Genomic DNA, 72,089 nt, shown 5'->3' with positions numbered 1-72,089 from the left:
CGCAGAATCAAGCTTTAATCCATGGTATGAAATAAATTATTAAAATCTAATTATCACAGTTTATGATAAAGTTCATTATGTAGTACAAAGCGGCATAAAAAAGAAATATTACAACCCCCTCCAAAAGAGGGCCTCATTACATTATACCTTGTGCATTTCACATAAATTTAAAACATGGAGAGAATATACTCCGGTAGCCGTGGAAGAAAAAAATGCACTCAATTCTTGCATTCTCCCTACTTAAGCACTATAGATCAGAACACAGCTGAGAGAGAGAGAGAGAGAGAGAGGGAGAGACAATAAAAAAGGCAGCACCAAATCTATCAGGATATTATAAAAAAAAACCAAATATATGATTTTTCCTATTGAGACGTTTATAAACCTAAATATACTGCTTTAGAGAGAGAAAGAGAAGTGAAGGCAAGTCTTTTATTACACCTTTGGGCTATTTATCTTCCCATAAAGAGAAATGCCACCGTATACAAACAAAAAGTGACTGGTCATCAATCTTTATAAGCGATGATGAAATTTGTGTCGTTACCGCACTTCTCTGTGCTAATGGCCAGCTTTTAAAATTTCATCGCACGAAAATAAATTTATGTATCCTGCCCATCAAAGTAACATAAGGAAATTATCTGGAGATTATCTACGACTGCCGAGTACTGGCACTATCTAAAGCGACAGCAATACAATGAAACGACATTTGCGTCAACGCAAACCAGGAGATGCAAAGGGAAAGACAAGCCGCGTGAACACAAAATATTCCAGCAGAGTGACCTGATATTGAGGTGATAGGGTCACGTTTATCTCAAAGCTACTACAGTGTATCACTCTTTTTTGACATGTACTTGACACTTAACTGACGGGATTATTATATGATTACAAATTACTTACTAAGCACGATAGACTATCACGATGAACTAGAAATGCCACTATGGCAACGGGTATGCCTCCGCCATAATGCATGATTCTCCTAGTTGGTCTATAGTACGTCTTGACAATGTGTGATGACAGCTCACCATAACTGGCAATATATCAAAATGACGTGTTTGTCAAAAATGTGTCAAATGTTCAATGAGTGAACGGCTATATTTTCTAAGAGAGCATGCAATTGGGGGTTTACGGATTTTTCTTGACTTTTGACCCTTTTATACGTTTTACGTGCATTGAGGAATTTTTAAAGGTATAGAGAAAAATCGAAATTTCAACATTAAAATAGTAACTTGTTATCATTTTAACCTGGCCTTTAACCCTATTAAGCCCAAGCTATTTTGACCCCTCGCAGGCCCAAGGGGGGGGGGGGGGCACATTGTGCCCCCCCCCCCCTATATAACTTTTTTAGTATTTGATGTATCATCGTCATATTTGGCACGTGGGTAGAGTAACTCATACTCTACATGACCGCACATTTGAATTTTCACAAGGTCACCCATGGAGGGCGCTATTTACAAAATATAAAGAAATACATAGGAAATATGCTAAAAACATGATTTTTCGGAATAATTTCTTTATCCCCATTATATATGTCTTATTATAGACCAATCATTTTCATATTTGCCACAAATGATAAGCAAGTGGAATTTTATTATTTGTTATGTTTGAAATTTCTCAAGGTCACCACATGGGGGCGCTATTCATATCAACATATTGATACATTATGAGAGCTGAGATGAAATGTTTGGGATGGGTACATGTATAGTTATGACATTTCATATTTGCATAATAGTGGAATTTTGAGATTGCAAATTGATAATATGATAAACTAATGATATTAGAGGCATAACTTGGGTGAAGGAATCAAAATAACTCAAAATATAGGGGCTCTCTGTAGAAAATATTATTGTTTTCAATTATCTCTATTATATCTATTGTTTTATGCCTCTGTCACATAAAAACAAAGGAAATAATAAGAAAAACTTTCCAGGACCATAATTACTTCAAATGTTGCTTCTTCAACAAATTTCAGCCAAGAAACACCCATTTCATACACTGTAATGCTGTTAAATGAAATGGGAACAGAAAAAAGATGCAAAATCTCACTGACATGGTTGTCAGTTTATGGTTGCCATGGCAACCAGCAACATCAAATATAGCTAAATTATATATCAAAATGTTCGCAATAAGATTTTAGGAAAAGTTACTAAATTTGGTTGAAATCGGATCAAGGACGAAGGAGTGGCAAACGAAAATCTGGTAGGGGGGGGGGGCACAATGTGCCCCCCCCCCCTTGGGCTTTATAGGGTTAACCCTTGACCTTTGACCTATGACCCTAAAATTCCCAAGAGAGTCACTATCACGCAAAAAATACATAACTTTGTACTAATTGATTTCATGATGATGCCTTGAGTCACTTCTAAAATATGGAAGAAGCTAAATTTAGCACTTTCATTTGACCTTTGATCTTTTTGGTAAAAGACTTCCCAGAGAATCTATATTGAGTAATACAAGTATACACCAAGTTTCACGAAAAAATTCTGACCCATGACCTAAAATTCCCTAGATTATCACTGCCAGTCAATACATGCATATGTACTTAGTTCTATGAAGATACCCTGAACCATTTCGGAGATATGGAGAAACAAAAATGAAATTTTAAAATTTTTCACTTGACTTTTGATCTTGGAACTTTGACCTCATAGCCCCAAATCTCTGTCTAGGAAATCTTCATGTGGTGGTGCATGTATACACTAAATTTCAAGAAAATACTTTCAGGCATTCCATAGATAAGGTGGAAATACTGAATTGTGAACAGTTGACCTTGACCTGTGACCTTTTACCTTGAGCATGTGCACCCCAAAATTGTTAGCCACAACCTTGTCCACTCGTACATACACTTATCATCAAGTTTCATTAGGATACGTCAAACGGTTTTTTTACTAATGCTGTCCACAAAATCGATAGCGGACAGACGGGCGGAAGGACGGACAACCCGAAAACATAATGCCTCCAGTGACGCTTCCTGGCGGAGGTATTAGAAATAATCTCAACCTACTAGTGCATTAAATGCTCCTGGATTGATTTAGGGGGGGGGGGGACCCACAATATTCAAGTCGCTTTAGTGACTTCACTTGAAGTCATACACTAAGAGTAATGTTAGTAAGTAAAGTAAGAGTGGAAGAAAATAAATTCGTTGAAGGAAAGTTTGTACCGGTTTTACTGTAGCTTAAATATATTATGTTCACAAGAAAGAATTGTAACATGTTATTGGATCTGACGCGACGTTTCCAAATGTTGAATGAAAAATTGATTGAAGCTTATCATTATGTTTTGAGGATCAAAAACTTTGATTATGTTCTGTTGGTATTTACGATACTTATTTAATGCCTGTGTACGGTACTTTAAGCGAATAATAAATGAACTTTCGAGCTGTCCAGCACATAAAAATATGGCACTCTTGTGTTTAACACCAGTCTTCTCTATAATTCTTGTGGATTATATAGGGGACGCCATCCGAACACCAAATCCCTTTCGCGAACAAAATAAGCAGAAAAACGTTGTTGTGAATCGTCAGTCGGGTGAGACGTTTTGATGCATTGGATTGAGCCATTCACGATTGAGATCAGCGTTGGATTTCCACATAGCTCGGAAGAGGCGGAAAGCGTGTACAGTCGACCGCTGTAGAACACCAAACCAAAGGACCAAAACTTGTCCACAGTATAGAAAATGCGAGGGGGCGTGGTTCCGTCCATCTGCGCGCGCATGATTTTCAACGTTTCACCGTACACTGACTCGGAGTAACATGACCAATACATTTGACGCCCTATACAGGAGAAAGAATATGAGAAGTTTATTTTATTATATACAAAAAAGTATGTAAATGTTCTATCTGATAAATAAGGGAAAAATGCTACACGTAAATTGCATATACCCATTCATTTTCATTACGGTCCAAAAGTACACAAAAACCCTGAAATATAAGCATTTGCATACATTATGTAGATTCAATACAGTATGTGTGTGTGTGCTTGTGCGTGCGTGCGTGTGTGTGTGTGTGTGTGTGGTCTGTGTGTGCGTATTTGTGTGATGTGTGTTTCTGTCTAATTGTATTACATCTACCAGAAAATTATATGTATCACAAAGGACGAGGTGGTTCGCTTTTTTATTTTGATGAAATGTTTCAATCAAGATTCGATATTACTAAGAGAATACAATGGCAGGATTGAGGAGTAGATCGTAGTAGATCGATAAGTTGAGCTGTGGGAGACCAAATGAAATACGCAATAACAGTGTGCTCAAGTACCTGCAGAAAACAAGAACAATTCGACTGTCGAGTAGTTTACTTAGCAGTTTTGTGTATATTTCCTCTTTTCATGCAACCAATTCATGTTTCGCATACGGTTAGGCCTACTTGGCACTTCATTTATTATCCAACGACTTGAACAAGGACAACATCCCGAAAGTCATTTCGAATTCTGCGCGGGTAGAGGCACAAGATATTTGCTGCAAGACAGCTTCAAAAGAAGTGTCAAGAACGGCAGAACAGGTGACCGATGGACGAACAACAACATTTAAAATTTATGAAGATTCAGATTTTAAGTTCAGAGCCGGAAATGGCATCATAATAACCTGAAAGTTTTGATTCCTTTGACCTTGAGCTTTGATCTATCTCCTGTGTAATTCCAGGCAACTCAATTTATTCAGCACATATTGATTCATTATTACCGGACATTCCATTCCGGCTGAAGGTATTTCTACATAATTTGCACAACATCATAGCAGTTTGACCATAGCACGGTGTTCTTTGACCTACCACTATCACTATGATATTCATTCAAAATATTTGCCAATTTATTTGCAAGCTTTTTGCCGTCTTGAATGAGCAGTGGACAGTGTACAGTAATGTTGGACCTTTATCTTTTAACTTTTACAACTGCAAGTTTCTAAAAAACAGATGCCTGTTTATCCTTTTGCCCATTTGATCAGCAATTCTATGTGACATGTATCATACTTTGGTAAAGAGTTATAAAAACAAAAGAAATAAATTTAACAGTACATCGTCAACTTCAGTTAAGTAATCTGGGTGTGACGCACAGACGGAGCGACAGACAAATGGGGATCATATATTGTACACTTTTCAGACTCAATTATAAAGGTAAAAAAAAGAATAAGAAAGACGTACGAGTTTATTCATTAGTGTAAGCCCTCAATATTCATTTTTGAAAATTACATACCGGAAATGTCTAATTCAAAGTTCTCTTCAGTTTCAGCGACGCGTGCCGTGTACTGGATTCCGATATCATGCAATAGCAGCTGTGCACCGTTCTTGAAATCCATGTCTGCTACGTAGATTCCTCGATTTACGTAGTAAACCCTCCTTCAAAAAAGACAGTACTTTAAGCTGACACAAAATGACATGTTTTTGTTTTGTTTGGTGTTATTGTTGTTGATGTGCTGATGTATCAATACTGTTTTTGTATGATATCATTATGATTATAAATGTGTGAATATGTATATGTAGGTATTTTTGTATTACTTTCATTGATTTCGTTGTGTCGAGTTTCAACTGTTATCATTTATTAATGTGAAACTGGACCCTTTAGAAGGCAAGCTGAGTAAGGCAACCCATTAGTTTATCTTCAGTTTTCTTTACAATGCACCATTGTTATTTTGTGATTTTACAGTTAATAGAAAACAAACAAACAAAAGAACAAACAAACATATCAGGTTACACACAAGTAAATGCCTTTAAATGTCTTCACTTTGCGGACACTATCCCAGAAATATAAAAGGAAAATTGGTTCATTGGAATACTTCATGAAATATCAAAGATGTAATTTCACGGAGATAATGTTGTATACATGTATGTGCTGCGCACTTTAATTTCGTTTCATTGGTACAAAACTGAAATTGTATGGCTTTAAAGGATGGAAAGGGGAGACTGGAATACCTTATAAAATGTGACAAATAATTCCCAAAAGATGAAATTTAATTCGCAGCTGAAAGCAACATTAATGACATCAAATATGTTCATAACGCAAACCCCCAATGATGATTAGATGACGTAGATAGTGAAGTTTCATTTCATGTATTTTCCACAATTCGAGTATTCTATTAAAACTCCTCTGTGTTTTAATGTCGTTTTAACTTCGTCAAGTCGAAATTTTTGAAACCTTGAAACCCCGTTTTCCACTGGGTTCTTTACCTTTCGTCGGAATGAATTTCAAAGAAGCTGAAGTATGGCATAATAGCAGATATAGTTTCAACTTCCGTGGAAACTTCGCTCCTAATTCCTGTTCTTCTGAGGAAACCGCTCATGGTCCAGTACAGGAATCCTCCAAACTCATCTACTTCAATATCATCCACTTCTGTGTTTGGCGTGTAGACAAGAATACAATCTTCTTTTAGCATGCAGAATTGGTAAAATCGCTTCAATTGTATTTGCTTATCTCTTTTTTTACTCTTTGATATTGGAACCCTGCGTAGGAAGAATAATGTTCTCACCAAAGAATTTGTTATGATTATGATCAAAACTAATTAGGGTAAGATATAAACATGATTAAGTGAATTCAGCGAGTGCAGAATTAAAAAAAAATGTGAGTGGATTTGAAGGAAATCTGACAATGGGAATAGGAGGTGTAAATGGCGACGTTTTTATTAAATCTACTTATCGTTTCATTGGGGAAAGCTAAACAAATTCAAAATGTCTGTAGAAGGATGCCATATACCCACGTGCAAATGTATATACATACATAATATACATTATATGATATATGATTATATATATATATCATTATAATATATGATTATATGCATTATATACATATATATATATATATATATATATATATATATATATATATATATATATATAATAGTATAAAAGCGTCCATAGGGGAGTATGAAACGAGGTATCTTAAAGTGAATTTGTTCCAAACGGGAAATTTGGGATTCCCCTTTCATAAAGGGAACCCAAACCAAAATACTAATGTGGACTGAGTGAAAGCAGTAACATCAGTAGAATATATCAGTGAAAGTGTGAGGAAAATCGGACAATCGATGCAAAAGTTATAAATTTTAAAGTGTTGGTGTTGGAACAGCTGGATGAGGAGGCTTCTAGAGGTTAAGACGTATAAGTGGACAACAACATAAAGAAATAGAAAGAAAATCCCACAAAAATTCACATTTCTAGCACTATGAAAGAGCACTTGACTGACCGCTTTCAGAAAGCAGTGAGAATAATTTCTACCCTTATGACATATCTCAGTATCACGTTGATGGAATGTGTAATTTTCACCAAAACATTAAAAATTCATAACTTTTCAATCGATTGTCCGAATTTTCTCAAACTTTCTCTGATGTGTTCTACTAATGTTACTGCCTGCACTCAAACCACATTGCTCTCTGGGTTTGGGTTCCCTGTAAGGGTTTTGACAATATTTTTCAAAGCCTTTAGATTGATCCGGGGCCTCAGGACTACTCCACAGCAGGGCACAGATGGCGTAGTGTACGTAGATTGAGGACTGTACCATCAATACAATTTTGGGGGAAATTGGCAGCGATGCAAAAAACAAACAAACAAACAAACAAACAAATAAACAAACAAACAAACGGGTGTATGTACTCGATGTGCATAGAAAACGGGTGATTGTGGGAATTCAGGTATATCTGCTTCTCCTCAAAATGTTATTATCATTATCTTTGCCAACATACAATATTTACTGGTATAAGATGCATTTTGTGCTGTTGTCAATTAAATTCTGCATTGAGCCGATATAAATTCATGATTTTTCAAGAAGAAAAATATTAAACTCTTCCTGAATATTTTCATGCTTTTTATCAAAATGCCCAAACTATAATATATTCCGCATTTCCCCTTATGGCTGGAAGTAGCGTACATGCTTGTATGTATACGTAGATATATTCATACACATACATACATTTTCCATCATATTAAAACAGACTTGATGCATATCTGTCAGCGTGCTTCGAAAATGAAATATCATTCATAACGTAGGTCGGCACAAATCCTCATATTAAAAGAGCAGGTCTAACCTAGAACATCACATATCGAACACTTCAACGCTGACCTGTATTATATATATATTGACAAACCAATACAATGGAATGATTCAACTATGTGAATATTGCAAATAAGTTTGATACTTGCATCGACACTTGCCTCTGGGTTCTACTGTCACGAGAGTCATGTTCCTTTTCCATAAAACCATGCGCCATATTTTTCGGGGTTGACGGGAAGTGAACTTAGGATATTCGTAAGTTGAAAAGTACAGCGTGTCGTAGGAAGCGTCGTACGCGAGCTTTTCTGCCCGCAGTTTTTCTGGCAGTGAAAAAGAGGAAAATGTCGAAGGGTCATCGTAGTAGGTTATCTCGAGTATGTCGTCGTAGCCCTGATGGATCATCACTGGACGAGACTCTAGTGTGGACATGAGCAGATATGAATATTCGTATATGATTAGACACACTGGAGCCAAATGCTGGAATGAGTTACCAACTTTTATTAAAGAGAGTCCAACACTGTCATCTTTTAAACGTAAATACAAACTGTTTTTAATCCAAAATGCAATTGAGTAATTATTGTAATAATTTTGCCACTTTTTTCCCCTTTTTTATTGTTGTGATTTTTTTTGTTTTTGTTCCTTAATGTATATTTGATTGTTTGTAAGGAAATCGGCCTCGATAATCTTCATACGGCCTTTGATGATCCCTCACGTGCTGTGTTTGTATACATTTTTCTCTTCTGTTTTATTGTGAACGTGATGTTTTCTTTTTAGCATGTGAAATGAATGTGAATTTGAATTTGAAGTTATAGGCCCACTATAATTATAATGTATTTATTCACAAACTTTTTTTTTCATTTCATATTTCATCTGGAAGTTTGTTGCTAGCAAAGGTGGCGACGATGGGGGGGGGGGGGACTCCGTATCCTGAAATATTTCTGAAGGGATCCCCCATTTTAAAGCTTACGTGTTTTTTTTTTTATATTCTATTAGCATTTTGGCATAAACAAACTTGCAACTATATATGAAATCACCAATCTTCCTATTGATATCAAGTCCACTTATCCTGTCTGGTTCTACAAAAAGATGATTGTAAAGATTCTCCAATAATATTTTTATATTATTGAAATTCTGTCTATTTGTACAGATACAAATTCTTCAAGCTAGAGATGGTAGCTGTCAAATTTTGTGAATATATGACGATGTGTTTTGAAGTAGAAAATGCTCAATTTTGCCCGCCCCCTTCCCATCCCATTCCCAGACCTGCAACAAGCTTGAAGCTATCTTGAAACTATCGACAGTCACCTATCCACTTACTCGTAGCTCTGACGTAGCGTATTACTTGAGGTTTGTAAGATTTGTAAGAATGTCTTTAAAGGTTTTGCCCCCCCCCCACCCCATCTTGGGGGACTCCATGGGGTCCCCATGTAGAAAATGATAGATCGTACAAATCATGACCATGAATTTTAAAGAAAAAGATGAAAATATTCAATTTGTGTTCCACTTTATAGCCCCGGAGTGCGAACGATATCCCCCCAGATCCGCCATGGCGATACGAACAAACATGCTACTACAGTCATTAATATATTTACTCGCATCATTGACCTAGCTTCCTGATCTAGAGGAGCTTCTTACAGATTCCTGAATTTTTGGGGTTCCGGCGATGTTGGAGGGGGAGGGGGGGGGGGAGGCGTATTTTCTATTTTCCCTTCCCTATAGGGATGCTACCTTCCAAGTTTAATGACAATCGGTCATGGGGTTTTCAAAAGTAGATGAAAATGTAAATATGTTTCCTAACGACACGCATGCATGACGGAAGGCGGACAATAATGACCACATTAGCTCACTTGTGCTTTATTCAGGTCAGCTTAAAACTTCATTTGAGCTTCACATAAATTGTTCCAAGTAATGATAATACAACTCCCTGACTTTCAAAATATCAACTCTAAAAATTGTTGATCGTTATGCAAATATCTACAAGCATAACGTATATTACGAAATGCCTTTTCCTATAACAGCCATGAACAGCAGAGAAGTAATTCATCCAATCACTATAATTCCGTAAGTTAAATAAGATAAACTTAAAGTTGAATATAACATTATTAACATTTTGACAGGGAAACAGAAGTTTGGTTAATTCATTACGAATATGTTTCTAGTTATCAAACGATATACAGGGGAAACTCGGTATAACGAACACTGCTATAACGAGATATCGGTTATAACGAGGAAATTTTCTCGGTCCCAAATTTCCTTCCACACAAGTCTATGTAAAATGCTACTCTTATAGCGAGATCGGCTATAACGAAATAACTGCTATAACGAGATAAATTTTGTGACTTCCAAACAAAGAAAAACATAGTAAATCAAACCTGCTATAGCGAGGTAAAGCAAAATGCCTTCGGTAAAGCTTTACTTCGCCTGTGCTATCATCTTCCGAGATTGTAAAGCTTGATGCGCCAAAAACTGTCTTGTATACACATAATCATTTTCTTCAGTGCACTCCAGCTAGCACTGCATGTTGTACGTGTGAAGTGTGTGTGTACACGCACACTGATACATGCAGAGAATGTGGTGGGACGGCCATTATTATGTATACATGACATCATCATGACGTTTAGCAGGTGTGAGGCAATCTGATGCTGTGATTGGCCTTCTACTTAGGGAATTCCCCGTCTTCACACACACGCAGTCATAATGTACATACAGAATGTGTCACATACACACACAGCATTGTGCAGACCATATTCAAGCTGTCCACACAACACACACCCAAACGATAACCAGATTGAAATATGATGGGTAGTCCCACATGTGCAAATTAATGTCTTTATTTTATGCCTTCTTTTATGCCTACTGTTAACGAGATATCGGCTATAACGAGGAAAATGACTCTGTCCCGACCATCTCGTTATATCGAGTTTCCACTGTAATAGAATCCATGTATTGTTTCGAAGAAAAAAATATCTGTACTGTTAAACCAAGAAATTGAACTGAGAAAACCTAATTTCATTTTCAAAATTTATATTAAAGGGATCGTACAGTTTTGGTTGATACCTAATTTCAGGTTACTAACGTTTTTTGGTGGGATAATGAGAAATCTGTTATGAAATATGAAAGAACATGTAATTCCATGAGGAATTCAACATTTATTTCATGAAAATTGGTTCTGAAATGGCTGAGATATCCAAAACAGAGCGATTCTAATAAGTGTGGGACCCACACTTTATAACGATCGCTTTGTTTTACTTTGTTTTTGGATGTGTCAGTCATGCCAAACCCGATTTTCATCAAATAAACTTTGAATTCCTCTTAAAATGGTATGCTCTGTACTATTTCATAAGTGTTTTCTTGGTATCTCGCAAAAAGTTAAAAGCCCAATTCTCATCTCCACCAATACTGTACCATCCCTTTAAGCTGTAATTTATCAAGCGTATTTTATACTTATATCATTGTTTTTTTTCATTCATTCATTCATTCATTCATTCATTTATTTTTCATTTCCAACTAAAACATATAAATATATTACAAAAATTGAATACAGTGCATAAATTTCATCATACAAAGTAAAGGATAAATTTACAGAAAACTTGTAGGTATAGGAAAATGTTGGAAATGGGGAGGAATGCTAAAAAGCTAAGCTTATAGGCTGCATTCCCCCCACACGTAATACAAGAAATTATATGATCGATTGACTGATAAACATTGAAAATGGATGAAACAAAGAAACTATAAAGACAAAAAGACCTATAACCTAACTTATCCGAAACAAAACTCTGAACAAATCCCTACACTAAGTCGCTGTCATGCCGGAAAAGAGAGGAGAGAAACAAAGTAGTATGTGTGTGTGTGTGTGTGTGAGTGTGTGTGTGTGCATGAGAGAGAGATGGGGGGGGGGGGAGAAAGCAGCTTAATGCGTGGAGTGAAGATAAAAGAAAAAAAATAGGAGGACAGGAGAGATAGTGGATGGATGGAGCCGCTTAGCTGTAATTTCAACAGAATATAAGGTTGGATTTTACACTTCTTTGCAACCAATAAAGAATCAACTATTCTTATAACTATTCAATATATTTTTCTTCAGGTTACTCTTAAAAGAACTTAAACTTGGAGATGTCCTTAAACTGTAAGAAAGGTTGTTCCAATATTTAGGTCCAGCAAATGTAAATATAGATTGTGTAAACATAGTTCTAGTTAAAGGCGGATGGAATTCATCTGAGTGACGAGTCGGATATTTATGGAACGAGCGGTTTCGCAAACATGCTTGTGAAGACAGACGGCAACAAATTATTAGAAAGTTTATACATAAATTGGCCAAGACAATAATGATGAATATCAGTTATCTTTAAAATTTTGTTTTCAGAAAATAAAACATCGGTGTGGGCTCTCCAAGAAACATGACAAATTATTCGAAGAGCTTTTTTCTTGAGACGGGACAGTCTGTCGAGATATGTTGGATATGTGTTCCCCCAAGCTATGATGCCATAATTCAAATAAGGTAAAATCAAAGCTGAATATAACATTAAAAGGGTGGGAATAGGAAAATAATATTTAACTCTATTCTATTCTATTTAACTCTATTCTTTAATTTAATTCTATTTCTTTTACTAATTAAGTGATAATACTTTTGTTTTAACCATTGCAGTAGGCATATGTTTTATTCACTTCAATGTTCATAGTATCAATTAATGTACTGGAATGCAACAAATAAATTTTACAAGAGAGAACATTTGAGGAATTTGAAAACAATTGATATGAATAAGTAAATCATAGCGGTTAGGTTATTGAGAAGTAAGTCAAGCTTGATCATGGAGAAGTCTAAAATGACACCGGTAGTATGTTGGCCCTTACCAATGGTCACAAATACTTTATAATACTTACATGTCATCAACTATATTGTTTTATTGCTGTTGTTATTTTACCAAAACGAAGTTGATTCTTTGACAAAACGTCCATATTATGAAAGTATAACTGGGAAACATAATTTTTCAAGTATTGTAGATATGAGAGGGAAAAATCAAATTTCCTTCATGGCTTACAAACTGAAATTATTTCAATCTTCTTTATTGCTTTAACGAATGAATTAATGATTTAAACTGTTAGTCTGGGTGCTAGAGGCTGAACCTTGTTTTACCTTCCACCCAATGTTTTTTTTTTTTGATGGTTTACCCTATATCGGGAGTGCTGAATCGTAATCTGGATGATGCAACTCTTGCATCCTTGAGGGTTTTGAGATATTCAAGATGGCCGCCAAAATGGCCGCCAAAACCGGAAATTCCCACGTATTTCCTTCTAAATGGTGAGATATTGATAACAATATTGATAGTTTTACCCTATTTCTGGGGTGCTGAATCCGAATCTGGATGATGCATCTTCCATCCTTGAGGGTTTTGAGATATTCAAGATGGCCGCCAAAATGGCCGCCAAAACCGAAAATTCCCACGTATTTCCTTCTATTACAAAATGGTGTGAAATTGAAAATAATTGATGATTCTCCCTATTTGGAAGGTGCTGAATCCGAATCTGGATGATGCAACTCGTGCATCCATGAAGTTTTTTGAGATATTCAAGATGGCCGCCAAAATGGCCGCCAATTAAAACCGGAAATTTCCATGTATTTCCTTCTAAATGTTGAGAAAAAAAAACAATTGATGGTTTTACCCTATTTCGAGGGTGCTGAATCCGAATCTGGATGATGCAACTCTTGCATCCTTGAGAATTTTGAGTTATTCAAGATGCCGCTAAAATGGCCGCCAAAACCGAAAATTCCACGTATTTCCTTCTAAATGGTGAGAAATTGGAAACAATTGATGGTTTTACCTTATTTCGAGGGTGCTGAATCAGAATCTAGACGGTGCAACTCCTGCATTGTTGAAGATTTGAGATATTCAATATGGCCGTTAAAATCGCCGCCCAAAACGGAAGTTGCCATGTATTTCCTTCTAAATGGTGACAATTTGAAAGCAATCGGTGGTTTTTATCTTATTTTGAGTGTGCTGAATCCGAAGCTCAGGATACAACTCTTGCATCCTTCAGGGTTTTGAAATGATAAAGATGGTCACCAAATATGACCGCCAAAAACGGAAATTCATATGTAGACCCCCTATTTCCTTCTATTACCCGGCGTAGAATACAAAACAGTTGGTGGTTTTACACAATCTTGAGTTTGCTGAATTTGAAGTTCCAGGATACAGCTCTTACTTCCTTGAGGGTTTTGAGATAATAAAGATGGCCGCCAGAATGGCCCCTAAATGGCCGTCAAAAACGAAAATTTCCATGTAAGCCTTATATTGCCTTCTAAATGGTGTAAAATTGAAAACAATCGGCGGTTTTACTCTATTTCGAGGCTGCTGAATCCGAACCTGGTTGATGCAACTTTCGTGTTCTTTTTTAAGGGTTTTGAGATATCCAAGATGACCGCCAAAATAACTGTAAAAAAATGGTAAATTTTAGGCCCTATTCAGCACCCTCGAAACTTGGTTGTTGAAATTCGTCCATTCTTTAGGGTTTTTAAACGTCCAAGATGACAGCCAAAATAAGTGGCAGAAATTCCAATGTTAATATATTTTTTCTTAATGGTAATTTCTTTTTAAAGTAGATTGATGGGCTTACCCTATTGCGAGGATGCTGAAGGTCTTTGAAGGCTTTCGGACATCTATAAATGTCCTGTATGAACGGAAACTCCTTCACATTTTCTTATACTGAAATGGTGAAGTATTGTGCTCTAACGCGAAGCGGGGGATTAAACCCATGCAGGGTGAAAAGCAATAATTCGTATTCTTGAATTCAACTCAGTTGAGCGAATTTGTCAAATCAGCCAAAAGTCATTGACATCCAAAATGACTGTCACAATGGCATTGTAATATACTGAGATATTCCGATATGTCTCAAACGGAATTTTAACACGTACTGGAAGAAAAAAGAACTGATATTGACATCATACTGAAACGTACAAACACAAAGAAAGATACGACTGAAAATGTCTTTATGCATATTTGTTATAAGATAATGCTTGTGGTCGCCAATAATATGGCTCCACAGATGTGAAGTTAATAATTTTCGGCTATCAATAGAGTAAAATTAAATCATGGCATGTTGATAATTGGTGTTGAAACTTGTCTTGTATTCTGACGAGTCTCGCCTCGTATTCTTATGAAACTTGTCGCATATTCTGATTAGGTCATTGGAAATGGTTGTATCCATGACCACTATAGTAATTATCAATAAGGGTAATTTCAAAAGCACTCTGCGCGATTATGATATTCGTAAGTACTGGATTATCAACTATTACCTTCCATGATGTCGTTTTGTTTTTTTATTCAGCTTTTTTTTTCACGGCGCGTTATCCGTGATTTGTCCGTTCCCTCGTGTGTGTTTGTAATAGATTATATATACATATATATATATATATATATATATATATATATATATATGTATATATATGTCTATGTGTGTGTGTGTGTGTATATATATATATATATATATATATATATATACATATACACATACATAATGTTACATCATATTGAAGAAAAAATTGAAACAATGTCATCAAGGCTACCAATATAAACCAAATAAACAATTTGAGTGTTCATGAATGAAGAGATTAACACTGCTCATGGATTAAGACAGGTAATGTTGGGTAATTTCAGTACACTTCTCTACATCACAATCACAATATGATTTAGATGAACATGTTTTGTCCATTAATTGTGAGCGTTCAAAACTTATCCATTTTATGTAGAGGAAACAGTGTAATCTTGCAATTATTCAACCGCATCTGTAGTCTTGAAGGGTTCATTGCGGGCACACTTGTATCGTACCAACTCAAAGATATTCGGTAGAGCTGGTTTCACTGTATATACAGCAAGTTCAAACTGTGCCATTGACGAAAACCTAACATCTTTCGGTCAAAAAAAAATGGGGTAAAACCATCAATTGTTATCAATTTTTCACCATTCATAAGAAGGAAATACATTAGAGCTTCCGTTTCGGAGGCCATTTTGGCGGCCATGTTGACTATCTCGAGGTGCATCATCTAGATTACGATTCAGCACCCCCGATATAGGGTAAAACTATCAATTGTTTTGTATTTCCCACTATTTAAAGGGGAAGGCTAGTAACTGATCAGTGGGAATCAGTGGAAATGCTGGGAGATGATTGTTCCAATCCTTATGGGATTCATTCAAGAGTCCATTGTATATCTATTGTTGTGTGAAAATGATTTGCTTCAGAATGGTCTCATATTCAAGTAATGTGCAGTTTAATGCTTCCAGGTTAGCGTCCCTGGTCAGTGACGGAGAATTAATCTGCACATTACTTGAATATGAGACCGTTCTGAAGCAAATCATTTTCACACAACAATAGATATACAATGAACTCTTGAATGAATCCCATAAGGATTGGAACAATCATCTCCCAGCATTTTCACTGATTCCCACTGATCAGTTACTAGCCTTCCCCTTTAAAAGCTAACACATAGAAATTTCCGGTTTAAATTGGCGGTAATTTTGGCGGCCATTTTGGCGGCCATCTTGAATATCTCAATACCCTCAAGGATGCAAGGTTTGCATCATCCAGACTCGGATTCAACACCCTAGAAATAGGGTAGATCCATCAATTGTTTTCAATTTCTCAACATTTAGAAGGAAATACATGGGAATTTCCGGTTTTAATTGGAGGCCATTTTGGCGGCCATCTTGAATATCTCAAAAACTTCATGGATGCATGAGTTGCATCATCCAGATTCGGATTCAGTACCTTCCAAATAGGGAGAATCATCAATTATTTTCAGTTTCATACCATTTAGGAAATACGTGATGGGAATTTTCGGTTTTGGCGGCCATTTTGGCGGCCATCTTGAATATCTCAAAACCCTCAAGGATGCAAGAGTTGCATCATCCAGATTCGGATTCAGCACCCTCGAAATAGCGTAGAACCTTCAATTGTTTTCAATATCCCACCATTTAGAAGGAAATACGTGGGAATTTTCGGTTTTGGCGGCCAATTTGGCGGCCATCTTGAATATCTCAAAACCCTCAAGGATGCAAGAGTTGCATCATCTAGATTACGATTCAGCACCCCCGAAATAGGGTAAAACCATCAAAAAAACATTGGGTGGACGGTAAAACAAGGTTAGGCCCAAAAAGTTGCTTTGGCACCCAGACTATGTCAGAGTATCTGCCATACCTATCCTTGTGTTATTGACAAGTTGATAATCTGAGATATAGGTTCATCAACATACAATGTTACATCTTTTGAAAATGTATTATAAACATAGAACAAATAACATTGACCAGAAGTTTGTCGTACTCGAACACGGGTAACACGCGTTATCAACTTCATGAAGGTGAGACGACCAAAGAAAGATGTATCCACACAAATGATGCTTTTTAATTTCCCTTCATTGCGCTAAATGCATAAAATCTTCTCGTTTTTATAGTCATATTTTCTTTATACGTCTCTATCCAAATATGATGCTTCCTTCATACAAGTGGAAATCTAAAGCTAAGCATTGGTAGTTATTGTTGTTGTTGTTTCTTACCTGGTGTATGACATGTCACAATTTTGTCCTGATTCGAAAGCTCTTGGTTCGCCACGCCCATCACTGGAGGTTTTCCAGACTGGAATGTGAACGGACAAGAACACCAAGCGGTGGCTGCCACCACAACGGCGTGCCAAGTAAGCACACCTGCGAAAACACAAAATTTTCTGAGTTATGAAAGTTTACAAACTACACAAAATCACAAAAGCCCTTTCACATAAATTTTACTAGTAGGGCTAATCACGACAGTATCATGAAGTCATATTATTATTATTTTTTTTTTTTGGGGGGGGGGGTTCATCTATTAAAGCACTTTCTCAAATCTCAAGACTCGAAGCTTTCCGTTCATAAATACTGAATCAGATGGAACTTTACGAAATGGGCTTTTAATTTCATGTACAGTCAAACAGCTTAAACACGATATTATAGGTTAATTACTAGTCCATTCCTTTTCATTTTTATTTCATTCATTCAATTCAAGACCAGCATGGGGATTCGTGGGTGGTTCGATTGAAATCATTATTCGCTGCCACCGGGGTATATTCGAAAACTGCGAATAGCGGCCGTCAGCGAAATTTATTAGCATTGAAGTATACGAATCGGTAACGGTCGACACCACTCAAGAATTTGTGTGTGTATGTATACGTAAAGATCATTGATATAATATTACAATTCGTCACGGGCATTCTTGAGGATATATCTTCGTATTTCATGGTCAGATGGTATCCCATAAACGCTAAACTTGGTCCCTAATTGACTGTTTTATGACATCTGCCACTAGTTATTGTGTGTGTGTGTTGTTTTTTTTTTCAGTGTGAATTGTCCGTGTCACATAGAGATTATAGTTATTATAAATATGAATACCGAAAAGAAAGCATGAATATATATCGGAATAGATCAAGGGGTGTTTCTTAAAGCTGTTCGTAAAGTTCGAATATCTTACGAGCGACTAGTGATCAGTTCTGATGTGCTATACTGATCAGAATTTCCATAATTTAGCACAAGAACTGATCACCGGTCACTTGGAAGTCGTCCGTGACTTTACGAACAGCTTTATGAAACACCCCACTGCATCTACATAATAGCGAAAATTATACTAAAACCTTTAAAAAGAATACAAAAGATAATAGGCATACATGATCAAAGTGAAGATTGGCTTCCTTTGAAGTAGAAGGATATCGAGTCTAATGGTTTAAAGCGAAAATTAGTTATTTATAGCCGTTACAAAATTTCAAAGAAGTAATTCAGAATAGTAATATAATCACATTATCTAACAATAAAGACAAATAACATTATTATAAAGTTATTTGAAAAAATAACAAGAATACAAAAAATATTAAATTGATGATAAAAATCAAACAGTAATTCATAAAGAGACAGTATTATGGTATTCAAACAATCCACTTTCCATGACTAATGAATCCAAACACTAATCACAAACAAGAATCTACGTAAAAAATATTCCTTTTCCTTTCATCAAACGGCAGAAACTATTACCGAACGTAAAGACACAACTTATATTTGAAATATTATACTATTGAGTTTACATAATTACTGTATGTGAAATCACAGATTTAGATAGATAATGAACGAAATGATATATGTGACTGTGCACCTCAAAACGAACATAAAGTCGCACACACTGATTTTGCGTGAGGACTGAAAATAAGTGAAATGGGTCAACCTAGCCGAACTTGACTTTTTCATATTTTCTGCACAAGAGCGGGTCTTCTTTTACATTGTGCTAAAATTTGGTATCACAAAACGGGCAGGAAAGTGTGTTTTTTTAGCAGTTTATCTCGCACATTTTTGGTAGAATAGTGTGATTAGGTGTGTCTTTAGAATCCCTTTTTCATTTCTGAAAAACCTTGTCCACACTCTTCACTTTCAACTCTAATAACTTTTGAAAGGATAGTGCTTCTGCTTTGAAAGTAGGCATTAATTATGGACAGAATGTGTTAATGAGGCATGCTTAATTTCACTTAGATCTGATAATCCCTTCATTGTTGTTACTCTGGTGGTTTACTTCCTGTTTTTTTGTCCCATTCATCGCACAGCCAGCACGGTTTGGTAAAGATTAAACGCTTGAATAGACACTGTACTTTAGAGCCTCTTTTCTCAGTTTAGTCTTTAAAGGATCACACCATGAGGCTATTTTGTGCTTATATACACAATGTCTAATCGTCTGATCCTTTATACCCCTAACCCATTTTCAATATGTCTAAAACGGTATTTTTGAAAATTATTCACAAGCTGCTTTGTGCTGTTGGGACTGATTTTGTAATACCTGAAGTTTTTGTGCATAACATTTTGCAAATGTTTCCTCACGACAGTAATCAAACTTGGATGGGACTTTCAGTGAAAAGTTGCTCTACAATCTTACTATTCTTTAGCATGTTGTTTTTCGCTAAGTCTACTGTACCTGGCCATCATCTTTTATTCTTCCTGTCGACCTAATTAGCAATACTCCAATCCCTATGTTACAGTTTTACTCCCAAATATGAATGAGGTCAAATCACATTACAGATGCATTTGGTGTGTTGAATACAAGGAGAAGCGTCGTAGAAACAAACATCCGATTTATATCATAATTATGATTGCTGAAGATTATTCCCATACCCCCCCCCCCTCATAAATAAAGAAAACAGTACAATTCCATTGCTTCACGTTCTGATAACAATATATTATGCGTGATGTAATAGATACTTTGTCTGGCCTAAGAAATTCTCAAAAGCAGGGTTTCTGTCGCTGCAAAGCGCGATAAAAACCCCATCAACTTCACTTACACGTCAAACCAGCAGCTTCGCGCTTACGGAACATCAGGTGTTCTTTTTCTCACTTCTTTAATTTCAAGAAAGCTCGTTACGTTGAACTTTGTGTCGATTGCACCAGAACAGATGACCAATGGCTTTGGACGTCAGAACGGGTGTCTGTTCACACAGTTGCCTCTTGTCGAAAAGATGCTTTGACACCATCCATCCTCGCTTGAAATAAAGAAATACCTCCCTTCTCATTTCAGATGTAGGCCTGCTTCATTAACAGCTATAACAATAACAATTAAAGGAAAACGGGAAAAGGACAAAATTACAACGTGACCCACTGAGATCACCATTAAACTGACAAAGGTGGCCCTAAGGAAAGAGGCCACCTTTAAAATATATTACCAGTTTTTTGGTTTAACGACGTTATTTGAACGTGCTATTGTCCGTTGTGGAGAAACGAGCCTTCCTTAATGACAAAAACACACACAAGTATATATATATATATATATATATATATATATATATATAACGAAGAATAAACCGGTAATGCAATATTTCGCCAATATAGAGTTTGTTGAGCTCTACATTTAAATATAGAGTATATTTCCCCAATATATAGTTTATTATATATATATTATATATTATATATATATATATATATATATATATAATATATTATATATATATATATATATATATATATATATATATATAATATACATAAAAGCTCGACGAAAATTAAACTGGCATTGCCAATCATAAAATGTAAGTTGGCGCCGGCGACTTCAAATGACGATATCTGCTTATTAAGTTTTGATAAGCACTTTTTATTTTTCAAGCGATATCTTTAACACCTAGTGGCAAAACCCATCCCTGAAGTGAAGCCATATAAACTGGATGGATCGCTTTTATCATATTATGACAGAATTTATATAAACTGCATATTCGGACGAATGTCACAACTGGATAAGTTAGCATACATTTTGGTTCTTGCGTATTTTGATAACCAACTAACAAATTTTTACATCAATTGTTATTTCATGTTTGAAAAAAAAATTGTGATATGTTACCTTTCTATCTTCTACGAAAATTCTTTGACACAAATATGACGGTGCAACATGATATGGTGTAAGGTTTCCTCGTCTTTACAAAATATGCACTGAGTATGAAATTCTAATTTCTGCGATATCCAATCATTTGAAAAGATGGGGTATTATTAAATTAAAAGAAATTTTGTATCTGTCTGAAATTTCATTGGCTGATATAATTATATCTCCAGCTGATCTCACTTCGTCAAATTGAAGGTGTAAAATCAGTTGGAAGTCTGCACGGTTGTCACCCTGTCATTGCCAGTACCTTAACACCAATGTGTCAAGGATCTACAGCTGTGGATGGAGGTTAATATGTTGAGACTGAACTGTGACAGAACCGAATTCCTTGCTGTCGCTAATCCGCGATTCCATCACTTGTTATCCGATGTCATCATTCATCCATCAAGTTCGGCTAGAAGCCCGGATGTTGAAAGTGACTCCTCTCTAAAGTTGAATTGTCATGTTTCTTTTCTTTAGTTCGTTTCATTTCTATCTCTCAAATATTGCACGTATCAGGCCCTTCCTTGATCAGAAAGTTTATGAACATACTGTGAGAGTTCTCATTACCGCAAGAACAGACTACGCAAACTCCATGGTATCTGGTACTTCTTCAAGTAATGTTCAGCGCCTTCAACGTGTTCAAAACCGAGCTGCGACGCTGTTCTTTTTTTATCTGGCCAAGAAGTGTGACCATATACCTCTCATCTCCTTCAGCAATTACACTGGCTCCCTGTGCAAAAGCGAATCATGTACAAAATCTTGTCAATCACGTACAGCTATCCTCAGAATTGTGCTCCATCTTACATTCAGAAACTAATCTCACGTCACCAATCTGGAAGACAAGGAATGCGATCAGGCCAAGGCCCAACCCGGCTATTTGTGACCCTGCACCTCAAAACAAACAAAAAGTCGCCAGACATGAATTTTCAGTTAAGACCATATTCTGAAAGAGCAGACTTTAAGCTTTAAAATGATGTATAAGTCAAATCAAATGGACTCTACTCACCTATCTAAATATTGGAAACAAAGCACAAACTCAGGAAAAGTGTGAAATGAGAAAAGAGGCTCTGAAGTACAGTGTCTATTCAAGCGCTAAATCTTTACCAAACCGTGCTGGCTGTGCCATGAATGGGACAAAAAACAGGAAGTAAACCACCAGAGTGGGAGGGATTATCAACTTAAACTGAAATTAAGCATACCTCATTAACACATTCTGTCCATAATTAATGCCAACTTTCAAAGCAGTAGCACTATCCTTTCAAAAGTTATTAGAGTTGAAAGTGAAGAGTGTGGACAAGGTTTTTCAAAAATGAAAAAGGGATTCTAAAGACACACCTAATCACACTATTCTACCAAAAATGTTCGAGATAAACTGCTAAAAAAAACACACTTTCCTGCCTGTTTTATGATACCAAATTTTGTCAAAGAATAATAATGAATAAAGAATTAATAATGTAAAAGAAGACCCGCTCTTTCAGAAAATATGAAAAAGTCAAGTTCGGCTAGGTTGACCCATTTCACTTATTTTCAGTCCTCACGCAAAATCAGTGTGTGCGACTTTATGTTCGTTTTGAGGTGCACATTCATATTTGTCCCTGGGACTCTCATTCGGACAGGAGACGGATGTTACGGCACATTATGGTAAATTGCACATTTTGGTAAATGCACATTTTGGTAAATGCACATTTTGGTAAAAGAAATTTGTTTCCAAAATGTGCCGATAGTGCACCTATACCTGACGGGATCAACTGTTACCAAAATATCCAGTTAAAAGTGGATTTGCCTGCATATTTTGGTAACTGAACTAAAAATCCATGGATGGGCTTGAGAGTTGATACGGTCAAGGAGTTAAGGTGATATGATCCTACAAAAAGACAGGCAAGACACTTTTTTCTAGCTCACATTGCGATCGCTTTTCGTTTTTAGGGGCCCCCTTGGGCCCCTAGATGGGGGTGAAAGTTTGAGGGGTGGGGACCAAGGGGGAAAATACATTTTCATCTTCTTCTTCAGAACCAGTAGTCGAATTGCAATCAAACTTGGTGGGGATCATCCTTAGTGGGTTGGGTGATAAAGTTGTTCATGTCGGGCATACCCCCCCCCCCCCCGGAAAATAGGTAGAAATTTGAGCTCCAGGTCAAACAGCATTACACGCGAGATACGTTGTACGTGGATATCTTTACAGCTAAAGAATAATGGCAATTCCTATAGGGTATCCCCGTGGAGACGGGGGGGGGGGGGGGAGAGGGGGCAGGCGGGGTATACTAAGGGGGAAACATATTTTCATCTTCTTCAGAACCAGTGGGCGGATTTCAGGCAATCAAACTTGGTGAGGATCATTCTTAAGGGGTAGGGTCCCAAAGTTGTAAGTAAGTGTTGGTCAAGTGCATTAGTAGGAGATTTAGCATTCGGAGTAAGAAGTAAGGTGATCAAAATTGTTCCACGCAGGACTAGTGTTCCAGTAATTATGTGAAGGGGCGGGGGGGGGGCATTTTTCTGGCATAGATATGTCAATGTATTGAATCCCTGTGCAGCCATGGCACTTTCATAAGACTGGGTCATGGGTGGCGATACAGTTTTAATTTGTTTTTGTGATGATCGTGGAGGAGCAGAAAGTTACCAAAATGTGCCGTCAATGTCCCGCACATTTTGGTAAATTTCCTTTTGGTAATTTACCAAAATGTGCAATTTTGAATACCAAAATGTACCGTAACAACACATCCTTCTCGGCAGCTGCCCCACGCCTGTAGAATGAGCTCCCTCAAAGTATCAGGGAACCACCATCTCTGTTTGATTAATTATGTACATTTTTTCCTTGCCTGTTGTATTTTTTTTTCTCCTACGTCCTAAATGTAAGGGGGATATTATATTTCTGTGAAGCGCTGTGATACATGTTCACTCATTGTAAGAGAGCTATGAAAGTACCCTTATTGTATTGTATTATTGTAATGTATCAGACCTGCACAATCTTATGAAAATGTAACATAATTTTGATAGTTCTTACCTTCATATTTCTCAAGTGAAACGTTCTCCGATTTTTGTATAAATGTTTTGTGTACCTGATGATATTTTCTCAGATCGTCTCGGGTTCTATTAACCCATAGAATATGCATTTACTTCAATATTAACCAGGAGGAATAGACAGATGTTTCTTTAAGACAATCACTGTACCGTGTAAAGTAATGTATGTGTGTACGTATCTTTGAATGTATTCATTCATTCATTATGTTTACCAGGTGAATATATATGCATATGTAATACACCTATATATACATATAGGTTGATCAAGTGCTATAGATAAAGGACGAGGAGTCCGAAAATTTTTGTTTCAAAATGTAAACTGTTGGAATCGACAGCATGACCTTGAGTTCTGTTATATATATATATATATATATATATATATATATATATATATATATATATATATATATAGAGAGAGAGAGAGAGAGAATTAATATACAGTACTGGTGGAGACGTGTGTTTTTATAACGTACAAAAAGAAACAAGCAACTCCGTAAATGTGCTTCAGACGATAAATATATGATTTCTACGTGTAAACACATCAAGTGACAATATTCTCAGTGCCAATTACAATGTTCATGAAAGATTTGGTGACACACTTATATATATATTTTTTTTTCTTTTTTTGGGGGGGGGCATACAGAGTTGGTGCCTCTAACAACAGCACACAAGAAAGAAACAAATATTTTTCATTACAAAAACAAAGGTATAGGCATATAGGACAATTCATCCTATCATTAATGGTCTAAAGTACTTTTCTTATTGGCATTCCTTGTTTTTTTATTTCGAAGTGTGCTACTCTTAAAGAATATTAGGAAACTTTAAAGGTGGTTTCGAAAATAATTATATACGTGTCAACACGCCTTTTGTTCAGAGCGCATTGGATTTAATGAAATGCGAAACCCATGCTATATTCAGGTGTTTGCAGGATGAAAAACAAATATCTAATGCAGCATTTTACTTTATGTCAATTTATATTCTAAATTGCAATATTTTGCAAGAGATCAGAGCAGCTGAGATGCGATTATGCAAACGTATCATTGATCAAAATAAAACAGCTTAAACAACTACCGAAGAGGCACAGTATGATTTATGTATTATGCATTCAAAAGAAAGTGTGGCAATGCTGAAATCCAATGTATTAGGTAATGGCCACGTATGATACATATACAACACTAAGTTTTTAGTTTGAATTTTATCATATTTTATGACAAAAATCATACGGAATCACAATATTTACGAATGTATTCATAACAAGTCGTCAATTTCTTCTCTATACTCATTTATTCCGATTAGTAGCAAGAATTGCTTCCACACAATCCACATAATTTTATGTATAGATGAACATAAAATGACAATAAATGAATAAATGTGTATACCGAATGAAATACTAAATATTTATGTAATTGACGTACTTCCATCGCAGTAGGTATATGTATGTATATATATATATATATATATATATATACATATATATATACACTATATATATATATATATACATACATACATACATATATTGTTGTTCAACATTCTTTGTTATATCAATAAACAATGTAACATGAAGTTGTCAAGTCAAGTTGTCAAGTTGATTTTATTTCACTTCCAACAAATAAATAAGAAAAACAAGGAAACACTCATATACACAGACGTCATGAAATCAGTACCACAATGCGATGAACAGAATAACATTGTAAGAAAAATATAGGTAAATTATCAACAGAGATACAAATATCTGTTACGTCATTGTGGTAAATGCATAAACGATATTGCTGGAAATAGAAGGGACTGCTAAAAAGCAGAGCTTGTAGAATGCAGTCCCCTCATAAAGAAAAAAATGCAAAAAACAACAACAACAACAACAAATTTCCCTAAGCGGTAGCAAAAAAAAAAAACAAAACAAAAACAAAAACAAAAAACAGACAAGAGTAATACACAGATACAAGCACACTTACGGACGCACATTAACAAACACATGGCGGCTCTCTCGTAAGGAAAAAAATTGAGGAAGATAGAAAGATATAGTAGTGAAGAAGGTAGTAAGTCCGAGGTGGACAAGGGGGGGGGGGGAGAGGAGAGGAAAATGGTGGGTCATATCCTGGGCACTGGAGGCACAGAAGCACGGGCTCGCTGATGAAGAAAGAGTAGTGAGAATAACGAAGCAACAACAACTTTGAAAATCAAAAGTAAAAAAAGAAAAATGAATTATGCTGCGTATGAAGTTTTTAGATAATTCTTTAACTTTAAAGAAAATGTATGAAAACTTAAAGCTTCTTTTATATTATTATCCAGAGAATTCCAGAATTTTGGTCCAGAAAAGGCCTAGTTGTCTCCTGGATTGAACTGGAGGCACAAGGCGAAGACAAAGGACAATACAGAAAAATATGTAAATACATCCGTTACATTGTATAAAACACACTCAGCAAGTACATTTACGTAGGGCGTACTCACAAAGAAATTAACCAAAGATACATTTATACAAAAAAAAAATGCAATACATGTGTTTGATTTCTAAACATACTTTTCTATCATAATAATACAAATTCATCTCATTCTATTACTTTCATTTCTTTACGTTTTATATAAACCGTTCTCGTTAACCTTTCTCTCTCTCCCTCTCTCTCACTCTTCTCTCTCTCTCTCTCTCTCTCTGCCTTCTTCTCCTACCTTTCTTATACCTTTCTTTCACTCCATTACCATTAATTCACTTTACACCTTCTTAATTTCTTCTTAAAAAAACTCCACTTTAACTTTCTCAGTAAAAAATAATAACAATTATTTAACAATACCAGATCATATAACATCAAATCTTACATATCATATGCTGACAATAAACTAAATCTCAAATTCTTTTTTTCCTAATATAGACGTAACATAAAATCTTAACGCTAAAAAAAAAAAAAAAAAAAAAACCTTTACTAATAATATGAATAAATATACAAACATCCTATCTAAACTCATCAACCGCCATACATGATATACTCATGGTAAATCGAACCCCAAATCCATACTACGATTCCCAGATAACAAGCAAAAATGAAACCCTACATCCAGGCCCTGTCTAAAATATCTATTGTTTCCTCTTATGCCATCTATAGTGCACGTAAAGAACCCACGTGGAATGCCAAAAAATAGAAATAGTAATAACAAGAAGCCAATCAAACGGAATGTAGGCAGTGACACCAAACACCGTTTGATTGGCTTCTTGTTATTACTATTTCTATTTCTGTTCAAATGCATGCAAATTGGTTGCTATTTTGCTTTTATGTTATGTCTCATCAAGCCCTTGAAAAAGGCTAGTGAAATAGCCGAAAGCTCAGGGAATAAAGGCAAGACTGAACACCACTGCAACGTCTATACTGCAAGTTTTCCTTCCGTCTCACATATACCAATGATGCAGTACCCAACACGTACGAGGCCAAGCCCGCTTCACATTATATATATATATATATATATATATATATATATATATATATATAAAGCTTTACATAAATTATGTTTGGTAAATAGAATATATGTGACCCTGCACCTCAAAACAAACAAAAAGTCGCCAGATATGAATGTTCAGTTAAGACCATATTCTGAAAGAGCAGACTTTAAGCTTTAAAGTGATGCATAACTCAAATCAAATGGACTCTCCTAACCTAAATATCTAAATATTGGAAAGAAAGCACAAACTCAGGAAAAGTGTGAACTGAGAAAATAGGCTCTGAAGTAAAGTGTCTATTCAAGCGCTTAATCTTTGCAAAACCGTGCTGGCTGTGTGATGAATGGGACAAAAAACAGGAAGTAAACCACCAGGGTAACAACAATGAATAGATTATCAGATTAAAAAGAAATTAACAATGCCTCATTAACACATTCTGTCCATAATTAACGCGAACTTTCAAAGCAGTAACCCTATCCTTTGAAAAGTTATTAGAGTTGAAAGTGAAGAGTGTGAAAATGAAAAAGGGATTCTAAAGACACACCTAATCACACTATTCTACACTGCAAAATGTCCGGTGTTAAATAGTGAACACCGAGCTGGTGTTAAATTTTCGGTGCTCATTTATGGTGTTAAATTAACACCTCCGGGTGTCATTTTCAAATTTTAAACTGTTTTTTGAAGAGTTTCTTAGTAACTGCACTTCTTGTTGATCTTTAATTTAAACAAGACGATCAAGAATTTTACATTAAAATACTAGAATTTTGAAAAAAATTGAAAATAAATTTACACCAAAGTAACACCAGCTGGTGTGGTCCCTTATTGAAGCTGGACAGGTGTTAAACCATTGATATTAACACCAACAAATATCAAATCAACACCATGTGGTGTCATTTTTTAATTAACACCAGTACAGTGTCAAAATAACACCAGGTACAGTGTCACCATGAAGTGTCAGGTGAACACTTTTCAACACCATCACAGTGCATTTTTAACACCTGTGGGTGTGGTTCTCTATTGAAGTTTGATCGGTGTTAGATTTAACATCCGTGGTGTTAAATCTAACACCGATGTTTTTACAGTGTACCAAAAATGTTCAAGATAAACTGCTAAAACAAATACACTTTTCAGCCCGTTTTATGATACCAAATTTTTGCATAATGTAAAAGAAGACCCGCTCTTTCAGAAAATATGAAAAAGTTAAGTTCGGCTAGGTTGACTTATTTTCAGTCCTCACGTAAAATCAGTGTGTGCGACTTTATGATCGTTTTGAGGTGCACGGTCACATATACATATTTATCAAATAGTGGGAGAGGTGTAGTCTCTTATACACTTTTGACTGTTTACCTTTCCATAAAGAGAAATGCCACCGTCTACAAACAAAGAGGGCTTGCCTATTAATCTTTATAAGCGGTGATGACATTTGTGTTGTTACCACACTATTCGGTGCTAATGGCACTCTTGTTAAATGCCATCTTACTATCATATATATCCACTCCATCAAAGAAATATATGATATTAGCGGGAGATCTAAGACTGCCGAGTAGCAGATCATTCGCGACATCAATACAATGTACAGACATTTGCGTATTAAAAAGCAAACCGAGAGTAGAATTTAACTTTAACTGTCACACATTGTCAAGAGCCCAAAGACCAATTAGGAGAATCATGCACTATAGCAGAGGCATACCAGGTCGCCATAGTGGCTTTTGTAGTCCATCCTTCTATGTTAGAAGATACTTTGCAATTATATATAATTTTGAAACAAAGAGAGGGAAAACTGACCAGAAACAAATGAGCAAAGAAAATGGGTTTTCATTGGGATCCCGAATCACAAAAAATAAAAAAGCTGTATCCGCATTCGCTTCGGTGATCCCTCGCATTTATTCCAAAGTTGATTTCCATCCTTTGTATTTATGTCAGGTTAATGTGTGTGTGTGTGTGTGTGTGTGTGTAGCTCAAAGTTTTCACTATTTATAATTTGTTTCTGGTCAGTTTTCCCTCTCTTTGTTTCAAAATTACAAAAAATAAAAAAGCTGCATCGCCGCGGTGATCCCTCGCATTTATTCCAAAGTTGATTTACATCCTTTGGGTTTATGTCAGGTTAATGTGTGTGTGTGTGTGTGTGTGTGTGTGTGTGTGTGTGTGTGTGTGTGTGTGGCACACATACACACACTATAGCTTCTGACCACAAAAGACCGCAAAGAGAATTAAGGGTTTGGGACGAACACCGAACTAGGGCTTTCAATAGTTCAGTCGGTAGACAATGGTAGAGCACCGGTCTAGTAATCCGGAGATCTCGGGTTCGAATCCCGATGAAAACCCATTTTCTTTGCTCAAAGTTTTCACTATAAATATATATATTATATATATATATATATATATATATATATATATATATACATAATTCGGTCAGTAAAGTGTCAAGTACGTGTCAAACAAGAGTGATAAAAGCTTTGAGATAAACGTGACTCTAACAACTCAATATCAGGTCACTGATGGTTTTTGTGTTCACGCGGCTTCTCCCTGTGCGACTCCTGGTTTGCGTTGACGCAAATGTCGTTTCGTTGTATTACTGTCCGTAATAATCTACTAGTACTAGCACTCGGCACTCGAAGATATATCTCCAGATAATATTATTATATCTACTTGATGGGCAAGATATATTATTTTACTACGATGAAATTTCAAAAGTTGACCATTACGCCGGGTAGTGCGGTAACGACACAAATTTCATCACCGCTCATAAAGATTAATAGCCAGGTTCTCTTTGTTTGTAGACGGTGGCATTTCTCTTTATGGGAAGGTAAATAGCCCAAAGGGGTAATAAAAGACTTTATTTCTCTCTCTTTGATGCATATATATATATATATATATTATATATATAAATACATATATATCAAACAATATATATATATATATATATATATATATATATATATATTCACAACAGTAGGTCAATATAAAAACTCCCATCGAGACGTAAATTCGACGAATTTTCGCCCATGGGGCTTTGTCAAGTATATATATATATATATATATATATATATATATAGTTTTCTTGCCTGAATTCATAAAGCTATTGCATGTATCAACTGAAAAAGTGTCAAGAATATGATCCCAATTGCCATATATATATATACAACAACAATATATTGTGGAAGTTTGTCAATTACAAAAATAATCATTATTTCATTGGGCGCACACATCGATTGTTTATCTTCATTTTATTTTCATATATTCAGTAGATTATGTAAAATTGTATGTAAGTGATCTTTGCTAAACGGAATAGATGAGTAGAGTAGGAACTGTTAAAATGGTCTACACATTTTTGTAAATAGTGTGATGATAAAATAAAATAAAAACTTTGTATATGTGTCATATGCAGGTCTTAGCTATTACATTATATTTTAGAGTGGTCACGCTATAACATTTTGAACGCACAATTGATAAATCGCATAGTGTTCCCTTTCGTTGGTTGTTTTAGTTATTCGATTTCGATCAATCATATTTTGGCATAATCGTACCTCTCAGATCTCATGCCAAATATTCCAACTTAGAGATGTCACTTGATATATGTGCTGCATTAGATATTTGTTTCCCATTCTGCAAACACCTTAACATAGCATGGATTTCGCATTTCTCCGAATTCAATGTGCTCATTAACAAATGGCGTGTTGACACGTGTACATTTTCGAATCCAAGTAAGTTTTCTAATATTCTTTAAGAGTAGAACACCTCAAAATATGAATAATGGACTGCCATCGGTATTTCAGTGGATTCAGGCGAATAAATCATCGCTCAGTATAAATAAGACTAATCATTTTATAAGTTTTTAGTAACACATTAAGATCTCTTCCGGGTTCAGTACTAGTGATCAAATAGATTCAATAAAATCTTTAGCATTTGTATTGATATCAATCTTTCATGGAAGGTTCATGTTAATTATTCATGTAAATTGTTGTCTAAAAATTTTTGAGTTATTCACAAATTGAAATATCTCATCCCAATGCGAATATTGCATTCTCTCTATTCAACTCTGTTATTAACTCACATGAATGACGGAATATTTGCCTGGGTAATTGCTCAAAGACTAAAACCTAAAATTGATTTTTCACTTTTGATTCAGAAAAAGGCCTTACGGGTTATAAATCTTTCAAATTTTTGGGATCATACAAATGAATTGTTTGTCAATTGTTAACCATTTCTGATATGTATTAGCATCACGTGGGAATCGTTTATGTATAAGTAGAATATTGGCGCTCTTCCTAGTATATTTTCCGCAATATTCGTTAAAAACGGTGAAATCCACAATTACCCTACAAGACACAATGCATCATATCACTTTTCCCCCGTTCGTAAAACAAGCCCTTAAAATAATTACCTCTATCGGCCCTTCGTTGTGGAATGAGTTAAATTCTGTTCGGTTACAATCAAGTTCTCTAAGTTCCTTTAAGCAAAATCTAAAAAACAATTTTTTGAAATCCTACGTTTAATTATTTGACGTGATCACTTGAAATATGTCAGATTACTCACAACGATGCCTCGCTTGGGTGACTACATTTATTTGCTGAAATAGCTACTTTATTTAGCATTGACACCTTCAGTTCTATCATGAACGTTGTATACTATTTTGTACATTCGGTAGATTTTATCATAATTTCGAAGTACAGGTGTATTGTATTATTGCATGTTTCGTCATCTCTCGTAATAACCATAACCGAGTTATTGTACTGGACGCTTATATTACAACGTTGGAACCTATGTTACAAGCTTAGCTTTAGTAGGTTCCTCATATTACACGTCAGTTATACATTCTTATACATTTGTGCAATTCTATCTCAAATCGACTGTTGTGTTAAACATATGTTAGTTGTTTGTTTGTTTGGTTTTTTTTTTTTTGAAATCAAATGGAACATGAAACGTGTCGGAAATGTGGAATATGGAACAAAAATGAAACAAATCAAAAACAAGGAATGGCAATAAGAAATGAACTTACACCAAAATACACAAAATGTGTCACCAAATCTTTCATAAGAATTGTAATTGGCACTGAGAAAATTGTCACTTGATGTATTTAGCCGTAGAAATCATTACATAATTATCCTCTGAAGCATATTTACGGAGTTGCTTGTTTCTTTCTGTGTTAACATAAGTCTCTATCAGTTATATATATATATATATATATATATATATGTATATATATTTATATATATAATTATATATATATCTATAATATGTGACAGTGCACCTCAAAACAAACAAAAAGTCGCCAGACATGAATTTTTAGTTAAGTCCATATTCTGAAAGAGCAGACTTTAAGCTTTAAAATGATGTATAACTCAAATCAAATGGACTCTCCTAACCTATCTAAATATTGGAAAGGAAGCACAAACTCAGGAAAAGTGTGAACTGAGAAAAGAGGCTCTGAAGTACAGTGTCTATTCAAGCGCTTAATCTTTACTAAACCGTGCTGGCTGTGCGATGAATGGGACAAAAAACAGGAAGTAAACCACCAGAGTAACAACAATGAAGGGATTATCAAATTGAATTGAAATTGAGCATGCCTCATCAACACATTCTGTCCATAATCAATGCCAACTTTCACAGCAGTAGCACTATCCTTTCAAAAGTTACTAGAGTTGAAAGTGAAGAGTGTGGACAAGGTTTTTCAGAAATGAAAAAAGGATTCTAAAGACACACATAATCACAGTATTCTACCAAAAATGTTCGAGATAAACTGCTAAAAAACACACTTTCCTGCCCGTTTTATGATACCAAATTTCAGCATAATGTAAAAGAAGACCCGCTCTTTCAGAAAATATGAAAAAGTCAAGTTCGGCTAGGTTGACCCATTTCACTTATTTTCAGTCCTCACGCAAAATCAGTGTGTGCGACTTTATGTTCGTTTTGAGGTGCACGGTCACATATATATATTATACATTATATATACACATATAGATATATATGTTTATATATATATATGTACATATGTAAATATATATAAATATATATATATACATGAATATATACGTATGTATATATTTATTTATATATAGATACATATATATATTTAACGGAACTCATGCTCATGCCGTCAATACCAACAGTTTATTTCTTGACACAAAATCTTTTGTGCTCCTCGCCCTTTATCAATAACACTTGATAAAGGGCAATGAGCCTATATATCATTATATTATATAATACATATACATTTACATACAAAATGTATCTACCTGGACACAAACATAGACATATAGAATATAAATAAACGATATGTATATACTTACCTGGACTAAGATATAGGAATGAAAACATTGAAAGATACATACACACATAAATACACATATACAGTACATGGTACAGGAATTGTTCGAAAAATCGTTATTTGTCTATTCATCCTAGTTTAAAATGAAGCAGCCAAGGAATGCCTATCTTATGGATTAATAGAATTCGAGACGACTATAGATATGTCATCATGTACACAGTGAATAAATTGGAACAAAAATCAGAGATCCTTGAAGGTCAGAAGGTCAGAACTGTTGAAATAAATCATATTTGGTAAGATTATGCAGGTCTGACACATTGGTTTTAAGGTATTGGCAATGACGGTGTGACATCCATGCAGTTTTCCAGTTGGTTTTCTACCGCTTAAATTTGACGGAGTGAGATGCAATTATTATGACGCAATGAAACTTCAGACGAGACAAATAATATCCCATCTTTTGAAATAAAACGATGTCATTGGATCTTAGAATTTCACATAGATTATGCTGATTTTGCAAAGACCAAGAAACCTTAACCCATATCATGTTACACCGCCATTATTGTGTCAAAGAATTTTCGTAAAGGATAAAAAAGTAATATATTTGTTTTAAACATGAAATAACATGATGATACGAGTTTGTTAGTTTGTTATCATATACGCAGGAGCCAAAATGTATATCCTAAATAAACCAGTTGTTATATCCTCCCAAATATGCAATTATTAAAATTCTATCATATGATGAAAGCAATCCATCCAGTTTATATGGCTTCACTTCAGAGATGGGTTTCGCCACTGGGTATCGAAATAACGCCTTATACACACACAAAAAAAAGAAAAGAGTTTATAAGGTTTTGATTAGCAGACGCCTTCAGTAATAGTTGCTCGCCCGCGTCAGTTTATTTTTGGTGATTTGTGAGGTCAGTTTAATTTTCGGAGATCTTTTATATTACTTTTTTTCTTTGGTTTCTCCACAATTTCAAATGGTAGCCAATTAAAAGGACGTAATTAAACGAAAGAACTTGTATAAACATAAATTTTCTCCAGGCCCGGCTTTTTAGTGCCGCCTTTAATAGTTTGATTGCGGTCTCAGTGACCTCGCACTTTCCCCTTTTTTCTTTTCTCAAATGAGAAAATACGGGGGAATTATATATCAAGATACGATCGATGGTGTCAAAGCATCTTGCGACGAGCAGTTGACGAGTGACAACTTTGAGAACAGATACCCACTCTGACTTCCGAGGACATCGCGCCTCTTTTCTGCTGCAAATCGACACACTTTTTGATGTTACGTCCTTCCTTGAATAAAAAAAAAAAAACCCAACAACCTAAAGCGACAGAAAAGCAACGAAAATTTGATGTTCCGTAAACGTGAAACTGTTGGTTTGACGTGTAAGTAAAGTTGATGGTTTTTTTTTTCTGTATCACGTCTATGCAGAAGAAACAGAAATTTCATTTTTTTTTTTTTAGAGATCTCTGGGACCGAAAAATGATATATTACATTAGTCATCTACTTTATCCGAGCGAAGAAGCAGTGAAATAGATTTGTGCTAATTTCATGGGAAGGGGATTTCTGCAGACAAATAAGGCATTTGGTTTTAATCTGATATTTGTTTGTACAACGTTTCTCCTTTGTATTCAACACATCAAACGCATCTGCAACGTGGTTTTATTTTTACATGTAATTTTACCTCATTCATATTTGTGAGTAAAACTGTTTGTAAGGGACTCGAGTGTTACTATTAGGTCGACCGGAAGAATCAGAGACGATGGCCTGGAAGAGTGGACTCTGAAAAAATGGCAAATGATGAAGAATTTGTTTCTTCTCAGTCAACTCAATGGAGAAAACGTATAACCACTCTTAACTGAAAGTAGCGTTCCTATCCATCTTTAATTTCTAGCGTGTGGTAACGTTTGAAATTGTTACGCACAAAAACTTGAGATGTTATAAGATCAACCCCAACAGTAGAAATTGTGAGATGGGAGTAAACGGAACGGTCTTCAAAAGATGCAGTTTAGACACGTTTGAAAGTGGGTAATCTTATCGAGGATCACACGATTGAACATTGTGTTTATATTGGTGTGGTACTTTAAAGTCAAATAGGTTTTTTTTTCGAACGATTTCATACTTTTTTTTCATTCTAATTCGTTAATGTGCATTCGAATTCACACAGCCCACGCATGCACATTATTAATTGGAATGACAAAAGTATGAAATCGACCGGGAAAACCTATAGATGAATATTACTATTGGTTAAATGATATTATCGCCATTACAAGCGAAGTTCATGCAAGAGAGTTTCGTTTGTTGTACGCTGGTATCAAGTGGACAGCGACACTATACATCATTGACAACATTTTTTTTTTTCGCAGGTGTGCTGGCTTGGCACCGCGTTCTGGTGATAGCTACCGCTACATGTTCCTGTCCGTTCACGTTCCAACGTGACAAACCTCGAGTGATGGGCGTGGCAAACCAAAAGCTTTGGAATCAGAGCAAAATTATGACGTGCCAAACTCCCGGTAAGAAATGAATGTTAACTCACAATGCTTTAAGTTTCCTTTTTTCCGGAAATCCCTTTTTTAATATCAGAGAGGAGTGAAATGATGCAGTTTTTAAGTTATGAGGAAGATCTGAATATATGGAGACCCAGTTCACATTATCTTGCCTATCATATCTTCAATAGTTATAGATTTTTTTTTCCTTTTTCGACATAATGTGGACGTTTTGTCAAATAATCAATGTCATTTTGGTAAAAACAAACACATAGATCACAAGTGTCTCTGTTCATCGGTAAGCGTAAATATACTACCGGTGTCGTTAGACTCCTCCAAGGCCTTCAACAAGGATATGCAATTATGACATACTTCTTTAGAAACTAAACACTATCTTGAGTATGATAAATTGTAAAGCCCTTGAATTGACTAAAAGGTCCCTTCGTTTATGGGAAGCATTTTTACACAGGAAACAATTATACAGGAAACAAAATATTCTTTGAGCTCAGCTGATTGCAGGGTTACGTGCCATACAGGGCCGTGTACTTGGACCCTTAGTGTGTATTATTCATGTCGATTGTTTCAAATTCCTCTAACTTTTTACTTTTTATATCATTTCTAGTTTCCCAATGTATTGATTGTTAGTATAGATATAGAGCTGAATGAAGTATAAGGGAGTGGTTAACAGATTATCACTTAATTTACAGGAAACGTAATTATAAAATGTTATAGGTAAGAAATGCGATTAATTACGACCACTTTATTTTGCTTTTTTTTTGGATATTAAAAAACCTAGAATTTCAACAAGTAGACTTTAATGTTGATAAGAATTGCATGCTCTTTTATTTTTCATATAAGTGGCTTCTAATAATTTCCAAAAAAATTAGAACCTGAATAAACATCATACCATGCACCCCTTTGAAGCACAAAAATATCATTTGTGTTATGAGTAGGTCTGTGTGGTGACTATCACACTTGTACGTTTCTTTATGGCAGATCCGGGGGTATACCAGGAGATCATCAAACATTTTCATTCCTTTGAAGAGGGTCGCGGGGGGGGGGGGGGATCCCCCAGAAAATTTCAGGGGACACAGAACCCCCCTCCCATCGTCATTTAGCTTTCAACAAACCTTTATGTGAAATTTCAAATTAAAAACTTATATGATATGATTATATAGAACAAGCCTATTATAGTATACTGAAAAATGAATATTCATATCTGCTCATGTCCAAACAAGAGTCTCGTCCCGTGATGATTCATCAAGGTTACCACCGCGGCATAATTGAGATGACCTATTGCGATGACCCTTCGATCTTTTCGTCTTTCTCACTTTCGGGAAAACTGATGACAGAAACGCTCGCGTACGACGCTTCCAACGACACGCTGTACTTTTCGACTTGCGATTATCCTGACATCTTGTTCCACCGCCCGCGAAGAATATGGCGCATGGTGCTGTGGAAGAAAGACATGAAACTCATGACAGTAGAACCCCAAGGCGAGTGTCGATCCATTGACAAACGTGTTTGCAATATTCAAATGAAGGAATGATTTCACTGTTTTGGTTATAGTCACATACAACACGTTATTATAGCGTGAAAGTGTCCAATCAGTTAACTTCTTTCGGATACATCCATTTATTTGGTTATTTTCTCTGTGAGTTTGTAGTTTAATGTACATGTACATAGGCCTACATTGTGCGTCAATGTGACTGGATCTAGACGCTGATATGGCTGAGGCCATGGACACAATCACTTACATGTTTTTCTTCTGTAACATACAATATTATGCCAACTGCTGTTTCAGTAATACATCATAGTGATAGTGACTGGCATACCCTTACATCGTAAAATTCAATCGCGACCCTGCCTGTCGTGGAATGAAGATAATATGTAAATATACATTTGTTTGATGTCATGTAAATCTTTGTGCTTGAAATTGATGGTTACTTACTACACATTGCAATAAAACTACACCTAACATGTCGATTTATTTCCGATAATATTGTTCATTTGCCGGCCTTAAACACGTATTGAAAGTGAAGTCATTACATAAGCAAATGTGGCTTCGGTGATTGCAGAAAATTAGAACACATCAGTGAAATGCAATAAGTGGGCAATCCATTCAATATCTATGAAACGCTTACATATGTTAATAGTTGAAGTAGGGTATTAAGTGAACACGACTTAAAGAGGGAATTCTACAAGGAATAAATATTCCCTTTGAAACGAATACAAACCTTTCAATTTCCTACCACCACATGTCATCAGTGATTTTTTTTTTTATTCTCCCGGCGTTCGAAAGGAGAAGAAGAAAAATGTAGGCATTTTGTGGAAATACTTTGTCTACTATGATGCTAGCATATGAATCTATAATCAAAATAATGTTAGAATATTCATCCATGTTGAAAGGCTTAACCGCTGTTATTGTTGTGCTCGTCAATAGTATTTCTGTATTCACCGATTCTCGCAATCTTTATAGGAATAAAGAAATGGTATAGTTTTGGTTGAAATTGGGAAATCAGAGTTTAACCCATACGAGATGATTACAAGTTACATATGAAATAGTGAAGAGCTTATAATTTTAAAAGAAATTCACAGTTTATTTGATGAAACACAAAGCAAAACAACGTTATCTTAACAAATGTTCACAGGTACATTTTAAGACTAAATTTCATCAATTACTATAAACTTTGAATTCCTCTTAGTATTTGCATCTCTTTAGCATTTCATAACAGGTTTCTCATTATCTCTTAGATAAATTGTTTACCTGAAACCCGACCTCAATCAAAACTATATCATCCCTTGAAATTCTCTGTGAGTTGATTTCAGATGTTCTGCCCTATGGCCTTGTTCATTTGACATCATAATTAATCATAACATGTTCTTTGGTCAGAGCAATACTTCAGACCCAGAGGTTCCTCTGTCTGAAGGTAAAAGCAGCAACGAATAAAGAGACAAAGCAGGAATATAAAGTAATTTGAGACCATTCTAAAAAACATAATTTCATTCTCAACTTCATGTGTAATACAGCGTTGTCTGACATGGAAATCGATGAAGTCTCTGGATTCCTCTACTGGGTCACAGGTGGTAAAATGAAAAGAATGAGGATCAGGGGCGGAGTTTCCACGAAAGTTGAGACCCTGACTGTTCCTGGTGGCTCCTTTAAACTCTTTGAAATACATTCTTCTGACAGGTAAAGAATTCACACTCCGAGACAAAATAAACATTATTCAATGTGCAAGGGACCGTGACAGACCTCTTCTTAAAATAAATTCTTTTTTATGTTCAACTCGGAATAAAAAAGGGTCCTTGATACGACTTCTAATTGATATAATTATTTGAAGCAACACTCTTTTTAAAGAGTCCCTCCCTTCTTTATGAAACTCCCTAAAATATCTAACGTTATAAGCCTTATTTTCATATTGCTAACCCATCTCCACACCCAGTAATCATTTTCTCACGCCTTCCAGAAAGAAGAAGAAAAAAAAAGAAAATCACTGCAGGTAGATCAGTAATGAATATTAGATAACGAGGAGCCTGCGATAAAATGCTGACCTGAGTAAGGCAAACATTTTCCTTGTACGGTTGTTGGTTAAGAGTTCAAAGTTCAATGTTCAAATTTGTTTTCATTTCCATCAAATAAACTGAGAAAAATTTACCCAAAGTAGGCTTGGTGCAAACTAGGATGGGATGGGATCCACTCCACCCAGCCCCTTTCTGTTTCTCACTCCCAGCCAGTTGGGAAACCTTGTATCTCTGTTGATCTCATTAGTACTTTGAGAGTTTTGTATTTGCAGTTATCACAAAGGAATGAACTCTTTTTTAGCGTTTGATCATTATTTTGTTGCTGCTATCCCTATATACTGGAAAGAATACAGTGTCGAACAGTGTGTTCACATAGTCCATTATGTGAAAACACTCGAATTTAACAGTGTGAAGATGATTTCACACTGTCATGCACAGAAAGATAATTATTTAAGTTACTCTTAACATTGAAATTTGTGTCCATAACATTCCACCAACTGAAAAACTAAAAACACAGGAAATCATATTTTGATTCATTTTTCCAATTTCTCTGTGATAGACTTGGGTTGTTCTTATAGTCATTCAAATGTTAAATTCCAACCTTTGAAGGAAAATGAGTTCGATTTAACCAATAGAGCCATTCACGTTTATCATCCACGTTATATTGATACAAAATTTTATCTCCTGGAAATAATATCTTAAATATCTCACACAAAGCATTCCAACCTTCAATTTGTTGTTGTTGTTTACTTGTTTGTTTTTATTCTTTCTTTTTTTTGAGAGGGGGTGGATGTGCGTATAGATCCATGCCAATTACAAGTCTTGGACACTCATTTTATGCAAACTAATGATGCTTTGTTTCTTTGAAGGAGGATTTACTTCACGACGGGAAAGCAAGGAATCTACGTCGCGGACATGGATATGAAGAACACTAGACGGGTATATGCTAATAGCGGACACATTTACTCGCCACGCAAGACTGAAAGGAGTTTTGAATTGGACATTCCCGGTATGTAAATAGTCAGCATTTTATAGAGCGAAATGCCCTAACTGGAAGCTTTGGGATGGAGATCTTTGTACTGAAGTCTGATGATGGTATGGGAAACATTTTTTCGCTAAAAAGCAAACAAAATTAAATGAACAGAACCTAATACATTCACCCCTACCTCCCCCCCTCCCATAAACCTCGGATGGAGCTTTTGCAACAACCATACATTGAATGAGCAGTAAAACTGTTATATCTTGATGCGAGGATGGCACGGAAAAAATGTAATGTGAAAGAATATCGAAAGTAACAATGTGCCTCATAATTTTTCATAGGAAACAGGCAGGATGTTAGAACTTCGGGATATTATATTTAAAGAAAAATGTGAGGGTAAATTTGTCATGAATAAGATTTACACCGGTAAATATCTCACGAGTATAAAAAGTCACAGGTGTACAATATACCAATGAAGATGTTAGGCGTATAATATAACGGGTTAAATAAGTCAGATAAAGAAAGTTATCATTACAAATATAACGAAAGAAATGTGATTTTTTTTTTACAGTTGACAATGTATACCATTATTTTTAATCGTAATATCTGTACGCATCAATTATAATGAAATGACCGTATCAGGGTAATTACCACCGAGACCAATTGCCTTCGGCTAAATACCGGTTAGTGATTAGGTTTAGTAAAGGTTAAGGTTAGAGTTGCGATTAGGTTCAGGATTATTTAAGATTTGAGTTATAGGGTCAGGAGAAGGATCGGGAAAATTGTTCAGGGGGTAAGTGTTCCAAAACCTGAAAGAACTCATAAATTTGTTATCTTAAGGCAGCATGACACGTACGTGTCACATCCCCTCAAAGCTATGAGTCTTCTCAATTTGAAAACATCATGAATTCAAATGATTCCGTTGCATAATATGTTTAATGATAATGTCAAGACTTGGGTGCTTAAAGCTGCAGTTGTTTTGTAAGAATGCTGACAACCACTACTGGGGATATCTGAGTCTCGAAAATGCTTATATTGTTAAAAGCGCTACATTGCATGTATAGTGATACTGTCGACCTTTAACATGTTTAAGCTTGGGCCGAAAGCATTACTGAAGTTCATGTCAACTTCCCACTGTATTCGATTCGTATCAATCGCTACGGGTTCTCTTGCGTTCCTGTGTTTTCTATGTCTCCAAACCTTCGGCTCCATACTTCAAAATCTGTATTTTCTGTATGATAATATTAATGATAACAGTAATCACTATTTTTTCGTTCGGCAGAGAATAGTGCATTGTATATTTTTATAGGGCATTATTCATTGCCCCCATTGTCAGTGGTGGTAAAATAGTCACGAAAAGAAAACTGATTACTGCCGGTACAGCCATAGCAATAATTCGTCGTGCGCATGGCAGATTGTCGTTTTTAGCGCGCTTCCCTGTGCCTGGCAGATTGTCGTTACAGTGTGGGAGTGCGCATGGCAGATTGTCGTTAGTGTGGGGGAGTGCGCATGATAGGGTTAACAACATTCTGCCATGCGCACGGAAGTGCGCTAACAACAATCTGCCATGCGCACGGAAGCGCGCTAACGACAATCTGCCATGCGCACGACGAATTGTGTTGTCATTTCACTAAAATATTTTTGGCACTCTCTAATACTTTTTCAATTTATGGTATATGAAACTTAATTCAGGCAGCGTATGCGTTTTCTGTCATTGTACTGGATAAAAAATCTTGTAAAAAGTCATTTCTTTCCCGACGCAGTGCTATACCACTCTCTTATCAAATTTATCACTAATATCATTATTATTATCACCCTTCGCATGCATCAGTATGATTTCAAGGCCTTTCGATCCATTTATGTTGGTTAACTGTTTTTGTTTTTGTATTTTGCTTTTAGTAAGAAGGGTTTGCATTCGAAAAGAAAGAAATAGCGTAACATGAACTTTAAGATACTGTAAGAGCAATATGTAGCAGAAACAGTTCATCCAAATACACAATCCTTATAAACAGTTCTGTAGATATCACGTTTCTTCATTAAGGGCTGATTAATTTCACGGAGCACGTCAACGATTTGCGCAGGACGCGAATGACAAAATTCAACATAGGTTGTTTTATTCTTCGAAAGATCGCCAAACGAATGCGGGGATTCGGAAGCACCATCAATACTTGTTCGCGGGTGTCGTTTTTACTTCTTGCGAAAATTAAAAAAAAAGAAAGAATGTGAACCTTTTCCGCACAATGGGTCGTGATTTGCTCGTGATTTGTTCTCAAAAATGTCTTTACAGCCTTGTCATATACGCAAGGCCTTCGCAAGACGTGTGCGATTTTGACGAAATCCTCATGAAACCCCAAACAGTCCCCGAAATGTTGAGAATATGTCGCGTATGTTTCTCGAAATCTGCGAAGTTTTCCCGATCATTTTACCACATAATCGCAAACTTAAGATAGCTATCAATTCTCCTTGGAAACATTTCTACCGTGATTATTGATAAGATAAAAAAAAATGCGTTGCTCGCATAATTTCAGTCGTTTGTTCTTCGTATATATAACTGGCTGTACTTTAGCAATGGTACACACGACATTCGCGCATATACATCAAGAGAATTTCGCATAAACTACGTTAATAATGGTTTTCAGGCTAATATTTATTGTCGGAACACATTCGGAGAATTCGGAGAATTTTCGCCGTCGTATAAACGACATCCGCGAACAATTTTATTGACGACGCTTCCGAACCCTCGCGTTCGTTTGGCGATCTTTTTTTCAGACTAAAATACGAATGTTGGGTTTTACCATTCGCGTCCGTCGCAAGTGAAGTCTGAAGTGAAATCAGTCCTTTGGACACACATGTTATACATGTTGTATGCATGTTGAGGACAAGAATGAAGACATGAATGAAAATTAATGAATATGGCATCTAGCCTTCTATTCAGATCACTCGTTTTGTTTTCGATATTTCTGAAATCTTCTCCCAAATCTGCCTTTGATAGGGGGTCAGATGTATTGGACCACTCACCCGGTAATCGGTGAAACAGTGGAAATAATACGCGCTCACATGGACGGAACCACGCCCCCTCGTATTTTCTACACTCTGCGCAACTTTTGGCCTTATGGTTTGGAGGTCTACGGTGGTCGGTTGTACATGCTTTCCGCCTCTTCGGAGCTATGTGGAAATCCAACGTTGATCTCAATCGTGAATGGCACAGTCCAATGCATCAAAACGTCTCAACCGATTGATTCACGAAATCGTAATGCTGCTTATTTTACTCTCAAAATGGACTTAGTGTTTGGATGGCGTCCCATATACAATCCAGGAGAAGAATGAAGAAGACTTAATTTAGTGGTCTCACAGATAATAGTCATATTTCTACACATATTTCAAAAAGTTTGGTCCTTTTCTTAAATAGTACCGCGTAGGCTCTAATGATGATATTAAGCATCAAATGAGCCACATGGTTACCAACAAATATTATAATTTTGTTCGTTTGTTGTTGTTTTTGTTTTGTTTTTGCCTTTGTGGGGGCTCAATCACAAAAGCGTGTAGGACTGATTCCTCACTTAACATTGGAAACATCGTGTCCACTTCCATGGTGCAATTTATTTCTTTTGTATATGATCCCTGTTACATACAATCTCTTCTTCTATTTGGTTCTTTTCTTACGCCTACATACCATTATTTACTTATTTACTTATTTCATTGGGAGAGGGAGACAAATTGCAGAAAATTTACACCTCAACCTTCACCCTTCTGATTAATATTCTCTTGCTTTCATGAAAATATTATTGTATGCCTGCTAATGTAATCTCGTTAGCGACGACTTGTGTTTTGTGTTAATTTCAACGAATATTTTCGATTCGCTACTAGATTGAGATAACTTATATTTCTATCTTGCTTTGTCGAGAAAGCTGTCTATCGCGCTATACATGCTAAATCTCCTAACTTCTCCAACCAAAAGCACAATTTGCCAAGGACAAGACGTGGAAATCCGGTCCATTCTTTGCTTCTATGTGGATACTTTATGCTTATATACGAACTCATGTTCACGCGATGAATAAATATGAAATAAATATTAGGGTCAGTACAAAATCCATATTGGGACACTAAACCTCATTTGTAATTCAATTCAATTCAGTTTATTTCCACAGTTCAGGTAAAAACATATAAATACACAATCAATCAGTTCTAACACATACATACAAACCAAAAATTATTTTGGATAAATACATAATCACAGTTAAAAGTTAAAAAGTGTGTGTTCCAGATTGACATAACAATTAAAATAAATGGTGGAGGAGATCAGCAGTAGGCCATTGGCCTTTCGAGGCTGATCCCCTGAGCAAATATACAATATTAAAACTGTATGTCGTTATACACTGTTACATAAATCATGAGTCGCATAAAAAAGAACTGGATTTGCAATAAATAGGGGCAAGAAGAAGAAGAAGAAGAAGAAAAAAAAAAAAAAGCACATCCAAAAGGAAGGAACCACGACATACCAAAAACAACCATAAAAAGGGTGGGACAAAAATGGGCAAGAATTATCATTGAATGCAATTTAAGAAATATATATATGGTTTGAGCATATAATATTCTATAAGAATCGACAAAGACAAAAAAAAAAATACATATCATCATAATACCGAGTATCATTGAATATGGTGTGCAGCTGTATAATCGTGATTCTTCAGTGTGTACATTTATGCCAAGCAATATCGTGAGCCGCGCCCCGCCACTGAGGGCGCACCACTTCCAACATGATCAGAGCTCTCCATTACGATACATGTACTGAGTACAGTGTAAAAGAATAATTGTAATACATTGTACAATGAATGTAGAAGGCTCCGATCATAATCACCACAGGCACGCGCGCGATTCCCAACCTGTACCACCCTACATCCTCCACCCGAGGCGGCCGCCCGGCGACCCCCACCCCGGCGCGCGCACCGCGCCAGCGCGCCGGGGTGAAGGTCACCGAGCAGGCGCGCCCGAACAGAGAACACAGAACAACACATGCCGAGAATCAGCCAGTGCACTGTATAGACACAGTACAGTTCTATGAACAATACCGGTATGCATTAATCAACTGTAACTTAAACTGTCTTTTGAATGATGAAATGGTGGGGCATGATTTCAAACTGGGGGTAATTGAGTTCCATATTTTTGGGCCTGTATACCTTATTGACTTTCTTGACAGGCTAAGACGGTAAAATGGTACATACAATTTATCAGAGTTTCTAGTTCTATACAAATTAACTTTGTTATTACAAATAAAATACTCTTTAAAAACATTAGGCAGTAAATCCCTAGAAAATTTGTACATGAAGCATGCTGCCTGCAATGTATACAAATCTAAGACCTTTAAAACCTTCAATTTCTCAAACAAAGGGTTTGTTGGAGCTAAAAAGTGAGAGTTTGAGACACAACGGACTGCACGTTTCTGCAAAACAAGCAATCTGTCCAAAAGATATTTAGAGCAGTTTCCCCATACAACAGTACAATATGAAAGATGTGGCAAAACCAAGGTATTATAAATATTTAACATAATTCGAAGAGGAAGCAAGCTCTTCAATCTGTTTAAAATACCCACTGCTTTTGCTATTTTACCTGAAATATTTTGCACTTGATCTTTCCATGTGAGATGTTCGTCAATAATGACACCAAGAAACTTTATTTTTTTAACATTACTTATTTTTTGGTCATTAATGGATAAATCAAACAAAGCTGTATCTAGCTGTAATTGCTGAGGTCTAAATATCATAAAATTTGTTTTTTCAAAATTAATAGTGAGTTTGTTGGATAAAAACCAGGAATACACCTTTTCAAGTTCTGCATTGAATACAACATTCATATCATGGATATCCTTGCCTGACAGAAAGATGTTTGTGTCATCAGCAAATATAATGGGCTTTAAAACATCACTTACAAAAGCCAGGTCATTTACATAAAGCAAAAAGAGTAATGGACCTAACACTGATCCTTGTGGGACACCAACATTGATATGTTGAAATTGTGAAGTATGATTATCAATAAACACATATTGTTTTCTGTTTAACAAATAACTTTCAAACCAGTTTAACACATTGCCTCTAATTCCATAATGATACATTTTACTTATCAGAATTTTGTGATCAATAGTATCAAAGGCTTTTGATAAGTCTAAGAATAATCCAATAACAATGTTTTTTTCTTCAAAAGCCAAAGTAGCATTATTGACAAATTCTAAAAGGGCCATAAATGTGCTATATCCTTGTCTGAAACCAAATTGCCCTTGATACAGGATTGCATTTTTTTCCAAGAATGAGATCAATCGTTTGTGTACCAACTTTTCGAAAACCTTTGAAAAAATGGACAAAATAGAAATTGGTCTATAATTAGAACAAAGACGATTGTCCCCAGATTTAAAGATTGGGATAACTTTTGCGATTTTCATATCACTTGGGAAAACACCTTTTTCAATTGAAGTATTGAAAATATGGCATAATGGGGATGCAATCAAATGAATGCATTTTTTGACAATAAATGCTTCTATGCCATCATGCCCTGAACTCTTATTATCCTTTATACTTAATACAGCTGTAATCAAATCAGATTCAGAAATGGGGTTAAAAAACATAGTATGTAATACTCTCGGTCTTAAATACTCTGAAAAATCATTATTCATAGAACACGGGGGCATATTTCTAACCAACTCAGAACCAATATTACTAAAATAATCATTGAATAAATTCACAATGTTTTCTTTATCCTCAATCAGAACACCTTCTTTCATAATACTTGCACATGTAGTTTTAGACTTCGATGTATTCAAGACTTCGTTAATCGCCTTCCATGTACCTTTTTGGTCATTTTTTACTCTATCAAAAATACCATGATAATATTCCCGCTTAACACGTCGTATTTCATTATTCACAAAATTTCTATATTTGACGTAAATCTCTTTTCTGTACATTGTAGGATTCTTGATGTATTTACGGTACAAAATGTATTTCTTTTTACACAACTTCTTCAGATGGCTGTTAAACCAAGTTTGTTTTTTCTCATATTTTTTTTTATCAAGTTTCTTTATAGGAAAGCACTCATCGTACAGGGTCATAAAATGAGATATAAAAACAGAGTATTTCTCATTGATGTCTGGAATATTTTCCAGGTGGCTCCACTCATAAGACTGGAGCAATGAAAAAAAATTTGTCATACCCTCTTCATGTATCATTCTTTTGTAAATATAAGTGGATGATTCCTTTTCGGTGCTCACCTGCTGACGGCCAAGGTGATAGATGACAAAGGGTGATAAATGATCACTCACATCTGAAATCAATATACCAGACTTAACTACATTTTCAGGACGATTAATGAATACATTATCAAGTAAGGTTGCAGAGTGGTTTGTTACACGTGTTGGTTTAAAAATAGTAGGAGTGTATGAGGAGGTAAGAATTAAGTCCAAGAATTGGTGAGTGGAACTGTCGGAACTCAATAAATCAACATTAAAATCACCAAGTAGGATACAATGTTTACCTTCTCGAGATATATTCTGTAACGTTGGCTGTAGACCAGTAAGAAATGATTGAAGAGATTGATTGGGGGGTCTGTATACCACGCCAATAACAATTTTATCCTTCAAATTGATAATTTCAGCAAATGTTGACTCAATACATTGATCAAAAACCTCTAAATCACATCTCTGTTTAACAATATATTTTCTATTAATGAACATACCAACACCTCCACCTCTCTTATCTGTTCTTCCCCTTCCGAGGAATTTATATTGGGGCAACGTAAACTGAGGGGATTCATTTCCCTGTGCCCATGTTTCAGATACAGCAATAATAGATATTTCAGTATTCAAGGAATTAATGCACGATATAAAGTTATCACTGTTACCCTTCAAACTTCGACAGTTGAAATGCAGACACGTAAACATTTCTGAAAACGTACCATTCATCATAGAGGCAAATTCACTTGGAATGAAATATTCTGTTTCAGTACTAAGTACAGATACACCATCTTCATCTTCTTCTAATGCCCTCAGGCGACTGGAACTAGAGGTTGCACAAAAATAACAGATATTATCTTGAGCCCGTTGTCTCTTACAAAAACTACAAAAACTTACAGGATACATACATGGAGGTGGGGGACTTTGAGAAGTTGAAGTCATAATCTGGCCAGATCACTTTCACTTCTGATTACTTTGTTGATCGTTTTCCCATGTGAGGCAGGTATTTCGACTATGATACGACCGTCTGATGACCAGGCATTCTTCACTTTCTGGTGGTGTGTTGCTTTGCGTAGGAGATCGACATTGTGCTTCGTGAGATCTTCATGAATGGAGATACCGCTTCCTTTCAGTTTTCTTCTTGCTGTGAGGATTTGATGCTTCTTTTTGTACGAGGTCATTTTGACGATGATTGGTCTGGGAGAATGAGAGGCCGATTCAGGTTTCTTCCTTCCTGTGCGGTGGCTCCGGTCTATGTCTGTTGCTGGGTTTATGGTGATTCCTAGCTTGCTCTGAGCAATGTCGCACAGTATGTTGTCGGTGCATTCCCCTGCTGCTTCTCTGACACCGAAGATCCGGATGCAGTTACGTCTGGAGTACTGCTCGAGGTCGAGTTGACCCTGGACAAGATTTTGGATTCGGTCTGACTGCTGACTTATCTCCTTCTTGAGAACTGTGATCTGGTGTGACTTGTTGTCACATTCATTTTGGAGATCATGGACTTGACCTTCAAGCACTTCAACACGGCTGTTGAGTTTAGTGAAGGCCTTGTCGACTGCATTGCTGACTACACTGTTGAGCATATTGATGTAGTCTTCATTGTTCAACAGCTCCTTGATTACTTGACAAACAAGCGCAGTTGATTTCCTCGTTGAGGGAGGGGACTGTGACGGAACAGGCTGGGGCATGATGGGGTAGACTGCTCGTCTCCAACGTGAAGTTCTGGTTCCACAGCACAGTGCCAAGCTGAGACACGGTGCACTGACTGTATATCACTATTCCAGGGCACAGCGCACAAAGACAAATGGACGGGACTACACACGAAGAGCGGGGTCATGCTGCTGAGGCTGAATGTGAAATTCAAATGTGTCCATTCTTCTGAATTCAGAATCCGCAGCCAAAAGCACTATTAATATTCTAGTGTATCGTAGCAGTTCCGCAAGGTGCACGAGAATTTCGAAGAAATGTGTCCCCTGTAGCTGGTAAATTAGCTGGTAAAATAGCTCCTCGGCTCCTCGGCGCGTGTATTGCGACTACAGTTTGGTACACATACCAATGGGTGAGTTATCGTTCCCTCATGCCCAAATCTCACACTGCTTCGTGTTTGCAGTCAGCTAGTAGTAGTAACTAACGCTAGTCCCACCTCTTTAGATTGATCTGGATAATCAAGAACAAGTAATGACATGTTCATGGTTTTATCAGGCGAAAGTCTTTCTAAAAGTTATGGTTCTCGACAGTTTCTAGCAAAAACAAAAGAAGAAATAAAAGCAAGATACGAAAAAATATATTTTCTATTCATTTCTCTATATTGTGCTGTAAAGCGCCCCCAATGAGTGACCTTAGTAGAGTTTAATGATGTGGACATGTAGAGTTTGAGTTGCCCTACATATGTGCCAAATATGGCATTGATACATCGAATAGTACAGAAATTATATTGTGCCCACATACCACTTGGGCCTGACCAAAAAAAAAAATGAAATACAGCTTGGGCTTTGTAGGGTTAACTCTTTTGTCGGTGAGACCTGAACAAAAACAATTAAATCCCATTCATAAATGCCATTCCAAATATTTTGCCACTTTTGGTGCAATTGTGCAGGGAAGTATGATGCATTAATTCATCAATTGTTTCGTTGTGCTCAGTGACCGACACAAGTCTCATCTGACCTCTAAAATAGATCAGGGAAAAAGGAGAGAAAGATTTGAAAGCGAACAGGGACAAAGAATAAATAACAAACACCAAAAACAGCCTTCGGTTACAATGTTAGACATTAGTAACAATTTATTTCTGCCAGTGCTTCCTTCCAATGTAAAGGCTCCTCTTGAAGGCTTTGCTGTGTACAAACTTTATAACAGAAGAATTTTGCTAACTGTCATTGGAGTATGTGAAGAGTTTGATCGAAAATGGAGTTAGCTTCATTTTCGTAAATTTGAGATGTTGCGAGTAGACCTGCACATTCAACAAAATATGAAGCATGGAAAATAGTATCTCAAAAATGTAAATATTCGTAATCATAAAACAAAGAATATTCCTTGTAATGACACAAATGAGGTATCATAGGAAAGGTTGATCTGATGATCATGATTACTCTAAAGATATCAAAATGGTGCTTTACCTTTTATGCGATCAAAGTTTTCATGAAAGTGGGTGTTTTTACGTTTGGCGTCATTTCGTTCTGCTGTTGACTTGTTATAATATTATTTCTCTCATTGCAATGCTCAAAAACACACAATTTGTGTTAATCGTGTCTATTAATACATGCGTTGAACGGAAGGAAAGTCCACTTAGATTGGTCGTTTCGTAAATTTATGGCTGGACACACACAAAAAAAAAAAAACAAATTTCAGTTAAACGTGACGATGCTGCCGCACTGACAATCCATTCGTCAATTGCTTATTAGATATACCTGTCGTAAACAAGTATACGGAAACTATTTTTATACAATAGTACAAACAGCTATATTTTTTTTAATTATAGGATATCTACCCTTTGTCATCACCTCATACGTTTAGTCAAAATTTACAAGTAGTTCTGCGCAGGATCAGACAAAATTGTAATGAAAGGGAAGTAAAGGCAATATGATTTTATGAGTAAATATTTGGGGCCAAATATTACCAAAATATGACTCCCTAAATTCAAGATGACTGTATAACTGTACATTGACTCTCTCCTTCTCTCTCTCTCTCTATTGATGGTGTCAAACACAATGATATGTAATAGAACAGAATCATTAGCAAGATATCCAGCTAGAAAAAAAAGTAGAAATGAAATCATTATGCAGCGTAACCATTTCAACTGTTAATCTTGTATGGGGGATGGAGAAAATGTTCTAAATGTGTATGACTTTCCTTAGATCTGTAGGACTGTAGATCTGTTTTATCTTTCTATTCACGAGTGTCTAAAACCGTTGTAATGTAATATTGCAGAGTCCTGGAGAAGGCTCTCTTTTTTAGAATGTATTCTATTTCATTTTTGTATCACAAAATTGTCGCAAGAGACTCAAGGGTGAATTGAATCACAGGTGATTATCAGTTGTGGTATGTGACTCAATTACTCATTCACGAATCTATAGCCTTCCAATGTGTGTTTAATTAAACTGAGTAGCTATATCCTGTCAGATTTTGTCCCTTTCTTCTGGTAATGTGTGTTGGACGTGTGAGTGTGTTACATCAAAAATCGTTTCATAAATGCTTCTCTGAAATTGTGATTTCTTTTAAACTGCTATATTCATTTTCTGAATAATTTCACTTCAAATACAATCTTCCTTATCTACTGGCTACATTTACTTTTTTTTAATACACTGTAGATCGAGCGGTTTTTCGACAAGCATGGACTCTTGAGGCGCTCCTGATGTCCATTTGGTTTTAGAGAACTTGCAGAATTTATTTGCAAAAGATACTTTATCAATATGTTCTACAGGCACACACCAATATGAGAGTTCTCTGTAATGGTATTAACCCCTCATTGTGTTTCCATATCTATTTTTAGCATTATCAAATAGATATTCTCCAATATTCTTATTTTTTATATTTTCGGTGGAGGCACGTCTGCAGATTTTTATTCGAATGACTGTTCTCCTTTTAAATTCAGTTTCAGTACATGTATACGGAAGCTTAAAAGTGCCAACCAGATGACGAGATAAGAAGACGAGAAGACAAGTTGAATACCGAGAAGCCGAGTTTCTGGAACTCGGCAAGTGGACTTATTTAGGTCAAGAAGACATGATAATGAGTTGTTGGAACTCGGCAAGTCGACTTGTTTAGAACAAGAAAACGAGATGCCGAGTTGTTGAAACTCGGCAAGTCAACTTATTTTGGACAAGGAGACAAGATGTTGTGTTTTTGGAACTTGAAAAGTTGACTTGTTTGGCACAAGAAGACATGATAATGACTTTTTGAAACTCGGAAAGTCGACTTGTTTGGGACAAGAAGTCAAGATGACAAGTTGTTTTGTAACTCGGCAAGTCGCTTTGTTTAGATCCAAAAAAAAAAGATGCACATACCGAGTTTCAACAACTGGTTATCATGTCTTTTTGTCCCAAACAAGTCGACTTGCCGAGTTTCATCAACTTGTCATCTTGATTTCTTGTCCCAAGCAAGTCGACATTCCGAGTTTCAACAACTCGTTATCATGTCTTCTTGTCCAAACAAGTCGACTTCCCGAGTTTCAACAACTCGTTATCATGTCTTCTTGTCCCCAACAAGTCGACTTCCCGAGTTTCAACAACTCGTTATCATGTCTTATCGTCCCAAACAAGTCGACTTGCCGAGTTTCAACAACTCGTTATCATGTCTTTTTGTCCCAAACAAGTCGACTTCCCGAGTTTCAAAAACTCATTATTATGTTTTCTTGTCCCAAACAAGTCAACTTGCCAAGTTCCAACAACTCGGCATTTTGTCTTCTTGTCCAAAACAAGTCGACTTGTTGAGATCCAACAACTCGTCATTTTGTCTTCTTGTCCCATACAAGTCGACTTGCCGAGTTTCTTCAACTTGTAATCTTGACTTCTTGTCCCAAGCAAGTCGACTTTCCCGAGTTTCAAAAACTCATCATGTTTTCTTGTCCCAAACAAGTCGACATTCCGAGTTTCAACAACTCGTTATCATGTCTTTTTGTCTCAAACAAGTCGACTTGGCGAGTTTCAACAAGCTGTCATCTTGACTTCTTGTCCCAAGCAAGTCGACATTCCGAGTTTCAACAACTCGTTCTCATGTCTTCTTGTCCCAAACAAGTCGACTTCCCGAGTTTCAACAACTCGTTATCATGTCTTTTGTCCCAAACAAGTCGACTTGCCAAGTTTCAATAAGTTGTCATCTTGTCTTCTTGTCCCAAGCAAGTCGATATTCCGAGTTTCAACAACTCGATATCATGTCTTCTGGTCCAAAACAAGTCGACTTGCCGAGCTACAAGAACTCGGCTTCTTGTCTTCTTGACCTAAACAAATCGACTCAACAACTCGGCTTCTTGTCTTCTTAACCTAAACAAGTCGACTTGCCGAGTTCCAGTAACTCCGCTTCTCGGTATCTAACCTGTCTTCTCATCTTCTTATCTCGTCATCTGGTTGGCACTTCTAAGCTTCCGTACATGTACTATAGTAATGGAAGGAGATTTTCCTTAGAGATTGGAAACGAATATGAAGAGAAATTGTTGTGTACATCGCGTGTGCATGCATCTCACGCCCAATGCAGCTAGCCAGCTACATGTAGCTAGCTACATGTAGCTAGCTACTAGTTCCTGTGTATGTGTGTGTGTGTTACGTTCGTGCGTAACATGTCACTGCATTCACGAGGTTCATCCGATCAGCGAACAACTTAGGCTGCAGGTTTAGCGTGCCTTGTCAGTGACAGGGCATTAATCTGCACATTACTTGAATATGAGACCGTTCTTAAGCAAATAATTTTCACATAACAGTAGATATATAATGTACTCCTAAATGAATCCCACATGGATTGGAACAATCATTCCTCAGCATTCCCACTGATTCCCACTGATCGGTTACTAGCCATCCCCTTTAAATTATGAATGTTACTTGCATTAGTATCAGCTCAGCTGAGGTTGCAAACGTTGCATGGGCTATGTATTGATAATATCGGCATTAAGACTGATTCTGTTGCAATAGTTGACAAACTGCTGAAACTGAGCAGGCCTGGGAACACTGAAACTGTTCTTGAATTGAAAGCGTTTCCAGCTGGAGACGAATGCTTATGTGTCGTGCAATACCTAAACTCTAAGCAACAGATCAAGCACACAGTCAACATGGTCAAGGACATCAGGGAGTCAGAAAAACAACTGCCCATCACCTTTCAAAAACCCCATGTAGGAAGGTGAATTCAGCTACTATCGCCAGGTGGATCAAGTCTGTCCTTAAAGCTTCAGGAGTGTTAACACAACTACATTCAAGGCACATTCTACACGAGCAGCCTCAGCGTCTGCAGCCAGAAGGCGTCATCTGCCTGTCGCAAATATTCTGAAACAAGCTGGCTGGATGAATGAAATAAAATTTGACAGGTTTTATAATAAACTTTAAGTATCAGCTGGCAGTTTCTCTCACAGTGTTTTGGAACACTTTCTTGGACTTCATAATGGTGACATGACATGAGCGTACAGGTTAATGACTACTACCTGAATTGCTACTTCTACTTTATTGTGCTTACTGTCCTTTGAAATCTCACATGAATTCTCACATGAATATTTTATGAAGTATTGAATGAATAAATCCAAAATCCAAATAGAGTGCTATTCTGATCCACCGAAAGGGACTGAGTTAAAGTAAAATTCGTATTCTTTTCTTTTTTTGGCATATTTTTGAGCTTATCCTGATATGATAAGTGCGTTCAGCGCTTCCAAGATAATGGACAGCGACGATGACGTAGAATCTGTGGGTGAAATATAGCGAGAGATTAAAATACTGCAAAGATCGAAATATATCATAGTTTTAAAGAGAGAATGCCTCACCGACGAAATTTGGAGCAGTTATTTTCTATTCTCTCGATATCACACATATTAAACGGAAAGATATATCCCTATAGCAATACTTGGGTGTGTTCATGCAAATGCTGTGTGGATGCATGATATACTGCACATGTAATGTTTGGACTATACACGTAAAATAATATGTAATACACAGTACACCATACAGCGATTGTAAAAGAACTCTTTGTGTATTCATCCTATTACGGTATGCTTAATTTTATGGATTAATATAATCCGAGATGAACACAACATTGGTAAAAAAAATCGCAGAACCTTTCATTATGAGGAATACGAATGACAGAACTGTTGAGTTAAGTATTGTAAGATTATGCAGTTCTGACACATTGGTCTTAAGGTACTGACAATGACTTTGTGACATCCATGCGGACTTAAATCTAGCGGAGTCAGATGTAATTACATCACACAACGTAAATTCAGTATGATACATATTACATCCCTTCTTTTGAAATGAATCAAGGTTAGAATTTCAAACTCAGTGCATATTTCGAGAAGATGAAAAAAAAAAAAATAACCCATGTCATCAATTTTGTCTAATAATTTTCGTGAAAGGTAAAAAAAAAGTAATATTCGTTTTAAACATTAAACAACAATTGATGATGACAGTTTGTTAGTCGGTTATTATAATACGGAGGAACCAAAACGTATGCTTACTTATCCAGTTGTGATATTCGCCCAAGTATGCAGCTTATATAAATTCTATTACTGATGAAAGCAATCCATCTAGTTTATATTGTTTCACTGTCAGACTGTAGAGATGGGTTTGCCACTGGGCATTAAAGATATCGTCACGAATAAATGATGAGTTTATTAGATTGCAATAAACAGGCATCTTCCGGTAGTAGTAGTTCGCCGGCACCAACTTACTTTTACTTTCCACAACTACCTACAATATTAAATGATAGCCCGTTAACATCACGTCATCAAACGAAACAAATTGTAATATACCATATATTTCATCGCAGCCTGGCTTCTTAATGCCATCTTTTTCGGTTTAATTGCAGTCGTAGTGAGCGAGGTCGTATGTACTTCCTTTCTCGTTTTTTGTGGTTGTTAAGTCATCTCAAATGAGAAAAAACGGCGAATTCTTCTGCATCTTGTCGACAAGTGGCGACTGTGTGAACAGACACCCACTCTGACTACCAAGGACATTTCGCATCTATTCTGATTCAATCGACACGGTGTTCAACTTAACCAGCTTCCTTGAAATAAAAGAAGTCAGAGAAAGATAATCCGATGTTAAATAGACGCGAAGCTGTTGGTTTGACATGTAAGTGAACTTGATATTTTTTACGTGTTTTGCAGCGAATTAAACCCTACTATTTAAAGATCCTTCAAAGGAACCAAGAAAGTATCTATTACATCAGACAAGTTAGACATATACTTTTGTCCGAAAGGAGAAACAGTGAAAAGGAGGTATTTAGTATTAATATGATTTTTGTACAATGCTCCTCCTTGTAATCAACACACGCACACATACACATACAAAAAAGCATGTATAATGTGATTTTATTTTTATGCCTCCGCCATCGAAGTGGCCGGAGGCATTATGTTTTCGGGTCTTCCGTCCGTCCGTCCGTCCGTCCGTCCGTACGTACGTACGACCGTCCCGTTTTCTTTTTGTCGATATCTCAAGAACCGGGTGGTAGTTTTACATCAAACTTGGTATGAGGGTATATCCTGGGGGGATAATACTTTGTTTGGATTTTAGGGTCACGGTGTCAAAGGTCAAAGGTCACAGGTTATTTTGTGAAAAAAAAGGTTGAAAATTCATGTTTTCTCCATATCTCGCAAATGGTTCAAGGTATCTTCATGGAACTTAGTATATATGATTGTTCCAATGGGCAGTGATTATCTAGGGAAGTTGGGGGTAATGGTTCAAAGGTCAGGAGGTCAAAGTCAAGGTCAACTCCTCAAAATATCACTACTTTCCTTATATTTCTGCAATGCCTGAAAGTTTTTTTTTTAACTTGATGTATGCATGTATTACCCGATATATATTCCGTGGGAAGTTTCTTGCCAAAAGGTCAAAGGTCAAAGGTCAAGTGAAAGTGTTGAATTGCACTTTTTCCTCCATATCTCAAAAGTAACTCAAGGTATCATCATGAAACTTACATATTTATGCATGTTCACCCTAACAGTGATTCTCTTTGGAACTGTGAGGTGAAAGGTCAAAGGCCAGGTTTAGATAATGCTTTTTTCCCATTTGATACTGAAATTATACTTTTTCTCAATACCTTGAAAATTACTCAATGCATAAACTTATAAAAGGGTCAAAAGTCAAGTAAAAATCATCAGTTTCCCAAATACCTGCACTCTGACATTTTAATCATTCATCCAATTGAAACTAGTTGTAGGAAAATGAACATTCAGCACATTTGTGGCAAACCTGTCATTTTTAACATTTTGCCAGTTGTTTGAAACTGTCATCACACATTGTCAAGACATTGTACTATAGACCTATTAGGAGAACCATGCCTTATGGCGGAGGCATATCAGTCGCCGTAGCGATATATCTAGTTCTGTATGATTTTACCTCCTTCCTATTTGTGAGTGACCTATAAGTGAGATATTACCGTGTATAGCTAAATACGTCGAAGAGAAGAATCAGAGATAATAGTCAGGCAGAGTAGAAAAAACGAAATGCTAAAGAATTTGTATCTTCTGACAACTCATTAGAGAAAACGTTGAGCCACTCCTTACTGAACGTGTCCAGGTCAAGTTTTATTGCTGTCGTGGCGTAACATTTGGAATTTAGTACACAAAAACAAAGAAGTTACAAAATCAATCTTAATGGTTCAACTTTAAAGGTGGGAGCAAACTGAACGAGTTTCAAAAATAAATTTTAAAGACATTAGAATAATGTGAGTATAAGCATAAAATGGCCTCGAGGTGTGGTCTTTCAAAGTGGAATTTATCATATCATTTCGTTCAATTCATCTATTTAAATTTGCGGTTTCATAGGCAGTAATTTCTCAATAGTTTGATATTTCAAATATAAGTGGTGTCTTTAAGATCTTTAAAAGTTTTTGCCGTTTGATGGAGGAAAGATGAATATCATTCTGGTTTGTGATTAGTGTTTGTATTCATCAGTCATGGAAATGGATTGTTTCAATGCTATAATCTTGATTATTATGACTTAATCTTTGCTGGAATTTTACCATTGACTTTGCCTTTCATCTTATGATTTCCTCATGATTTCATGTTATAGCTATTAATTTTTGTTGATAGATATCAATTTAATGCTTGCGATTATCATAGCGTTCTGAATTACATATTTGAAATTTTGTAATGGCTATAAATGACTCATTTTCGCTGAAACCTAGTGATATTCTACTAATTGAAAATGAGACCATGAAAATGAAATGTCTATCTGTTACATAATGCATGTTTTGTCAGGTGATATTCACTCTTGTGTTGATGCAGAGTCTATTATTTTCATGCTTTTATTTCGATTTTTTTATTTCAATAATCTCTATATACGTGACACAGACAATTCACACTGAAACCCCCCCCCCCCCACAAAAAAAAACTCAGTGTTGATGTTAAACCGTCAATCAAAGACCGAATCTAATGTGGGGATCCCTTCCGATAAATCAATATTCAAGAATCATCGTGACGAATTGTGCAGGTCTTTATCAATGATCTCTAGGGTTAGTACACACTCAAATTCTCGAATGCGTCGACCGTTATCGATATGTGTATGCTTAATAGATTTCGCTGAGGGCCGCTATTTGTAGTTGTCGCGTGTTTCCCGGTAGCAGCGAATAAAGTAATATCCATTCGATCGGATAACACATGTATCCCCACGCTATCGGATCTTTATTTCAATGACTAAAAAAAAGTTACAACGTATGAATTGGTACTTGACCTATATGTAGCACCGTATATCATATGTGACCGTGCATCACAAAACAAGCAAAAAATCGCACCCCTTGATTTTACATGAGGACTCAAGAAAGATGAAACGGGTCAACCAAGTCAATTTTAAGTTTTCCATATTTTCTGAAAGAGCTATTCTTCTTCTACATTTTTCTTGATATTGGGATCATAAAGTGAATGGGAAAGTGGATTTTCAGAAGTTTTTCTACAATCCCTTTTTTGGTAGTGTGATCAGGTTTTTCTTAGATGAACCTTTTCATTTTTTGAAAATCTTTTGCCCACTCTTTACTTTCAACTCTAATAACTTTTGAAAGGATGGTGCTACTGCTTTGAAAGTTGAAATTTATCATGGACAAAATGTGTTAATAGAGCATTCTTAATTTCAGCTTAATCTGATAATCATTTCATTTATTGTTGCTACAGTGGTTAGCATCATGGTTTTTGTCCCATTCATGGTGCAGGTGGCACGGCTTAGTAAAGATTAAGTGCTTGAATAGACACCGTACTTTAGAGCTTCTTTTCCAGAGTGTGGGCATTGTTTCCAACATTTATATAGGTTAGTAGAATCACTTTGAATTGAGTTATAAATCATTTTAAGGCTCAGAGTCTGCTCTTTCAGAATCTGCCTTTCACCAAAAATCCATGTCTGGCGACTTTTTGCTTTTTTTTTTTTTTTTGTGCAGGGTCACATATTCTGTCTTGACTGTGCATGGATTCCAAAGCCCATTTGTTGGCCTACTTCATAATGTTCTATCTGCTATCCAGCATTCTTGCAGTTTCCAGATTCTGTATTTATAAACAGAAATAACTGAGAACATTCGTATTTTCACAGATGTGCTAATCTGGGACGCCGTTCTGGAGATAGCCACCGCTGGTTGTTCCTGTCCGTTCACATTCCAGTCTGGTAAACCTCCAGTGATGGGTGTTGCGAACCAACGGCTTTCCACTCAGGGCAAAATTGTGACGTGTCATACCCCGGGTAAGAAAAAAAAAAATAACAACAACAACAGCAAAATAACTCGCAGCGCCTAACTTAACATTTCCACTTTTATAAAAGAAAATCATACTTGGATATGGATAGAGAAGTATAGAGTAAATATACATCTAAACATTCAAAGATTTGATTTGATTCGCAATCCTGGCAATGAAGGAATATTACAAAGCATCATTTGTGTGGATACAGCTTTCTTTGGTCTTCCAATATCCATAAAATTGATTAATCGTGTGTGAGTACGACAAAGTTGTGGTCAATGCTAGCTTTTATGTTTATAATATATTTTCAAAAGATGTAGCACCTTATCTTATATCATCAACCTGTTAATAACACAAGGATATGTATTCAATTATACGGGGTACACAGTTTCAGAATTTATAGGTATTGGGATAAAGAATAAGAATATTTCTACACTTTATAGCAAATTACAATGAACAAGGATGATGACATGGCAGGGTCACCGTAAGAATACATGAGTTTGTCCTCAAGGAAGCAGAACAAAAGAAGAAGGCATGCATAGATTATGCATAGACAGGTGAACTTGCAACCTAGAGGTATTGTAATAGAATTACACTGCTACATTTCTGAAATATGTGGGCCTCCTTTGTCACCATTATCGTTAATTTGTTTGAGGTTCTTCAAAGTATTGTTTCTCTGCTCAAGAACCATAATGAAGACCACAAATATATACATGGAGCTGTTAATTTATGTACTACGTGACGTTAAATAATGAAAATCGTCTGGAGTTCCCCTTTGATATAATACTTGAAAATGAAGTTAAGTTTTCTCAGTTGAAATTCTTGGTTTAACAGTAATTGATTCGCTTTCTGTTATTTCTGTTATTTTTTTCCACTTTAAGTTTATCTTATAATTATAACCTTGTACGGAATTTCAGTATGGGTTGCAAACAACTTGATCGGATGAATTAATCCTCTGATGCTTAAAAGGAATTTCATAATGCTTCTAAATAATTCCACATAAATTCATTTTCATCAGGAAAATTACAAATGTCATCAATTTGATACTGACATAGGATGCAATCATCCTCGCTGCTTCCTGGAGGCGGTTAGTAAAGTGCTCTTTCATAATGCTTGAAAAGTGAATTTTTGTTGAATTTTCTTTATATTATCTTTGTTTTGTTGTCCACTCATACGTCATAATCTCTAGTAGTCTCCTCATCTAGCAGTTCCAACATCAAAACTTAGAAAATTATTCATAACTTTTGCATCGATTGTCCGATTTTTCTCAAACTTTCACTGATGTCTTCTATCAATGTTGCTGCATTCGCTCAGTCCACATTTATCTTTGGGTTTCTTTCCCCCTTAAGCTCACCTGAACAAAGCACAAGTGAGCTAATGTGACCGTTCATTGTCCAGCTTTCGTCGTTCGTGTGTGTCGCGAGAAAACATTTTTACATTTGAGTATATGAATATAAGAACGACCCAAGTCCATTAGAGAAAATTTAGGAAAAATGGAAATTAATAAAAAATTCCCTACTCCCTTAAGTGTTTTCGGTTATTGGGGTGTTATTAATTCAAATTTGAATATAAAACAGTCGCTTGAATGATTATCTGTATTTGCATGACTACGTAAATGGCTTTCAAACGCGATAGCCAAATTTGGACTTGGGTCGTTCTTATATTCAGGTACTCATTTTCATCTACTTCTTAAAAACCCCAAGTTGCATGACGGATTGTTATGCAACTTGGCAGCTAGCATCCCCAGGGGAGGAATATGATTTTAATTTGTTGGAATATCCCCCCCCCCCCCCTCGTAGCGCCCGAAAACCCAAATTCTCTTAGAATCGCCTTCTCTAGATTAGGGAGTGATAGAGCTAGGTTAATGACAAAGGCAAGTACATGAATGACTGTAAATGCATGTTTGTTTATGCAATAGCGGATCTGGGAGTACATCATTCGGACTGTGGGAGTATAAAATGGGGCACCAATTGTACATTTTCATATTTTCCTTCTTAATTCCTGGTCATAACATTCAATACACTTGGTAAATGTAAATGCTGGAGTGATTAGATAAAATTTGTACGATTGGCATCATTTTCTACACGGGGACTCAATGGAATACGTAAGGCAAAACCCCAAATTAAGACACCTTTTATACAAATCTTCTCTCAAACCTCAAGTAACACGCTATAAGACTCATTACTATACGACTCACAGACAGAACAGTCGTAAGCTTACTCGTAAGGTCAGGTGGTACAGTGTGCGCATGCAGGTCGCATGACTGTGAGGTCGTTTAGTCGTGAGAGTGTGCGGCGGGCTTAAAGTCGTATGACTTGCCAGCGCGCACTATACGACCTGACCTTAAGGCCGTGTCACACCTTTGCGGGCAATCTACTCGGGCTTGTTGCGAGGAGGAATTTTCCAGCACGCAGGAGAATTTCCCCGGGATGACAAGACTATTTGCTTGTTTCGCACTTGTTTCTTACCTACTAGACGCGTGCCATACACTTATCTTCCACTTGCGTGTGTTCCGTGTTACCTGCCTGAGAGCTTTGAAACCGATCCGTTTTCTGTTACGAGCGACTTACAGGTACTGAGAAGTACCTGCGTTGGAGTTGTCTGAGAGGTGCTGCCGATAAGGGTCTCTTAATGGTGTTCTGCGTGTACGTCTGCGAGCGAGCCCCCACGACTCCTTCGCAACAAGTTTTGAGCATGCTCAAGGCCTTGTGATATACCGTATCTGTGGAAGTTTTGCGGCTTGACTTAGAAACAAATTTGCTACCCGGAGCTCTCCGCAGTTGGTCCGCACTTGACAGTACCTAGCGCGTATCTCGCCTATAGTTGCCCGGAGGTGGTCACCCAAGTCCCATTTAACCGCAGCCTAGTTTTTGAGCATGACCAAAACTTTTTCTGGGTTAGACCCCGTTTACAGTGCGAGGCTCGGCCGCGGCTCGGTCGCGGCCCAGCCCCCCTTCATTTCAGTGTAAACGCGCAAAAGGCCAAATGCGGGGCCAAAATTGGCCTCGCATTTGGCCTCGCTCTGGAAGTAGTCTCGGCTGCGGCTCGGCCGCGGCCGAGCCCGGCCTTTTCTTAGTGTAAACGCAAACTGGGCCAAATGCGCGGCCAATTTTAGTCTGGCTTCCAAACCCTCTGCATGTATCTTTCGCTATTCAGGATATTAACCCCCTCAACGTCGAAAACTAGTATAGTTCAAGATGGTTTTGTCCCGCAATGGATTTTTTCCTTCGATCGGCAAAGACCTTTGCCCGAACGGCGACTTTTTCGCCACGGAATTCAGTTGGCAAAGGGTCTGAAAACCAGACAATACCAAATTGCGTTTGTTTACAAGCAGAGCGCCACTACGACAAGATATTGAAAGGTTCGAATCAAAAGCGCGGCCGAGCCCTGCAGTGTAAACGGACAAAGTTGCGGGGTTCGGCCTCACAATTGAGGCTGGGCTGGGCCCAGCCCCGCACTGTAAACGGGGTCTAAGTCGCGGGGATACCCGGAGAGGTCCACGCAGGAGGTAGGATGCCCTTAGCGACAGCACCTCGCAGTCCCCGTATGCAGCAAAGATAATGACATTCTGTGGGACTTCTGCCATTCCTTGAGAGGAATTCCTTCACTGAGTTGTCAGCACCCAAGCGACTGGTACACAGGTCACATAGTATACCCGCAAGTAGAATTTAAGTAGAACGCGTCCAGCAAGTAAGACGCATGCTCTGATTCACCCAAATCCTTGTCCGTCATCAGAAATATTGTCCTGTATGCTGGAAAATTCCAACTCACAAAATGCCCGCCTAAATAGCATGCACGGAAAGGTGTGACAGGGCCTAGGTGTGGTTGCGGGTGAAAAGATTTGCGTGCGCACCTCCGTGCCACTACGAGTGAGATACATGTTGGTACTGTTATGCGCGGGTCATCAGCGGGGATTGTTCTTCACAAGTCGCACGCACGGCTAGCCCGGAAAGGTGTGACACGGCCTATACGAGTAGGCTTACGACTGTTCTGTCTTCAGTACATATTACCAATGAGTATTAAAGCGCACGCAGTGCGCACTGCGTGCGCTTGCATTTTACTCTAATGTGAATCACAGAACTTCTGTGAATGTGAATGGCTAAAAGCCTACGACCTGTCGTGGAAATTCAACATGTCAAATCTCTATGACTGGCGCTAAGACCGTGTCGTAACATTGGAAACTGGCGAGACTGGTGACGTCACACTTCCGGTCTTAAGGTCGTACGACCGGTCAGATTGTAAAGTGTGCGCCGTCTTGTGACTGTCGATAGTTTCAAGTTTGTCGCAGATCTGAGAATGGGATGAGGGAGGGGACGAAATTGAGTATATTCTACTTCAAAACACATCGTCATATTTTGACAAAATTTTGCAGGTACCAGCTCTAGCTTGAAAGAATTTATATCTGTTCCAATGGACAGAATTTCAATGGTTCGGCAATGTTTTCATTCATATTTCTGTTGAACTAGACAGGATAAGCGGACTTGTTATCTGTAGGAAGATTGTTGATTGCACAAAGTTGCAAGTTTGTTTATGCCACCTCTTCGAGTGGGCCGGGGGATCGAACATTTTCAATATTTTGAACAGGTTCGCAGTTACAGACTCTCTAAGAGATGCTAGCAAAATGGAAATATAGTGATGCAAGCTTTTAGAATTGAGGGGGCGGATCCCTTCCCTCAATATTCATATCTGCTCATGTCCAAACTAGAGTCTCGTCCAGTGATGATCCATCAGGGGTACGACAACGACCTGCTCCAGATAACCTACTACGATGACCCTTCGGCCTTTAACCCTTTTCAACTTCCGGGAAAAATGAGGGCAGAAACGCTTGCGTACGACGGTTCCTACGACACGCTGTACTTTTCAACTTACGAAGATCGTAACTTCCTTTCCTTCCACCCGAAAAATATGGCGCCTGGTGGTGTGGAAGAAAATCATGACTGTCGTGACAGTAGAACCCAAAGGCGAGTATCGGTGCAAGTTTCAAACTTATTTGCAATATTCACATAGTGGAATCATATCATTGTATTGGTTAGTCTAATACAAGTCAGCGTGGATGTGTTCGATCTGTAATGTTGTTCTGTGTTAAACCTACTTATGAGGATTAAACACGATTCTGACTTATGTTATGAATCATATTTTATTTCCCAAGCAGGCTGACGGAGGTACGTCAAGATCTATTCTAGCATGATGAAAATAGTATGCTATCAACGGCGTAAATCCGTACCTAGTGTATGTGTGTGTGTGTGGGGGGGGGGGGGAGGGGGGGAGGGGGGGGGGTGATCGGCGATAGTCACCATCGATCATATACTATCACGATTACAAGCCCATAACCGGACCAGCTCAATCGTGGGGTACCGGGCCGGAGTGGGGGGGGGGGGGGGGGGGGGGGAGGGTTGTGGGAGGGGGGTGCCCCGAACCCCACACGAGGAAGATTTTGCATTTTCAGATCTGACATTCAGCAATCTGATGCACACTTTTGGTAAAATGTTTGATTTTTTTCCTATAAAAAGTAAGAAAAGGAAATATTTACAGATAATTGAATGACTCAGCTCTTGTTCCGCGTGTGCGACATCACAGTGTAGGCCTATAATAAAATGACGCATAGAAGTTTTTAGGGGGAAGGGCGAGGGTGTGGAAGGGATAGCCCTTCTCAAGCGACGGAGCTTTTGCATTTTTTGGATTGACATTGAACGGTGTGATGCGCACTTTTGTGCAATATTCGGAAAATTGCCAATCCCCAAAGTATGCATAGTCTAAATCAATGGATAGGAACCGAGCGGGGGAAAGGTAAATTAAAAGAGGATGAGGGAACTTTTTAATTATATTAGAATTGAAGTAATAGAACTGCTGCATATTTAAATGAAACATTTAGAAATCTGTCAATTTAAATGTGTACTAAGTATATACGAGAAGGACCGAACCGGGGAGGGGGTGACCCCCTCCCACGCGAGAGAGATTTTGCATTTTCAGAATTGGAATTCAGCAATCCGGTGTGGTCTTTGGATAGAATATTCGGGCAATTTTTTCTATCAAAAAAGCAACAAAATTTTCCTCATTTCAGGAATCATTTGGGAACAAAATAATATGTCTTCTGCCCCCTCCTCCAGAATTGACGGCTCTGGATACGAGGAAACTTTTGAATTTTTAGAGTTCAGATTAAAATCACTTTACATGAAACATTTTTTAAATCTGTCAATCTGAAAGTACACAAAGTCTGTAGGAAAAGAACAGAACGGGGAGGGTGTGGGAGAGGGTATTCGTTCCCCTCCCACGCGAGGTATATTTTGCATTTGCAGAATTGAAATTCAGCAATTTGGTGCACACTTTGGGTGAAAAATTTGGACAATATTCTTTAAAAAAAGCAAGAAAATTTTCAGATCTTAGGAATTATGGGGGGGGGGAATTTTCAGGAGGGGGCTACTACCCCCTGCCCCGCAAGATCGAACCCCTAGGGAGGAGGCTAACCTCTCCGGCATGAGGGAGATTTTACAATTTCAGACCTGTTCTTCAGAGATCTATAGGTGCATGCGCAAATTTTTGTGAAAGAAAGTAAGAAATATTTGTATTCAGCAAAATGTACCGTGAGAGGATGTGGGAAGGGGGATAGGCACCCTCTCACACAAGGGAGATTTTTCATTTTCAGGCCTGAAATTCAAAGATGTGGTGCACACTTTTGGTGAGATATTCGAGTTTATGTTTCTCTGAAAAGAACAAGAATTCAGTATACGATATAAACTAGAATAAGGATAATGTGGAAGGGTGAGGGGGGGGGGGTAGGACGCGGAGTGACCGTGGCCACTACAACACGAGGGAGATTCTGCTTTTAGAAGATCTAAAATTCAGAAATCTGGTACACACTTTTGATGACATGTTTGGATTTTTGTTTCCTGTCAAAAAAAAGGAAGAAATATGAATATTCACAGATATAGGAATGACTAAATCGCGGTATTTCAATCCTGGATCCACGTGTGCGACATCATTGTGTACCAAATATATGGAAGTTGACGAGGGGGGGGGGGGGGAATTTGTGGGAGAAGGTAAACCCCTTCCATACGACGGATTTTTTGCATTTTTAGAATTGAAATAGAATGATCTGATGCACACTTTTGTGGAATATTCGGAATATTGTCAAATCCACAAAGTCTGATTTTGTGGATAAGAACCGAATGGTGAAAGGGTGAATTTAAAGAGGATGAGAGAACTTGAGAATTGAAGTGACGGATTTGATGCACACTTTTTTGATGAAATATTCTGCACTTACCCAATTCTCCAAAGTGTATGACGTATAACTTATAGGCGATGATAAATGGGGGAGGGTGTGGGAAGGGGTTTCCCCTCCCATGCGAGGATTTTTTTTTTTTTTTGTATTCTCAGATTTGAAATTAAAGGATCTGGTGATTGATATGGATGAAATATATTTGGACAGCTTTCTATCAAAAAGCAGGACAATTTTCCTCATTACGGAAATTATTTGGAACAAAATGACATGTTTGCCCATAGCCCTCAAGTATCGACATTCCTGCACATGAGGGAGCTTTTGCATGTTTAGAATTAATGAAAATATCTGGGAAAAATGCCAATCCCAGAAGTGTACTATATCTATGGAGTGAAACCCTATGTTAATTGAAAGTACAAGTGTTCTAAATATCTCCTCCGCTCACCCGACGGAGCTTTTTCATTTTTTTTTTTGTGTAAACCGAAATGACAGACCTGGTACACACTTAAGTTGAAACATTTGGAAATCTGTCAATCTAAAAGTGTATTAAGTAGAAAGGGCCAAACAGGGAGGGTATGAAAGGGGCTAGGCCTATTCCCCCTCTCACGTGAGGGAGATTTTGTATTTATAGAACTGAAATTCAGTCATATTTGGGTGAAATATTTAGACAGTTTTCTATCAAAAAAAAAAAAGAAAGAAAGAAAATTTCCACATCTCGGGAGGAGCGAAATGATATGTTTGCCTCCAAAACTTTGATGGGGTAATCATCCTCTTCCCCCTCCCAATCCAATACCTTTCCAGATAAGGGAACTTTTTAAAGTGAAAGATCTGTTGCACACGTCTATCTCAAAAGTGTACAAAGTCTATCGAAAGCGACCCAGGGGGGAGCTTTTACATGTTTATGATTACAATTCAACGACCTGATGGTGCATACTTCTGTCGGTATTTTGGACAATTTTCCATCAACAAAGTTCGAGGTTTGTCCCCATCTCGGAAACTGTCGGGGGGGGGGGGGCAAAGTGTGGTTTTGTTTGTCCCAAACATTTCCATGGGGGCGGGGCAAATGCCCCTTTGCCCCCCCCCCCCCCCCCCCCCCCCATCGTAAGATCGACGCCCCTGATCATCCCTGTGTATGCCCGTAGATGTATCCTGACTGAGTCATCATACTGATCGTTTGCTTAATGATTTAGGGAATGGACGGGGGGGGGGTCATTTATGGCGGTATATTTTTTTCTTTTTGTTTGTTTGTTTGTTTTCGTACCTAATTTTCAAATAGGCCGAGTTGGGCGTCATAACATGTATATGTGTAAGCCTGTATTATTTGACGTTGTGAACGTCTGGACCATTCCTTATGTCGATTCTTTTTTTTTCGCGAGCGAGCGAAGCGAGAGAGCGCTTGAGAAAATTATGTATAACCTGGTACAGAATACTGTTAAAGGACAAGTCCACCTTCATATACATAAGGATTGAGAGAATGCAGCAATATTAGTAGAACATATCAGCGAAAGTTTGAGGAAAATTTGACAATCCGTTCAAAAGTTACGAATATTTTAGGTATCTGCACTGTCACTGCTGGAAGAGAAGACTATACTCACTACAGTGTATGATGTCACATGCGTACAACTATATGTGACCGTGCACCTCAAAACGAACATAAAGTCGCACACACTGATTTTGCATGAGGACTGAAAATAAGTGAAATGGGTCAACCTAGTCGAACTTGACTTTTTCATATTTTCTGAAAGAGCGGGTCTTCTTTTACATTATGCTGAAATTTGGTATCATAAAACGGGCAGGAAAGTGCGTTTTTTTAGCAGTTTATCTCGAACATTTTTGGTAGAATAGTGTGATTAGGTGTGTCTTTAGAATCCCTTTTTCATTTCTGAAAAACCTTGTCCACACTCTTCACTTTCAATTCTGATAACTTTTGAAAAAAAAGTGCTACTGCTTTGAAAGTTGGCATTAATTATGGACAGAATGTGTTAATGAGGCATGCTTAATTTCAGTTTAATCTAATAATCCCTTCATTGTTTTTAATCTGGTGGTTTACTTCCTGTTTTTTGTCCCATTCATCGCACAGCCAGCACGGTTTGGTAAAGATTAAGCGCTTGAATAGACACTCTACTTCAGAGCCTCTTTTCTCAGTTCACACTTTTCCTGAGTTTGTGCTTTCTTTCCAATATTTAGATAGGTTAGGAGAGTCCATTTGATTTGAGTTATACATCATTTTAAAGCTTAAAGTCTGTTCTTTCAGAATATGGTCTTACCTAACAATTCATGTCGGGCGACTTTTTGTTTGTTTTGAGGTGCAGTGTCACATATAAGGAAAATAAAAAGAGAATTTCACAAAACCGTACTTTTGTTTTAATAAAGTGCACATTTCTTCGACTTGCTACTGACGTATGTTAAGGGTAACATTATTCCCCCTGCCTTCTGAAAGATAGAAGTCGAGTGTTCTTTTGTTATGCGAAAAAAAAAATTGAAAATATGTTGAATTTTCTTTATTCTTTCTTTACATCGTTGTACTCATGTGACAACACAAGCTATAGTAGTCTTTTCATCCAACCGTGAGTGAGCAGAAACGTAAAAAAATCATAACTTTTAAACGGATTGTTCGATTTTGCTCAAACTCTCTCTGATGTGTTCTACTAATATTGCTGCGTTCACTCAACCCACATGTCTATGAAGGTGAACTTGTCCTTTAAGCTCAGCTGGCTCTCCGAAGGTGGCCGTAAGAACGTCATGCAATATGCCGAAATTGATACAACCACATTTCTGTTTCTACCACTTTTTTATTGGGGGGGGGGGGGTATGTATGATTGTAGAGACCACCCCCTCCTCTATTTCTAGGGGGGGGGGGGTGAATTCCCCATTCCCCCCCCCCCCCCCACACACACACCCGGTATTTACGCCCATGGTATGTATCTATAGAATTATATATATATATATATATATATATATATATATATATATATATATATATATGTATATGTGTGCGTGTGTGTGTGTGTGTGTGTGTGAGAGATCCTTCTTCAGATATTATGAATTCGTGTAGCCTTTTCCAGTGCAGACGGCTGGTGGGTTTAATCAAAACGTCACCATTTACACCTCTTTTTCCGTTTGTCCGATTTTCTTCAAAATTCACTGATGTTTTTATCATATAGGTTTTCCCGACCAAATTTCAGTTCAATTCAACTTTATGATCTTTTCGTTCAAATTCATTTTTTAGCATTCCAATTACCTTTAACTACATTCTAATCAACACTTGTTTCAATTGAAATTCGTAAGATAAGCAACATTTCGTGATTCGTTCATTCAGTCTAGAATGATATAGTCACTTGATATGCTGCACTCGTTCATTCGAATTCATTTTTGGGCTTCCAATTTAACATCATTTGCAGTCAGTTTAGCATGTAGTTTTATAATGTGTATGCTCTAGTTCTTTCTTTCTCTCTTTTTTTTAAATAATAGGTATTGTTTTGTAATCATCATTACATTTCGTATTTATGTATTCATTCTAGATATTTTGGCAACAGCTTTTTTTTTTCAATGTGCTTATTGAGTCTCCCAGTCCGAAGATAGGGCATGTGGCTACAACTTATCTGGCCGTTGAGCGCTTTATTCCGAGTGTGTCGACAAGTTCTAGGAAGTCAAGGCTATCATCAAGTGTTCCTCTAATTCTCTCTCTGTCTTCTTGAGATATACGTCTGTATCTAGCTTGTGGTGTCATTACTGTAAGAGGATGAAGTTAATCTGCAGTATTGGTACATGTAGGCCTTTAATGACATGTATGAAAGAAAAGGGGCGTTACAGAAGAACAAACTCGAGTTATAGGGTCAAAAATATGATACAGCTTGTGGATGAAACAAAAAGTCAAGTAGAAATACACGTTTAAATGTTCTGACCATTTCAAAATAAAGAGATGGCATGACGTAAATTTGAATGGAAAGTATTTGGAATTTGACTGCCCATTCGCGAAATTGAATGACTCAAATACCCCTATCGGCGAGTGATGCGAATTTGAATGAAGGTAGAGTATACCAGTCAATTTGAATGCCCTGTTTACGAATTCGAAAGCAACATGACATTGTGCAAATTTCATTGATCGTAATGCTTAATTAAGCCCACAAGTTGCAATTTTGAAAACAGACTGTGCGATAACGAGGGGTTTTACCAAATTGAATGAACCTTTTTATGAAATTGACTGACAAAAGTGTCACATTGGCTTATCATTTTTGCAATCACTGAATTCGCT

Source organism: Diadema antillarum, unplaced genomic scaffold, assembly GCF_040938485.1.
Source record: "Diadema antillarum isolate AM-2024a unplaced genomic scaffold, OU_Dant_1.0 seq00000853_RagTag, whole genome shotgun sequence".
In the NCBI taxonomy this organism is placed as follows: domain Eukaryota; kingdom Metazoa; phylum Echinodermata; class Echinoidea; order Diadematoida; family Diadematidae; genus Diadema; species Diadema antillarum.
Note: the sequence above shows the minus strand (reverse complement) of the source record.